General features: G+C 36.8%; 4 protein-coding genes and 1 long non-coding RNA gene across 6 annotated transcripts; 3 read left to right on the top strand and 2 right to left on the bottom strand.

The window, feature by feature from the left end:
• Positions 1-21888: 21888 nt before the first annotated feature.
• LOC121982422 (peptidyl-prolyl cis-trans isomerase CYP21-1-like) lies at positions 21889-34901 on the bottom strand. Of its 2 annotated transcripts, XM_042535471.1 has the most exons (8): positions 34566-34901; positions 33851-34007; positions 26007-26085; positions 24594-24641; positions 24278-24301; positions 23992-24174; positions 22431-22506; positions 21889-22354 (listed from the first exon to the last, which is right to left on the bottom strand). In XM_042535471.1, the coding sequence occupies exons 2-8, from the start codon at positions 33854-33856 to the stop codon at positions 22195-22197; spliced, it is 576 nt and encodes a 191-aa protein (XP_042391405.1). In that variant the 5' UTR covers positions 33857-34007; positions 34566-34901; the 3' UTR covers positions 21889-22194. The 2 variants fall into 2 exon arrangements, with proteins under 2 accessions (XP_042391405.1, XP_042391404.1); XM_042535470.1 differs by lacking the exon at positions 33851-34007.
• Positions 34902-35449: 548 nt separating this feature from the next.
• LOC121982421 (endoplasmin homolog) lies at positions 35450-40759 on the top strand. Its single transcript, XM_042535468.1, has 15 exons — positions 35450-35605; positions 35730-35856; positions 35965-36118; positions 36231-36311; positions 36396-36507; positions 36627-36753; positions 36854-36992; positions 37568-37685; positions 37789-37979; positions 38153-38368; positions 38451-38616; positions 38706-38847; positions 38957-39107; positions 39742-40146; positions 40219-40759. The coding sequence occupies exons 1-15, from the start codon at positions 35539-35541 to the stop codon at positions 40468-40470; spliced, it is 2448 nt and encodes an 815-aa protein (XP_042391402.1). The 5' UTR covers positions 35450-35538; the 3' UTR covers positions 40471-40759.
• A 6897-nt stretch (positions 40760-47656) lies between these two features.
• Positions 47657-48634, top strand: LOC121983385. Its single transcript, XR_006112474.1, has 3 exons — positions 47657-48228; positions 48378-48496; positions 48584-48634. It is a non-coding gene; the product is annotated as an uncharacterized LOC121983385 (long non-coding RNA).
• A 1938-nt stretch (positions 48635-50572) lies between these two features.
• LOC121982420 (short-chain dehydrogenase TIC 32 B, chloroplastic-like) lies at positions 50573-54339 on the top strand. Its single transcript, XM_042535467.1, has 6 exons — positions 50573-50892; positions 51543-51746; positions 51836-51915; positions 52041-52194; positions 52933-53113; positions 54116-54339. The coding sequence occupies exons 1-5, from the start codon at positions 50573-50575 to the stop codon at positions 52937-52939; spliced, it is 765 nt and encodes a 254-aa protein (XP_042391401.1). The 3' UTR covers positions 52940-53113; positions 54116-54339.
• A 3780-nt stretch (positions 54340-58119) lies between these two features.
• Positions 58120-64904, bottom strand: LOC121982419 (26S proteasome non-ATPase regulatory subunit 1 homolog A-like). Its single transcript, XM_042535466.1, has 14 exons — positions 64654-64904; positions 64131-64194; positions 63854-63959; positions 63659-63770; positions 63410-63578; positions 62103-62237; positions 61690-62033; positions 61469-61604; positions 61040-61288; positions 60710-60930; positions 60219-60477; positions 59718-59950; positions 59109-59625; positions 58120-58720 (listed from the first exon to the last, which is right to left on the bottom strand). Exons 1-14 carry the CDS (start codon positions 64791-64793, stop codon positions 58385-58387), a joined length of 3021 nt encoding a protein of 1006 aa, XP_042391400.1. The 5' UTR covers positions 64794-64904; the 3' UTR covers positions 58120-58384.
• Between the last annotated feature and the right edge of the window lie 6929 nt (positions 64905-71833).

Below are 71833 nucleotides of genomic sequence, written 5' to 3'. Positions count from 1 at the left end.
TCGAATTTGATCCTCTCATCGATTCCTACAATGATGATATTCTAGTTGACGTGGTGATATTCTCCTGACAACTATATAAACACTCGCAAAGGTAATGACAATGGGTCTGAATTCTCTTAAACTTTACCAGGTTCTATTCCTCTTCTCCATCTATACCTCATGTAAACCCTAACTTGAGCGTCATAGTGACTTGCCTAGATTTAGCCCCAACGCCATTCTAACCCTCTCTTTGAGCACATCTCAGATATTTTCATCTCCTTCACCGACGATCTCCGTAGAGCACATACATTAACAAATTCATTGACTAGTGACTTAACCATCCACGGTATTTGGCCGAAATAAATTTACACCGTCTATGAGAACTTTGAGTCAAAACACTACGATTGTTAACACTAGAAGGAATACTGACCACCACAACTCCATGGAAGAGAGAAGCAATGGCAGTGCGACGACCATGACATAAGAAAATATCAATGAAATGGTCTCCTAGGCTAGCGGGAGGCCTCTCCCTTAGCAGGCGTGTCCCCTCCAATGGGTAGGATACCCTCACCCTTCATATGAATCTCGTCGGTCATAAGCTCAATTAATTAGAGCATTGAATTCCTTAGTAAAGATTAGCATAAATTGCGAGCGGGGGAAACAATTATATTTGAAAGATGTCCTAAGACAATCGCCTTATGGTATGAACTATTTATTAGATAAATAAAAATTCACTATTTGAGTACACATTCTATATGTGTATGATTGAATCTTAAACTCATTTACTAAATGCCCACAATATAATTATAGTATGAAAGAATTTGTAATTGGATCACAACTAGTGAATATCTTTACATGTGTAATTATGAGTGCATTGAAAAATTTTCTAGTCTATGAATTGATGAGTTCAAACATCATTGATTCTGTACGACTAACACATTTATACTCGATTTATCCAAACAACTATTCTTCACTAGTTGGAGACAATGGAATGTAGAGAGTTAAATGTGAATGTTGTTGGTTCTGGTGTGGCTGGCAAGAGAGGTATGATTTGCCCTAAAATTACAAAAAAAATATACTTCTCGTTCTTTTTACTGTAATTAGACAAACACTTAATAAGTGCAAAGAAGAATGCGTGAAAAGAAAATTGAGGTTACCGAGAGTTACTTGGTTTGCAACTGGGAAGGTTGCTAATCTAAGGCAATGTTAGCACTAGCAAAGTCTCCTTCTTCGAGCTAAGTTGGAGAAGCCCTGTACAACGTTTGAAAGCACGGATACAAAAAATGAATTGAAACTGAAGTTGATGTACGTAGATTATATACGTCTTTAGGCATTATTGGCACACATCTACTTGTATTTCATACATATAATCTATGTTTATTGCATTATATTTCATTATAATGTCGTACTTTTATTATATTCTGTTTGGAGATCTACTCTTTGCATGTTTTGATTGACAAGATATATATTGGAGTGAAAATAGAGTGAAAGCACACATTAGAGCAACAAGTGGAAAATCAGCAACCTGGCCATGTCTTGAGGCACAACCGTGTGCCTTCCCCCAACAAAACCCAGGATAGGCCATGCCATGAGGCACAACTGTGCCTCCATCATCAGAATTGAACAATGCTCCAGCCGTGCCAATTGGCATGGTCATGTCAAGCTATCAGAACCAAATCTAGCTCAGGTTGTGCTAAATGACATGGTTGTGCCAGGTCTGCAGATGCCAAGTGGAAAATCAGCAACCTGGCCATGTCTTGAGGCACAACCGTGTGCCTTCCCCCAACAAAACCTAGGATAGGCCATGCCATGAGGCACAACTGTGCCTCCATCATCAGAATTGAACAATGCTCCAGCCGTGCCAATTGGCACGGTCATGTCAAGCTACCAGAACCAAATCTAGCTCAGGTTGTGCTAAATGACATGGTTGTGCCAGGTCTGCAGATGCCAACAAGCATTAGGTTGTGCTAAAGAACACGGTCGTGCTTCTTTGGCCATGCCTAATCTCACCCAGGCCGTGCTAAAGAGCACGACCTTGGCGGATCTCACGAGGGGGGCCATGCCTCCTCGCTATAAAAGGGGTTTTCTCCCCCTTTTTAAAAAATCTTGGATCTTGGGGAAGGGTTCTCTCCCTTGGGGGAGTGATAACCATGATTTTGGCTATATTATCTTGATTCATAATGCACATTTTTAATGGTCTTTTTATAGCTTAATCTCACATTTACACCATATTTCATAATTGCATATGATTTTGGACCTAATTGCAAATTAGCTTATTTTCATGGTATTTGATGCTAATATTTGTTTATTATTTTGTAGGCATCAAAAGGGTCATGGACCCGATCAAATCAGACCGCATTTGGGCTCAAATCAAGGGCTTAATGAGGCGATTACACCTGAGAGCTATTTGGACCGTTCATCTACAATCAAGAAGATCTGAGCCATCCGTCAAGCATCTGGTCCATCCGACCTAATGAGGAGTAGATCCAGTCCAGTGATGAAGATCCGGAAGTTTTGATTCAGATCCGAGATGATCCAACCGTTGATCGAGCCCAAATCAATCTGGACCGTCCGATCAGATGAGGAGAGGTTTAAAACGTTTGAGAAGCTACAGTGCTTCCCTGGACTCGGTGTTTTCGCGATTTTGAGCTATAGTGCATTCTTCTTCTTCTCCGCGCGCCGAGCTTCCCATTCCAGATCCAGCTCTTCTTATTCTTCAACGGTGACGATCTCCAAGCTTTGGCGTTCACTTTTCGGTGATCAGAGAGCGGAAAAGGGAGGTTTCTCAGCCGCGCATTGATTCTGTTCCACCGCCGCATTCCTGTGAGGGGAGGTTTTCGATCAGCGAATTTCGCGTCCATCAGAACTTGAGGGGAGGTTTCCGAGAGTTTCTGTCCATTTTCCGATCTTCAACCCGCAGTAAAACTTGGACGATGTGGCCATTCGATCCGGTTTGCACAATCACAGATTCATCCTCAATTTTCTTCGGCTAGTGAGTTTATCAGTTCGTGGGAGCTTGAAGGGAGGTTTCTAAGAGCCGTGAGCATCTTCTGGTAATAGTTGGCAGTTTGGTGATTGTTGTTGAATGATTGAAGGGAGGTTTCTTCAAGCATTTCTGTTGACAGCAGGTTGTAGAGGTTTGAACTTGGATTTGGTTGAGGAATGTTTTAGGGCTTTTGTTTTCTTTTGAATGTTACTGAATTTGCCATGTCTATGCTCAGATCTTGAGATCTGAAACCTTCATTTGCAATTTCAATTTCTATTTGAGAGTTTGTGTGTCTGATTTCAATTTCTTGCTTTTAAAACCCCAAATCTTAGATCTAATTCTGATTAGTTTTGTGATTCTGATACTAACAGGTTGTAGAGTTTCGTGATTTAGTTAGCAATTTAATCTTTGTGACTATGATCTTGTTTAGGTGTTGGATGCTTAATTTGATGTTTAGATTGCTAATTCTATTCTATGTTATTGTGAATGAATTCTTGAAATGGTTGTTGAAGTGATTGAAATTAAGGGTTGTATGTAGTTTGGTCAATTAATGATTTTATGATTCTTGATTGCTGAGAATGCCTAATAACTTTGTCAATGTGAGAAATCAATTTTGAATCAAATCTTGAGTTCACACACGCATTCATTAGTAACCCTTGGAAAAAAATACGACTTGGGACTCGTTGCTACAACGCCTGTATTAATTTTAATGAGTTTCAATTTTAATTAATTTGATTTGCCACGTGACATGAAAATGGCCGACACCAAATTTTGGCGTCGTTGCCGGGGAATTAACTAGCAATGTGTGTTTATTTTAGATTGATCATTGAGTGATTCTAGTTGTTAGCATCTTGATTGATTTGATTGCCTATTTCTTTTTGTATTTTCATGTTGGTTTATTCTTGAATTTTTAAGTGCTTTTACTGTTCATACTTTCATGTGTTTGAAAGTTTATGCTCTTGAGTCTTCTAACATTTATTTCTAGTGTTGTAGTGAAAAACAGGAGACTTCTTTAGCATGGATCCATACTTTCAGAATTTGGGAGGTGGAATGGAGAATTATCAGTGTTTTCAACCTGAGTATCAGTTTTACCCAAGCATGGATCAACAAAATAGGTATGAGTTATTTCATAATGGTTTTAATGTTAATTGGGTGGATAATTCATGTTTCAGGTATGAAAGTGCACAAGGACAATTTAGTGAGCCATATCCAGCTTACCGGAGTTCATATGGATTTCTAGAGTTTTCAACAAATTTTATGCCACAACCTTTTCAACAAAATGACCCTCAGATGGATGAGTCAACATGGAAACTCAGAGAGATTATGCAACAAATGAGTGAGCAACAAGAGCAGCAATTCTCAAGGATACAGAATATACAGAATCAGTTAGATCAGATTGCATCATCCATTCATCAATTACAGACCCAAACCGTCAGTGAAGAGATGGATTGTGGAGATCTTGTCAGGCCTGACACTGCATCTACTTCTTCATTTGATTCTTTAAGTACTTTTTATTGTTGTGATGATGTAGTTGAAAATATTTTTGATTCTACTAATGATGTTGCTCTAGATGTTGTAAATAATGCAGGAAGTGAAAGTTTAATTGTGGAAGATGATTTAAGTGTAGGGGAGTGCTTACTGGAAGCATTACCTCAAGAATCACCAAGAGCTGAAGATGTAAGTGTAGGGACTTGTGCTATGGAGCCAAGCACCCAAGAATCACTACATGAGGATGAACATTCACAAGAACAAGAGCTTGAGCCATATCATGATGAAAAGGAGGTAACAATTACCACTCCAGGTACCTATCAACATGACAAGGTTAGTGATTTTTGTGATTTTTCAGGAAGTTCAATAGAGGTACCATTCATTGATTTTGTTAGTTGTGATTCATTTCTTGATAAATTTTCTACTCACACTAATATTCTCCTATTTTCTTTTCATCCCACATGCGTATGGGAGGTCTTTTCTTTCAATGATGTTGAAGGAGAATACAAGCTCCCGGAGTGGATGCTTGAACTGAACCGCCTCCGTCCTCCAGAAAAAGCTTTTAAAGGGAAAAATGAAGAATAAAAAGAATTTTAGTGGAACCACAATTACACCTCTACCGGTGTGGATTTTGTTGCTAAATCTTCTTCGACCACCGGAATTAAAGGGGAGTTGGTTCTAATTTCACTTTATTTTGCATTTTAATTCATGCTTTGTTAATAAATTCTTTTTATACATTCCTTTAGTTTCATTTTCTTATACTTTGCATTTGCATTTTACTTCCGCACTTTGCTTCCATACTTTGCATTTTGTTAGTACATAGCATTTTCATTTTGAATAAAAGTCTTCATGGGAATTTCTTAAGTAATACTTTTAAGATGGTAAAAGTTTCTTAAATTTGATCATCAATTTAGGTCATGTGACATGAGTGGATGTTTTTCTTGCATGATATTGGTTAATTTGATGGTGGATTCCATTTTAATTAATTGAGCTTGATTACAATAAAAATGCCTAGAGAGGACTACTTCAAGCCTACTCTCTATTAAATTTTTGTGTGGCATGCACTCATAGCAAATTAAACTCTAGAATTTGCTTAGTTTCTTTTCAAAGTCACAATAGCATTTGTGTGCATGGAAATTGAGGATTTTGTCAATTTTGTTTCCCTTCATACTTTCTAATTCCTTTCCTCACAATTTTCTTTATACATTCTCATCTAGAATTCGAATTCTTGAGTATTCTTGCTTGTCATTATTTCATTGGGATTATTGGTTGAATTTTTTTGATGAGTTGGATTTACTAGATGGACAAAGATTTAAGTGTGGGGGAAGAATTGTATATGCTTAAGAATCATGGAGGTTTCCTATTTCGAATTGTTCAATCTTAGAGGTATTTCAAATCGTTTGGAAATTCTGAAATTGTGAATTTAGCATCAAGCATAGCTGCTGGATGGAAAATTTCAGAAAAGCCATTTCAGTTTGATTTTATTGCTGGAGGATTAATGATTTTCGAGCATGATACGAAAGTGGCAAGAGTTTATCATTTGTATCAAGTGCTCAAATTGATTACGAAGCTAGCAATGTTCATTGGTTACTAATTGATGGTCACATTGCAATGAACGAGTGTGGCTGTTGGGAAGCAATTTTTAAGTGATTCACTGCATGTTAAAGAATAGTGATACAAAGTCTTGCAAATTTCTAATTCTGAAACTTAATTTCTGAAATGTACAAATGAATATAGATACACAAAGTTGGGAACTGTGAAAACAAATACGCAAAGAGTGAATCTTGAATAAGCTGTGACTGCAGTAGTTTCTTATTAATTTAAAAGCCTTGGAATATTCAGAAGTTGAATTTCAGAATTTGGGAAGCTTTCAACCTATTGAGGGCATGCAATTTCAGTGAATTGAATTCTGAATGAACATAATTGAATGCGGTACAGAGATTGGGAAGCAATACTCTTAGTTTAATATGTCATGTGAGGAGGAATCTGATACTTGAATGAAGATATTGCTGAGAAGAAACAGAAGAAAAGACAACCTGCAGAAACCAAGGCTGGATTATTTTGGAAGTGCTGATTTGTTAGAGCTGAAAGTAATTGAGTTTAAGCTGGAAGTAATAAGTGTACCAATCTGAAAATTCAGAATCCTGTGCAGTTATGAAAATTCAAAGTGATCAATTAAGTGTCAGAATTTGATTGTCAATTGATACTCTACCTTTTTAAAATTTCTTGTGTGCAAGATTTTGAGGAGCAAGAAATCAAAAAGCTGATACTTAATCTGAATAATGAATCTACTGGAAGCTGCTGTATGCTGTTGAATGGTTGCTTTTGGACAGGATACACAAGTCTGTGTTTGGATCTGTGGAAACAGAAAGATTGCTGACAGAAAGAAATGGATATATCAGTAGGAATGGATTCGAAAATGAAGTAGGCTGATTCTATTTCTCAACTTGAAACTGGATTATGCAACAACTGGAATTACAGCGGTTAGATTTCAATGCACATAATCAAGATTGAGTGGAAAATTTGTATGATCATCTTAGGTTTTGACACTTCTACAATTTCCTTGAAGCTGAATTCTGTTATGCCCCTTGTTGTTTCTGAAGATGGCAGAATTCAGAATGTAATGGCACATCTAGAATTCTGAAATTGGATGTGAATTCTGATACAAAGGAGGAAATGCATAATTCTGCAGGGAAATGAATGTGGTATTTTTGTGCCAATATGAATGCAATACGATGAGTAAAGGAAAAATGCTGAATTCTGAAATGTATCAAGTATTTGTTTAGCAATGCATAGTTGATACAAAGTTATGTGGAAAAGGCTGAAATCTGCACCTTGTTGTGCAGAAAAGGTTTGGTTACTGAATTGCATTCTTGGGGAGTTCAAATCTTGCTTTCTTAAACTTCTTTAAACTCTGGAGAGAAGAAATGTAGAATGAAGATCACTGCTGTGCTGAATTCTGTGGAGTTTGCTGCCGTGCAGGAATGGAAAGCTAAGGAAGATCACTGACCTTGTGCAAAATTAAGTATTGTTGTGATGCAAAGGAGTTCATTTAAGTATGAATAATGCTGGAATAATTTTGAATTTTGAGAATGGAGATATTTTATGAAGTTTTGAGTCTGTTTTGAAGTTGCAGAATGCAGAAGTTGCTGAATTTAGAACTGGCCAGTTACTTTGAAGAAAGCAGGATGCTAGGATGTGCACAGCAGATTACTTAAACAGGAAGAATGCAACTTTTAAGATGTTTAGACAACAAGTTAGTTTACAGAAAATGTGTAGAGGGAAGGGATTAAGACTTAATGCCAGTCAAGTGCAGGAAAGGATGTTAACAGAATGCAGATTGGTATGCTTGCAAAAACCAAATCAGTAACAGGTTTGTTGCCAAATTTCTGTACTAATTCTGACCAACAGCAACTGAAATTGAATTGTGGTACAAATTTTGTTTTGCCTCTTGTGATTAATTAAACTGAACTGAATTTGAAGGAATGAAATGGTCCATGAATGTATCAACAAGAGCCAGTTGTTGGATTGCTGCGAATTCTGTTTGCAGATTTTAATTAGCAAATGCAAAATTGTCAAGAATAACAACTTTTAGCAACTGTGGAGTATCAAATTGCTTGCAAATTTTTAAGTTCAAGAGAATCTGTTGGATTCTAAATGTCATTTAAGATTAGATCTGTGATAGCACATTAAATTTTGATACACTGAAGTTGGCATTGGACACCAATCCGAATTAGTAGCAATATAATCTAACTTGATGGACTTTGATGTGCAGTTATGTGCCAATTTTCTCTTGCAGAATTTTCTAGTCAATGGAAAGTTCAAGGAAAGCTATCAAGATTTGCATACTTATGTTCGAACATATGGTTTCTGAAACTCAGTCCAAGAGACTGAAATCTATTGCTGCTGAAATTGAATGTCTGAATCTGATCAGTTCTGGAAAATTCAGAGAAGCTGGAAATTCAGAAATGTAGAATGGTATTCAAGGTGTACAGATCCTTTATGAACCTAAGTGAAGTTCCTCTATTCTTAGAAGCAAATTATGTTAATTTCCTTTTCATTTCTTCACAACTTGTTGGGCAGAATCTGTAATAAGGATCTGTGAATTGAGAATTTGAAGAGATTAAATGTTGGGCCATCTAATCTGTGCAGAAATGGAGAATGATATAAGCTGAGCAATGAGAAGATATACAGGAGATGTGCTAGTTTGTGCCAACTCTATAACCTATTTTCTGATTAGAATCAAAGTGAATTCAATTCTATATTTATGCAATGTTAAATGATGCTTGTTTCCAAGTTTGACTTCTTTTGAATTAGGCCAAGATCTTCTTGAATTCCAGACTTTGAAACTTAGGTTAAAAAATAATTAAAATGCTAAATGGGATGTCCTCTCAAGCTGGATCTTTTATAACTTAAAATGAGATGTCTTTGAATTATCAATTCTGAAATTAAGTGCAGAATTTATAATACAGTTTTGAATTCTTTGATTAAGACTGCTGTAGGTGATTTAATCAAGTGTTGCTGATTGTCTTGAATTTGTGAAATTGCTGAAATTGTCTGAATGCTTTGTTGTATTTCTGGAATGCAGAAGTTTTCTAACCAATGAATACTGGATTTTGAGTTACTGAATTTTCATGCTGACCTGATGTATACTCTGATATTGTCCAGATTTACATCTAATTTCTATGAATGCACAGCTGTTATGCTGAATCAGAATTGGAACATTACATGGTGGACATATTCATGTACAACAGAAATATTTTCATCAAGAGCTAAGTTGAGGAATTCTGCAATTTGTTGTTCTTGTGTTATAGCCATTTTGCAATTTGTAGATCTATAAAGAAATAAGCCATGGTAATGCAGCAGTCTGTGAATTCGGCAAATCTGTGCATGCATATCTGATTTCTTGTTGTCAGATTCTATTGGATACATTTGATTTTGAAGATGAAGTGGTGTGCCAATTTCTTATGCAACTTAGTGATCAGTAAAAAGTTTTGATTTTCTGAAACTGGACTTCCAAGAGTGCAACAGATTTAAGAAATGCCATTCTTCCAGCTTTAATTTTAAATCCTTTGGCTTAATTCCTGAATGGAGTTATTAATTCATGAGTTGAAAATTTTGGAATTTGTAAAGATAGGATCTGCAAAGACACTTTAAAATTGATGATAATATCTTTGCTGGAATTTTTGAGCTTCACTTCTGTGTTCTTTGGCTTGATCTCTGAATTTGGTTTATGAACTCATGAGTTTTAGAGATCAAATTTATGCTAGAGGAAAGGAAAGGGCAGGGTGTTGATGTCATTGTTGATTTCAGTTGTTGCTGCTGGAGAGGTTTTAAAGGAATAGGGAAGTTCAGAGAGTGCTGAAATTCTGAAGGAAGTTTGGGTTGTTGGAATTCATGATGAGGCAAGGATGAAGAAAGACAAAGCATGTAATCTTGTGCCTGGTCTTAGTGCTGCTCTTTACCAGGAATACCACGGCAAAACAGAGAGAAAGAAAAAAAATTCTGCAGGTTGAAGAAAAAAGTATCAAGCAAGTGGTTAAAAGAGTGTCATATTGTATTCTATTATCCGAGACGGCCAATGATTTAAGTGTGGGGGAGGAAACTCTTCTCCATGAGATGATTTGAGATTATTTTTGAGTTTCGAATGCTGGAATTTAAGTGGAACAATGAAAAACAGTGAGGAAATTTTTTTTTGAAAATTTTGGCACATCAAGAGAGTATCAAGTGGAAGATAGAGTATCAAGATTCTTTGTTTGCCATCAAATTGAAGGAGAGTTTAGCTTGATCTCTTATATTGATAATGACAAATGGTATTCATCTTTTACACATCAAAATTTGTCAACTCATCAAGTATATTCCTCCAATACTCTCATCTTCTCAATTTTTCATTGAATTCTTTTCTTTTGCCATTTCATTCATTTTCATTGTTCTTCTTGATTCCATTTCAATTCTTGATGATAAAATCCTTTTGATTCATGTATGCTATGTTTTATGGTGGTGGAGAATTAGAAAATAAGCAAGCTTATGGTAGTGAAATGTTGTGAGTGACATTGAGTGAGCTCCACTAATACAAGTTTGAGAGTGAAGGTTAGAATAGGTAAATTCCTTGTGAGATTGCGACTTGCTTAATTTTTCAATTGGATTGAAACCACCATACCTACTGATTATTGTTTGAATTGTATTCATGATTGTTTGTGATCTTTTAGATGATCTTAGTTAATTATCTTTAACTATCTTCTAGGTATTGCTAGGGGAATTTATATGGAGATGATTTTAAGTTTTCTTGACTTGAACGGGACGTCCAATATTAAGTGTGGGGGATTTGATAACCATGATTTTGACTATATTATCTTGATTCATAATGCACATTTTTAATGGTCTTTTTATAGCTTAATCTCACATTTACACTATATTTCATAATTGCATATGATTTTGGACCTAATTGCAAATTAGCTTATTTTCATGGTATTTGATGCTAATATTTGTTTATTATTTTGTAGGCATCAAAAGGGTCATGGACCCGATCAAATCAGACCGCATTTGGGCTCAAATCAAGGGCTTAATGAGGCGATTACACCTTGGAGCTATTTGGACCGTTCATCTACAATCAAGCAGATCTGAGCCATCCGTCAAGCATCTGGTCCATCCGACCTAATGAGGAGTAGATCCAGTCCAGTGATGAAGATCCGAAAGTTTTGATTCAGATCCGAGATGATCCAACCGTTGATCGAGCCCAAATCAATCTGGACCGTCCGATCAGATGAGGAGAGGTTTAAAACGTTTGAGAAGCTACAGTGCTTCCCTGGACTCGGTGTTTTCGCGATTTTGAGCTATAGTGCATTCTTCTTCTTCTCCGCGCACCGAGCTTCCCATTCCAGATCCAGCTCTTCTTATTCTTCAACGGTGACGATCTCCAAGCTTTGGCGTTCACTTTCCGGTGATCAAAGAGCGGCAAAGGGAGGTTTCTCAGCCGCGCATTGATTCTGTTCCACCGCCGCATTCCTGTGAGGGGAGGTTTCCGATCAGCGAATTTCGCGTCCATCAGAACTTGAGGGGAGGTTTCCGAGAGTTTCTGTCCATTTTCCGATCTTCAACCCGCAGCAAAACTTGGACGATGTGGCCATTCGATCCGGTTTGCACAATCACAGATTCATCCTCTGTTTTCTTCGGCTAGTGAGTTTATCAGTTCATGGGAGCTTGAAGGGAGGTTTCTAAGAGCCGTGAGCATCTTCTGGTAATAGTTGGCAGTTTGGTGATTGTTGTTGAATGATTGAAGGGAGGTTTCTTCAAGCATTTCTGTTGACAGCAGGTTGTAGAGGTTTGAACTTGGATTTGGTTGAGGAATGTTTTAGGGTTTTTGTTTTCTTTTGAATGTTACTGAATTTGCCATGTCTATGCTCAGATCTTGAGATCTGAAACCTTCATTTGCAATTTCAATTTCTATTTGAGAGTTTGTATGTCTGATTTCAATTTCTTGCTTTTAAAACCCCAAATCTTAGATCTAATTCTGATTAGTTTTGTGATTCTGATACTAACAGGTTGTAGAGTTTTGTGATTTAGTTAGCAATTTAATCTTTGTGACTATGATCTTGTTTAGGTGTTGGATGCTTAATTTGATGTTTAGATTGCTAATTCTATTCTATGTTATTGTGAATGAATTCTTGAAATGGTTGTTGAAGTGATTGAAATTAAGGATTGTATGTAGTTTGGTCAATTAATGATTTTATGATTCTTGATTGCTGAGAATGTCTAATAACTTTGTCAATGTGAGAAATCAATTTTGAATCAAATCTAGAGTTCACACACGCATTCATTAGTAACCCTTGGAAAAAAATACGACTTGGGACTCGCCTGTATTAATTTTAATGAGTTTCAATTTTAATTAATTTGATGTGCCTCGCTATAAAAGGGGTTTTCTCCCCCTTTTTAAAAAATCTTGGATCTTGGGGAAGGGTTCTCTCCCTTGGGGGAGCCCTAGGCTTCATCCTCACCAATCTTCACCAATCCGTCCACCTCCGGAGCAGGGGAGCACTTCCAAGGATGCTACGCTTCAAAGATAAGCATTTTTTCTCTTTATCTCCATGTATTGAGTTATAGTTTGCTTCTTTCTTCATCTTTGGATTATAATCCCTTGTAATATAGTAGATTCTTTAGATCTAGGATGTAGGAAGTAGTTATGATGTGATGTGATGTATGAACTTGTATTTGTATATTTTCCTATGTAATGATGTGTTTACTACTTGTTCTATGTGTTATGTCTTTTATGTGTTTGATGAAATATGTGAATGGTGTAAACATGTAGACGTGAGAGGTTTGTCTCTATGTTAAGGTTGCTACTAGAATGAATAACCGGGGAATCCTTAGTGATAGAAAATACCAATTCAATCGGACATATTATGTCCTTAGTGACAGAGGACATCGATACTTACCCATTTTCTAGAGTTAAAAGATCTTAACATAAGAACTAATCTGTGGAGGGTTGGTCACCACATAGAGAAGATGCTGTGGATTGTAAGATCATGGGACCCAGTGACAAGGGGCATCCCTTACTTTCCACGATATTCCCTTGAAACGGGGATCAGTGCTTTATTAGAGGTTTTAATTAGAGTTTTAGGAGTTTTTTTTTTTCAAATTAATGATAGGAAGTGACTGTGTAATCTAAGAATGTATGACCGGGGGGAGGGGGGTCATAGTGACAGAGATTCCCTCTTAACCGAACTTCCTAGGTTATTTCTCTACTTCATGGCATTAGAACTTGGGTAGGCTCTCCGGTGCTACCTATGAGGGGGTTGTACTAGGCTTTAGTTAGAATATCTACATGAGTGTAAGTATGAAGTTAGGAAGATGAACAATGTATAGGGATATTAATAAGCATCATAATGAAACTGAAATCCTAGCATCTATCATCCATCCCCTTCTGATATCATCTCTTATTTCTTCTCTCTCTCCTTCTCCTTTATATTTCTCTTACTCTCTCTTTTTCAACTAATCTTTCGTTTGTCTAGATAATTAAATGCGTGAAGTTAACTAGTGCTTAATCAATAATCTCTGTTGGATCGATATTTTTATTACTGACGAAATAGTCGTGCACTTACAGATTCGTAATAAGTTTTTAGTGTCGTTGTCGGGAACTGTTCGTATTAACATTAGTTGATTAGCATATGAGTTACTCTAGATATTTTTTTTTTCTTTTAATTTTTGCATTTTCTTTCCTATTTTCATTATGCACTTTCCTTTTTATTTTTAAATTCTACATTTATTTTTTTTAAAAAAAAATCAATACAAAAATTGGTTGAATGTCTTAATTATTTTAGATCTCTTATATCTATGTGCTATGTGAAGATTATTCACCGTGTCTTGTGAGTTTAGTGCTACTATTTTAAGTGAGACCGAAAATTTTCTTTAGCCATAGATTGATATTCTTGGCAACCAGGAGGGTTCAATGCAACATATGATTCAAATGAGGATCAATTTAAGTACCTTTGTAGTGTATGTGGAAGCACGTCTCATTCAGTTGGTATTTGCCATTTCTTCTAAATGGTTGTTACCTCTTACACGGAACTTCAAAATCTATTCTAATCTATACATCAAGATATATATGATTCAGTTCCTAGCACTTCTAGTTATCACTAGGGAGATCATCAAACTTAGAACTTTCAACCTCAGTACACTTCTGAGGAGGATGAGTAGTTAATTGCATAGTAGCATATCCCTAACTCACCTCAACACTAAAATCAAGATTGGGTAGACCATAAAATTTGGACTATAACTGTATTCAAAGTGTTGAACATTCTTCTCAAGCAAATCAAAGTCCATCAGAATTTTAAGATAATTCACTATCAGATGGACCACAACAGTTGCAACTTGATGAGTTGACTGACTGGGAGAACCCCCGAGACCCAGATATTCCTACTCTCAGTCAGATGAAGACCAAATTAGAAGATTTAGAAGAGCTCTTAGTACAAAAGGGATCTTATTTCTTCGATCCTTGCAGCAAGTTGATGAGTCAAGTCCAAATCTGGAGCGTCAGTTGAATGATATTTTTGAGGGGATGGATTGTGAAGTTGATAGCGTCCATGCTTATAATCTTGCAGCTCTACAAGACTCCTCCACTGATTTGCATGAAATAACTATTTCTGATGATACTCCTGACACTGATGGGACTATTGATGCATCTTCAACAAGTCTTGTTGTTGTTCCTTTTGCAACTTCTTATAATACATGCTTGATGGATGATGGGATCATAGATGAGGGAGATGTTGACACTTGTCTACAGCCCTCCGGGTGGGAAGTAGTGGAAAGCCAGAGACCCTAAGGTTGGACACTCTCACCTTTGCCTATACTTCACTTTTATTAGAACAAGGCCTAAACATCAATCATGATCACCGCGCTCTTGGCTTGGGTACTTCAAGTGAACCTTCGCTAACCATCAAGAAGAACCTTTAAGGAGAAGAAGAAGGAGAGAGCAAGTCCTCAAGTTGTGTTTCCCACGATGAAAGCTCCCTTCGCATTATGGGCCATTAGTTAGAAAGTTCGGAGGTATCTCACTCTAGATAGATCATGATTTAAGTGATCTAAATAAGGGATCGAGCTAATGACCTTAAACAAGCGCTTCTTGGGAGGCAACCCAAGTTCTCTCTTGTCTTCATTATGTCTTTAATTCTTTATATTTTCTTTTCTTTCTTCATAATAATCCTAATCCCTCTACTTAATTTTTCTTATCTATTTCTTTTTCTAAGATTCAAAGTTGTGGAGGAATATGAGCATTAGATAGAGGAGAATCTTCAAGCACATGAATATCAACCATTTGGAGTCCATCACTTGGTAACTTCTTTAACTTCAAAACCTCCTCCATATATTATTTTTAGTTTTCATTGGAATAATGAAAAGTTTAAATTTGGGGGATGTTTGGGTTTAGTTTAGTATTTGTCATATTTCTTAATTTTTGCACATTTTTTTCCATAATAAAATTTGTCTAGTTGCATCATTCATCACATCATGATTGTTTATTCTTTAATGCAAAATACTAGCATGCTTGTTCTAGATTTCATGTGATTTATTAGTTACTTATGGTGTTAGTATATTTAGTGATCTATTCTTTTCTATCTATGATAGCATGAAGTGAGCAATATTTTTACTGTAGAAGTTTGAGTGTTGACCTTGTTTTAGGATCTCTTTACACCTTATCTAATTTTGATGGTTAATAACTCTAAAAATAGTCATGATTCATAGAACTGGACTAGTACTTGTGTTTCTAAGGTAACCTCTTAATTACATTTTAGTTACTAGATAATCTCTGATTATGACAACTCATTTGAAAAAATAAAAATCTCTGCATTTGCATTTATATATTTGTATTTGTGTTAGTTCCACACCTTTAAAGCATTTAAAAAAAAGCAGAAGAAAAGAAAATAAAAAAATATATGAATAAGGGATAAAAAAATAGTTGTCATGAGTGGAAACTAGTAATTTACCCCTTTGAGACTGAATTAGGTTACTAGGGAAATAAATGTTATGTTTCTCTTGATTTCGAGTAGTCATTTAAGACCTTGTGTAGTTTTAGATATATGAACCAAGCATGTAGCAGGTAAGTACCTATCGTCAGAAACATAAGGAATACAGTTTTATGATGACCTGACTAGGCTTAGGGATTAAAACTTGAAAAATTTAGGTCACTATTACACTAAGCATAGAGAACTATTTCTTAGGTCATACTCAAACAACTTTTGTATCTTGCTCACCAATGAAATCATTTGATAGGATTAGATTGACTTGCTAGAGATTATGATGCACTATTTAACCACATGAGTTTAGATGCAGTTTTCACTTGAGGACAAGCAAAGGTTAAGTCTAATAGTGTGATGTGTGTAAATTATATACGTCTTTAGGCATTGTTTGACAAACATCTACTTGTATTTTATGCATAATATTTATGTTTATTGCACCCTATTTCATTATAATGTTGTACTTTCATTATATTCTACTCGAAGATATGCTCTTTACATATTTTGATTAACATGACGTATATTGGAGCAAAAATGGAGCGAAAGCACATATTAGAGCAACAAGTGGAAAATTAGCAACTTGGTTGTGCCTTGAAACACGACCGCGTGCCTTCCCCTAGCAAAATCCAAGACAGGTAGTGCCATGAGGCACGATCGCGTCTCCATTACCAGAACTGAACAATACTTCGGTCGTGCCAATTGGCACGATAGTGTTAAGCTACTAGAGCCAAATTTAGCTCAGGCTATGCTAAATGGTACGGTCATGCCAGATCTGTAGATGCCGACAAGCATCAGGTCGTGCCAAAGGGCACGATCGTGGCAGACCTCACGAGGGGGGGGGGGGGGGGCATGACTCCTCACTATAAAAGGGGTTTTCTCCCCATTTTTGAAAAATCTTGGATCTTAGGGAAGGGTTCTTCCCCTTGGGGGAGCCCTAGGCTTCATTCTCGTCGACCTTCACTGATCCGTCCACCTCAAGAGCAAGGGAGCACTTCCAAGGATGTTACGTTTCAAAGATAAGCATATCTTCTCTTTATCTCCATGTATTGAGTTGTAGTTTGCTTCTTTCTTCGTCATTAGATTATAATCCCTTATAATAGAGTAGATTCTTTAGATCTAGGATGTAAGAAGTAATTATGATGTGATGCGATATATGAACTTGTGTTTGGATATTTTTCTATGCAATGATGTGTTTACTACTTGTTCTATGTGTTATACCTTTTATGTGTTCGATGAAATATGTGAATGGTGTAAACATGTAGACGTGAGAGATTTGCCTCTATATTAAAGTTGTTATTGTTGGAACCCTAAGGTTATTTTGGTGTGATCAACAAGTTAAGTTAGGTCATGTGTGTTTTTAACCTTGTGTCTAAGTGTGCAGGAACTTAGGAGCACAGGAAGTCGAGCGGAAGACGCAGCTAGCGAGAAGGACAGCACGTGGTGCGTCTGAGGGACGAAGCGCTACGGAAGAGTACACCGGCGGACGAGAAGGAAGCGTGCGGTGGTTCCGAGGGATGAGAAGCCGGAGCGGAAGACTGCTCGGGGAGCAAGAGACGCAGCTAGTGAGAAGGTCGGCACGGGGTGCGACCGAGGGATGAAGACTGCGGATGAGTACGCTGGCAGATGAGAAGGAAGCACGCGACGATTCCGAGGGACGAGAAGCCGGAGCGGAAGCTTGCTCGAGAAGATAGGAAGTTGGGTTCAGATGAGCCATATTCTGGATAGCAGAGATCACCCAAGCGAGCGGAAGACTCGGACTGAGGCGAACGGAGCCGGAGTAGAAGACCCAGGCTGAAAAAGTCAACAGGGTTGACTTTCCCACCTAGGGCGCTCGGAACTGTCTGGGGCGCCCGGACCAGTCCGGGGTGCCCGGACCAAAAGTATTTCTAAATCTCGGTCAAATCGAGATTTGTGCGTTGGGGATAAAGTTTTATCCCCCAGGGCGCTCGGAACACTTCGGGGTGCCCCGACCAAGGCTATAAATACAGCCTTGGTCCAGAAGCTTCAAATCAACACAAGCAATTCATTTACAACACTTGTACGCTTTCATTTAGAGTTGAGCTTCTGTTTTTTGCGCTTCATTGATGTAAGAGGCTTCTCCGCCTGAAGGAGTATTTAGTGTTACACTTTCATTGGATTAACAACCTCCCCGGTTGTAACAAAGTAAAAATCCTCTTACCTCTTCTTTCTGTTCTGTTTAGTTAATTTATTTTATGCAAGTGTTATTCTGTTGAAAAGTCGAGAAGGGTTTCGTTTTATTATTTGCAGACTATTCAACCCCCTCTTCTAGCCGGCCGTCGCGATCCAACAACTACTAGACCGGATAACCGATGGATCCTTAGTGACATAGGATACTTATTCAATCGGACATATTATGCCTTTAGTGACAGATAGTATCGATACTTACCCACTTTCTAGAGTCAAAAGATCTTAACGTAGAGACTAATATGTAGAGGGTTGGTCACCATGTAGAGGAGATGCTGTGGATTGTAAGATCATGGGACCCAGTGACAGGGGTATCCCTTATTTTCTATAGTATTCCCTTGAAAAGGGAATCAATGCTCTATTGAGGGTTTTAATTAGAGTTTTAGGAGTTTTCTCCAAATTAATCTTAGGAAGTAACTATGTAATCCAGGAACGTATGCCCGGGGGTCCTAGTGACAGGAATTCACTCTTAACTGAACTTCCTAGGTTATCTCTCTACTTAATGGCGTTAGAACTTGGGTAGACTCTCTGATGCAACCTATGTAGGGGGTGTACTAGGCTTTAGTTAGAATCCCTATACGAGTGTAAACATGGAGTTAGGTAGATAAACAATGCATAAGGATATTAACAAGTATCGTAATGAAACCGAAATCCTAGCATCTATCATCCATACCTTTCAAGATCATCTCTTATTCCTTCTCTCTCTCCTTCTCCTTAATTTTTCTCTTATTTTCTCTTTTCTAACCAACCTTTCGTTTGTCTAGAGTACTATAAGTGTTCTATTTAACAAAAAAGATCGAAGCTTTATTTATAGCCCACTGGTCGGAAATAGTACTTTGTTGATGTGGCGACTCCGACCACCTAGCCCCAACGGTGCATGCCATCTGCTCGCAACGGCTATGCATCAGTCTGAAGATAAAACTTTATCCTCGCTCGGGTGCCTGGACCCGGTCCGAGAACCTGGAGTGCTGCTGATGTGGACCCGAACGTCATCCGTAGTAACATCTCCTCAACAAGGCTCATGTTCTGATCCAAGGTGGTCTAGGCGCCCGGACTCTCTCCGGGCACCTGGAGTTCGGGTGCCTTGACAATGTCAACTCAGAGGTGACTTTGTCCAACTTTGGCTTCGATCGCTTGAGTGATTCACTGATCATCCAGAGTTGAATTCACTCAAATACAACTCCGGCTTTTTCTCCTTGAATAGTCTTCCACTTCGGCTTCTTATCCCTCAGAAGCTTTACGTACATCTTTCTCGCTCCACTGGCATACTCTTCCATAGCTTCTTATCCCTTGGATGTAGCGAACTCGTTGACTCGGTTCCCATGTCATCCTTCTCGTCCACTACGTCTTTCGCTCAACTTCTTGTGTTCCTAAGTTTCTACACACTTAGACATAAGAATCAAATACAACATGATCTAACTTAATCTAGTTGATCACATTAAAATTTATCCGAGAAACTTGCAAATATTAGTGAAGGGTAACTAATTTATTAGAGTGATCTATCATGAGACTTCATGTGGTTCTATATATATATATATATATATATATGGTTAAAGATTAGTGAGTATGTATAAGCTATGCTCTAGGTTTATCTGAGAGGTGAACTCATAATCAATATTTTGATGGGTTGTTTTAGTTTTTATACTTATCATTTATATCCTCTCGTATGATTAAAGGTCGATTCATATCAAATTTTAGTAGTTTGAATTCATTTAGAGCTTTAATATAATTCTTCCTGTATTTTGTGAATTTTTATTGAAAATTATGCAATTATTATTTTAGGGGATCAAGAATGAGCTGCGGATTAAGTGTGAGCTGAATCAAATTAGCTTAAAGGCTTGGTCAAAGGTAGAGCTAAATAAGGACACATCTGAGCCTTCCATCAAGATCTAGGGCAATTTAATGAAAGTCAGATTTGATGCTTCCAGATGGTTCATTAAAGATTTGATTGATATTAATAGTCATTTGTAATTTATCTCCTCTAATCCTAAGATAAATTGAAGGGATTCTGGAGGCGAGCGTATTCATCTTTTGTCACCATTAAAAATCTGATTGATTATAAGTCATGCATCTAGATTTGAATTGATCTGAACCGTCCATTCTGATCTAGACATCTTGACCATCTATTGGGATCTGTTTGATCTTGATCATCCGCTCAGATCCGATCTCAACCGCTTCATCAGATCTGGACTAACCAAAGCCGTCCGATTAGATTTGAGGAGCTACAGCTCGCAAGTAGGATTCGCGCGAGGGATCTCTGCTTCTTGGCATCATCTTCTCCACCCGACGCCTTCACCGACACCAGCATCACCTTTTTCCGGCCATCTCCATCGACGGCACACCGAGGAAAGGGGCTTCCCTCCCTCCGGTCGTCGCCCATCGCCCTTCTTCTTCCTCTTCTGATCTTCCTCCACAGCACCGCCGACGCTCTTACCGGATCTGCAGAAGCGAAAGCGGCTTCCCTACACTTCCCACAGATCTGATCTGGACGACAGCAGCTCCATCCGACCACCTTCTTCATTCCAGGATAGAAACCATCCGCATTCCTTCTCCGATTATCTTCCAAGCTCTCATCACTCCGATCAGATTTCATCCGGATCTCACAGCCGCCAATTGCCACTTGGGTTTATCTCTTTATTGTGTTGATGTCTCGGTTGATCTTTTGATGCGTTGGTTTGGTTCCTTCCATGATGGCAAAAGGCGAATTCGCTCGTCCCCTCTTCGTCAACCTGTCTCAGGGTCAACATGGAGGAGGTAAATTACGGACGGCTACTAATCTTTGGAATAATGATTAACACATAAGGGAGATATTTATCTCGGTTTTGCCGAAATTTGAACCTCAGATTTCATGATGATAATACCTCATGTGCTATCCACTAGATCCATCCGAGGGGACGGTTTGATTCCTTCCACGGTTGATGGATGATTGTAATTGAGTCAAATTCCATGTTTAGGCTTCGATAAATTGTGGAGTCTGGATCTGATGCTGGAAGGATCTTGCAAGAACTTTTATAACCGTTTGTTTATGGATCAAATTTGTAATATAATATAAAACTTTTTCTAACTTCTAAAGATTAGTGAGTATGAATAAACTAGTTTATATAGGTGAACCCAGAGAGAAAATCATCTAATCGAGGAAATATAAAATAAAAAATAAAAAAATAAACATAAATTACACTTTATAATATCAATATAACCCTTTACTGTGTTAAACTCATTGATAATTTATTTTAAATAATTTATAATGATATATAATAATCTTAAATAATTTATTTTAGATCTATCTCTTCTAGTATTAGTGTACATCTATCTTGGTATTTAAATCTATCCAAGATAAATATATATAAACAAATAAGTAGTTTATATTTGTTTTTCTCCATTTTGTAGCTTGGTAAGGAAAATTGGAAATGTCATTTGATGGACTAAAGTATAACTTTATTTGAGAAACAAAAACAAGCGTGTGTTTTTCGAGCCGGCAAGCTCGCAGCCTGCTGTAAAGTTTAAATACAGTAATTAATTGAGCATTCTCATTTCTAGTCATTCACATATTTATATATCATTAAGTAAAATTTATGGTGCTCTAAAAAACTAAATATGTGAACGATATAATATTTAGTGTTCATATAAATTTGAATAAATCAATTTTTATTTTACTGTCATTTTTAATCTGAATCTACTTGATTTCTTTCCAAGTGCAATTCGTTTCAACACAATGTGATCCACTTTTGCTCCATCAATCAACTCCCCAACTTGTAAACTATTTATGCAGCTTTAAATTCTTCTCACAATCAGTTGAAAATGGGCTCAATGAAAAGTAAGAGTCTTCCGAAAAAAAAACAAAACAAAACAAAACAAAAAAACATTCAGATGTCGAAGTATACCAACTATTGACATTGGTAGAACAGGAAGGTGGGTGTTGATGTATACCAACTATCGGCGAGAAGGATCTAAGAGGTCCAAGTCTTAGAGGTAGTACCATAGGAAAGGCAAAACTTTAGTCAGCGAGGAAGTACAAATAGACACAACTCATCATTCATCTACCCATTGGTCCTTTGGTATTTCTCCTGAATCGACAATGGTAACTTTCTTCCTTGGCTTCCCGTTGTATGTTCCAGCTCCTCCCTCGATCGCAAAGACTGTATCTATACCTTGAATAGCCCTACCAAAGGCTACATGCTCCCCGTCCAACCTAGAATCACAAATGAATCATAGTTGAGAACTAACATATTGGTAAGTCTGCTGTCTCAACTTTTGGCGTTACCTACCAGCTTGCCTTGACAGTAGTTATGAAGAACTGTGATCCATTTGAATCAGGCCCTGAGTTCACCATAGAGACAATACCTGTACAGTGTGGGCAAGAGTTATAGTTGAGAAATTCACATTGAGAATGAAGTAATAATATCTTAACCATGATACTGACATAATGTCAAAACCAAGATATAATCTCAAGGAGCAATTCTAGTTATCAAGGACGATCGATGTCGTACGCCAAGCAATCAAAAAATAACTGTTTTTTATAGTGGCGAGCACACTCTCAACAAGTATAGCGAGGATAGGCACTATTAATTTTTCTTTTAAAAAAACATAGTAGTTTCACTTCTTTGTGAACAAATAAAAAAGGGAATTTTTTTCTTAAGAGTAACCCACGATTATTAGATTATCAATTTTAATATAATAGTTTAGATAGAATTCAAGTTAGAACCTGAAAATCATTACAGATATACTCAATTTTTTTCTTAAATCATGCATATCCTTTATCCATGATCTCACAAATCCACTCAATAAGGATGACCAAGTAAGATGTCATATACCTTAACCATTATAAGCCTTTTAAATCTAACTCGGACGATCAACAACATCTTTTACTTAATACACTAAGCAAACTAAGTAACAGCCGGAAGATATCATTATACCACAAAGGAAACAACATAATATATTGATTATTTTATGAATCTCCAGCCAACCATAAAGCATCTATTTGTGAAACAAATAGAACACAAATTTAAACTTATGGAAAGATGAAGGCTAGGTAAGATAGAGAGAGCCTCTTTGTACTTGAACATCATGTAAGAAAATAGAATGCAAATTAATGTTGAGATGAACGTATGAGGTTACAAACATAGAGGGTTGAAAAGATTTAATTTGTAAAATGGTTGTATGAAATCCCAACAAATGATATACAATACAAAATAACAATAGTTTGAACACATTCAAAGACGAACCAAGAGTTCTAGTTAGAAAGGTCTAATCTAATAAGACTTGAAGAAAAAAGGATAAATGGAAATCAATTGATGATTTACTCAACACAACTTGGGAACAGTCTAAATGACACTGCTATTCCTCAAATTAATGCCTCAACCAAACATAATACTGAAGATATGACCTACACAGAACTTACTTGTGAGAAAAGGTATGTCCAGCAAAGTTCAAGTATTAATACGATAAAAGGTATGGTTTTAACAACTGAATAAATGTAACAAACATAAATAAAAAAAAAAAAGAACAATATTTAGTGTTCCCTTCCTGTTACCACATTTCTCCTTTCGAATTTCATTCCAAAAGGAAAAAAGTGTCAACAAAACAAGATAAAAGAAACGAGTCTTTCTTTCCACTTGTACTTCAATTATATAGAATTCATTAAATTAATTCATTCACAATTAAATATTTAGTTTCATTGGGTGACAAATACAAAGCTCAAGGGGTCTGATTTTATCATCATTTGAACATCAGTCAAATTATGAAACAATACATGTAAAAAACTTAAACTTCTATTAGTTATCACTGCTATATACCAGTTTGACGGCATGAAATCAGAACAGTACACACCTGCTCGTGAATGCTTGACTGAAAAGTTCTCATCAGGGAAAGTACCACCATATATAGATTCACTGCCCTTACCATGACTATTAGTGACGTCACCACCTTGAATAACAAACCCTGATACAATGCGATGGAATTTGGTTCCCTTGTAATGAAGATTTCTTCCACCAGTTCCATTTTTCTTTTCGCCTGATACCAAGATTTAGATGGTACACAACATTTAGAACTCTCATTAAATACAACAGCATACATATGTTGATGTAGAATAACTAGTGATGAGAGTCCAAGATACCTGTGCATAGAGCTCTGAAATTTTCTGCACTAGCCAGTAAAAAGGAAAAAATAGACCATAAGTTGACATGTTAAACTTGGGATGAAGAAAGACTAATAAAAATACACAATTGAACTTATGCACATCAAAGAAGATGTTAGAAGCAAGAAATGTGAAAGTGCAAATGATGATCAAGTTTAAAATGCATCAAACTGTAAACGATACACAAAGAGCTTGATGTTGAAATCCAAGCAAGCAAGACAAACTTTAATATGAATATATCATGCGCTTGATGTTGAAAACCAAGCAAGCAAGACAGATTTCTAAGATATCATACCTGCAGTTTTTGGCACCACTTCACCATATAATCCTATGACAATCCTACCTGCATTTCCAATTGAAACTTGAAATATTCATGAAGAGTTAAATGTAATTGGGATCATGGAAAAAGAGATAAACATGAGAAGAAATAAGGAAGCTCTGCCACGCCGCGTGATTCATATCTTTGATAACTAGAACAAATAACAAGACAAGTGTTTCTAAACCATGAATAAAAGTTAAGAGCAATTTGTGTATAAGCTATAAGGTATGGACAGACACCAAAAAAAAAAAAGGGGGGGGGGATTAATTATCATGAAAGTTTTTCCTCAATTTTCAACCAAATAAATTATTTCTATGGCAATCCTCCATCAACTCTATTTGTTGTGTCATTTGCCCCCAGGGTATAGCCGAGTTCGTTATCACATGACAGGTTTGCAGAATTGAGCAAGGACTGAATCCTGGCAAAGACCGAGGAATTATCCTCACATGTGATGGCTAGCTTTGATTTATTGATTTACTCTCTCCCAATAATGTGGGACAATCGGGGCCGCCAGGGTGACGGATTTCACCTTTTGTAGAGTATTTGGTGTGTCGAGCATTATTCAATAGGTTCGCCAATAATACTAACTTCATTATAACTTGCCCAAAGAAAACATACAAATAACAAGAATAAGAATGTAAAAAAGCAAGAATAGTTGGTGCACCTAGTGAAATGCATGTAGGAGCTTGACTAATTTCAGCATATAAAGCTACTGACATGAGGAACAGGCTTAGACTTACAGTAATCATGCTCAGTAAGTAGGAATATGACAATGGTACAAATGTTTATAAAAAAATATATTAACCAATGACTCTAAGATGGTCTTGAAGAAGGATGCAAGAGTGTAAATTCAATCAAAAAATAACTTGCTTTAGATATTTCATTTTTTCAGGACTCTCTATAGAAGTTAAGACAGATACTTGACCAACCAAATATCAATCTAAAACGAAAACCAAATAAACTATAGTGGTAAGAAAGAGTAAATATGTCAATTAAAAAAAAATAAAAGATGAGAAATAGAACTTGCGTTGGATATTCCAATTTTTCATGGCTCTCTATAGAAGTTAAGACAGATATATGACCAACCAAATATCAATCCAAAACAGAAGCCAAATATACTGTAGGGGTGAGAAAGTGTGCATATGTCAATTATGGAAAAAAAAAGAAGAGAAATAGAACACCTGAATCCCAAAAAAACATGTGACCACTACTTTAGTTCAAAGGATAAAGGAAAGGGTCTTTAAATTTTAATGGTTGCCTAAGGGTCATGACAATGGTAAGTTTGTGATACATAGAATAGGAAGAGGAATATTAACAATAAAAACAATCGCTAGTTCAACTGAAGATAAATTAGTTTAATTTTAGAGCTAAGTTTCATATTTGATATACCTAAATGTTGGCCATCAATATCAACATCCAAGAAAACTCTATGAGTAATTTCAGGTTCTTTTTCCACCTTAAATCTTGCCTGCATAAAAAAAAAGTGAACTTTAATTCTTAAGACAAATAAGATAGGGAAGCTGTGCCCATGAACCTTTCCAAATGGTAGTAAATACTAGCATCTGTAATTGATGAAAAAGAAGTAACAATCATTTAAACTGTAAACAAGAGTCATTGACAAACAATATAAGAATACTTATGATGAAGGTTTTGGCACCCAACTGAACTGAAGATTTACTTGGATAAGGTTCTCATCAACTAACATATGTTGAATTGCTCCCCTTTTATTATTTTCCTTTTTCTTTGCCTTAAAATACATTTCTTTCTTAACAAATATCTATTTTCTGGTTAAGTAGGAATATCATTCTTTTCTTCCTTGCGCTCAGTTAATACCTTTTCTTCCTTGAACTTATTAAATCATTTCCTTTCTGCCCTCTATATCAGAAGAAGGAAATAGTTTGCTGTTATCTCCTGACACTCGAGGAACAAAAACAATATCCATCACCATCAAGCAAAGAGAAAGCACTAGTCAGCCCTAAAAGCTGACTAATCAGCATTCGAATACACCCGCACGCGTATCATCAACATACGCACGTATTTTCGAGGTACACAACAGATCAATTGTCCTTTACACGTTAGCCCTAAAAGTTGAGTCAGAGAGCAGATCAGGTCACGGTCACGCCACTGTCTAGACAGTCAGGCTCGGGCCTCCTTCGATTAGACTTGAAGGGAAATATCAGAAGCCTCCACGTAAGCAAGAAAAGTCAATATTCTCGCTTAGCGGGAGGTCAAAGCCAGGATAGGTCCCCTGGATTGATTCCCCGATTTGGGATGAGAGGGTTAGTAAGGTCGGATCAGGACATCCAAGAACCCTCCCCGATCAACCCTAGTTGAGCTCACCGCTGGGGTAGATAACTTTGCTGGGTCTCCCAAGTTCTCTCTCTAAGATAGATACTCAGTCAGTCCAGATACATCTAGCCGGTCGGATTCTCCCGACCCTTTGGGCTCAGCTCCCCTCAAGATAGTGCTCTGACACGACTATCTAGCCAGTCGGATGAAATATAATAGCAAAAGTAAATAATTTATTTTTGTTTTAAGGTGTTTCTTGATTTTAGGAATTCTGTCATCGAAAGGCATGCAGCATTCAAGCTTAGTCAAGCTCTAGAATGAAAACATATTATGGAGGTATATCTTCTACTATTTCAAATGATTAAAGTTCCAAAAAATGAGGTTTTTTATCCATTACTTTTATTCTCAGGGCATCATCATTGGTCTTCATAACTTGGATGATATTATAAACATAATCAGAAAAACTTCTAGTAACACTGGCTATTACTTCTTTAGTGAAAGGCATGTCTTTATTTGTCTAGTCTGTCTCTGACTATACTAATGTGTGATTAGTGAACAAACACTATTAACTTAATCATCATGCAATTGCTCTTGGAATAGATGAAGAATCTGTGCTATATATTTACTATTAGAAGGAGAATAGGCATTCAATTTTGTTTGTGGGTTAGGTTCCCTTGGTCCCATTTCTTACTCTTGATTGTTGATTGAGAGCTTGGTAGCCTTTTTTTGGTTGAAATCCAAGATTTTATGTTACCTTCATTAGGGGTGGGCGATATTTACTTGTTGATTATTATTGCCCCAACATGCATAATCTTAATGGTAACCAGTGTTAAAGCAGAATGCGATAAAAAAGACAACATTTTATGGTAATTACTGTAAACATCAAATAAACTAGTGACCCAATGCTCGCCACTATTAATGAAATTGTGGGCAATGTATGAACGTCAGTGTGGAAGGAAGTGTTGGAATATTATGAAACGGATGTATATAAAATCATAAACCAACACAAGTGCTATCAAAACAATTAACATTATGCATCTAATTTAATCAGATTGTCAAAACACCATAACAATGCAGCCTCATCAAAAATGATACATCTAACCAAAGATACACATTATCGCATGATGCTATCATGCCATTCACACCATGTAAGTACTTCCATACTATTGCAGTAACAGTTTATACAAATTGCATTAATGCAACTCCTCACCAACATAGCATCAGCTCAAATGCCTCAACACCGGCTGTTATACCACAAAATTCATTGAATCGTCAACCCGTAATACCTAAAATTCATCAATACTTACACAATGATATCACAGTGTTTTCACCCACAAATTTTGCAAGATGATGATACCTCAATTTTGAGTCAGGGAAATGAACTTGAAGTTTGTTGAAAAGGGGACTGGCAGTGATGGAATCTTCATTATCATTGCATAGGAATAGGGCATTATCCGTCCAACCATAACATGAATTAATCTGATTCACCTCAGCAACAAGTACCAGTTCATTTATGTTATGTTTGGATGAATGGGCTTATGTGTAAATATGTAATGTGTAGGAATCTGTGTAATGTTCTATATTTCTTAATAATACCTATGTATAGTAGAGGATGCCTATTTAATATTCCACTGCAACATACCTAATATTCTGTGTGCTGCAGTCAGTCACTAGACATCTTGTGGTCTCCTGTGAACCATTTGTCTCATCTTCACTGAATTTCCACGAGCCCTAATTTGGACACCACAGAGGGATCCCTGAGATCCGAGAGTTCTCAAGGATCCTATTCGGGATTTTGATAGTCTACTGGGTCGAGTGGTCAAATAGCTCAACGTGGAGGAAGCACAGTTCGCCCCAAGGAAGGAGGTTAACGTTCTGACCTCTGCATTTCAATCGGAGCGCAAAGCTTCTCCACCCCCTTGCATAGGAAAGAGCATCATTCAAACCATCAAAACCAGATGCGTAGATAAGTTGTGCAGACTGTGGAAGTCGCTCGAACGTCATTCGTCGAACCCCACCATCAGCTCCCCACCTTTTTGCTTTTATCATCGGTCCAAGACTCATTCCACCTGAGAATGTCAACAATATGCTAAGGAGCTTTGTCGAGCCATCGATCAGTGTCCGCGGAATCAACATTTCCTTGCCCAAGTAACTCAGCAGCTGAGTGGACCGTCGACTCTTGGCTCCTCATGACACTTGCCTTCTCCAGCCGCTCTACAAAATGGCATCCCCATGCAACGGGATCGTTGGACTTGTTCTCCACCCAATAGGGTCCAAGAGCTAGCATCTCAAACTCGACAATAAAAAAATAGGGGTACTATCATTCAGGGGAACATTGGTATGATTTCTGGAGACTCCACTTATGGAGATTCCCATCGACTGCGGAAAGCTCACAGTCGGCGACTCAAGAGTAATAGGGGCAGCTGATAGAAAGCCCCCAATAGGCTTTGGGCCTCAGGACCTCGACAGAGTGGAAGCTACCCATGAAGATGCCCTGGTCATCAAGGTCATCATTGTTAACTACAACATGTTCAGGGTTTTCATAGGCACGAGTGGCTCAATAAATATTATCTTTAAAAGTGCTTTCGACCAGTTGCAGATGATTCACTAGGTATGAATACAACCGCTTGGCCAAATTTAACTGACAGTATCTTTGGGGAAAGAGCCCTTGATGGGGACTCGACGCACCTCCTTCACTATAGTGGATGACTCCTTTACTTATAATGTCATCTTAGGGAGACCCGCCCTGAACGAGCTCGACACACTGATTTCCATTTTTCATCCGAAAATTAAATTCCCTGTTGAAGATTAAGTTAGGAGATGAGACAGGTTGATGTGGCTAAAATACGACGATGAGACGTTAATTTTATGGTGACATGATGTCTAATTAATGAAGAGAGATTACCCCTTTGTTGTATCGGCAATTTACCAAAAAGCACACTTGAAAATCTGAATTTATCAAAAGGCGTACACTACTTTGGTATTTACCAAAGAGCACACTTTTTTAAAAGCATTTCCTATTTTACCCTCATGATAATTTGACTTTTTCTATTGTTTTTCTTTTCTTCATTATATTTCTCTCACTTCTCTCTCTCCTTTGTCGGCAGAATATAGGAATAACATTAGTCAATCTTTAATCACATTTTAATACATTTGAAGAAGCCAAAATAAATAATGGACACCAGATTTGGACTCCTTGCAATTTTAGAAATCCACAGGAACTTAAATGGGTGCAATCGGAGCTTTCTAGGTTGATCAGTGGGTTTCGGTCAAAACCCACTGATGGACCTAGAGAGCTCCGATTACACTCATTTCAGTTTCTATGGATTTCTAAAATTACAAGGAGTCCAAATTAGGCCCAACGTGGGCTTTTATGCCGATTCTTTGATTTTGCTTGTTAACATCTATAAAAAGCCAAAATAAATAATGGACACCATATTTGAACTCCTTGCAATTTTAGAAATCCATAGAAACTGAAATCGATCTAGAAAGCTCCGATTGCACCCATTTCGTTTCTATTAATTTCTAAAATTACAAGGAGTGAAAATATGATGTCCATTATTATTTTTAGGTGGACTAGAGGTTTTGAAAATCCTAAATCTCTTTCTTTTTTTTTGTTTGGCGTGATATGAAGAGATATCACGCCGACGTTGACCCGATATCTCTTCACATCGGGCCCATGTGAATGGGCCTGATATCTCCCATATCAGGCCCAATGGCCTGATATGGGAGAAATCAGGCCTAGATACAACAAAAATAAAAAAATAAAAAAAAATAAAGAGAGATTTAGGGTTTTCAAAACCTCTGGTCCACCACTAGGAGTGCCAAAATAATAATGGACACCATATTACTCCACGTAATTTTAGAATTAGAACGAAATGGTATCGAGCTTTCGATCATGGGTTTGGCCAAACCCACTAACGGACCTGAGAGTCCGATCGACCCATTTCGCCATGATTTCTAAAATTACAAGGAGTTCAAATATGGTGTCCATTATTTATTTTGCCTTTTTAATAAACAAAATCAAAGAATCGACATAAAGCCCACGTTGTTAGAAAAAGACATGTCGAGGGCCTGATATCCTTCCATATCGGCCCAACGTGGGCCTGATATCATTCCATATCAGGCCCACGTTGCTCGATTTGAGTCTATAACGTGGAGTTTTTTTACCGATTCTTTGATTTTGCTTGTTAACATATATAAAGTCAAATAAATAATGAACACCATATTTGAACTCCTTGAAACCATGAACGAAATGGGTGCGAGTCGAGATCCATCGCCGAAACCCATCGATCGATCTGTAAAGTCCGATCGACCATTTCGCTTCTATTTAAAATTACAAGGAGTGAAAATACGATGTCCATTATTGGTGCACCAGAGGTTTTGAAAACCCTAAATCTCTCTTTCTTTTCTTTTTCTTTTTTTGTTTAGCTTGATACGAGAGATATCACGCCACGTTGGGCTCGATATCTCCCATATCGAGCCCAATGTGGGCCCGATACGAGAGATATCGCCTAGTAACAACAAAAATAAAAATAAAAAGAAATAAAGAGAGATTTGAGTTTCAAAACCTCCGTCTAGGAGTGCAAAAATAATAATGAACATCATATTTTCACTCAATTTTAGAAATTCATAGAATCTGAAATGGGGGTTGATCAGTGGGTTTCGATCAAACCCACCGATGGACCTAGAGCTCCGATTGCACCCATTTTAATTTCTATGGATTTCAAAAATTAAGGAGTTCAAATACGGTGTCCATTATTTATTTTGGCATTTTATATATGTTAACAAGTAAAAATCAAAATCGCAAAAAGTCCACATCTAATATGACTCAAATCAGCCCAACGCGATATGAATGATATCCATATCGCCCAACGCGCTTTACGTCGATTCTTTGATTTTGCTTGTTAACATCTATAAAGCCAAAATAAATAATGGACACCATTTGAACTCCTTAGAAATCATAGAATGAAATGGGTCCATCAGACTCTGACCGAACCACCGATCGACCTGAAAGCTCCGATCATCCATTTCAGCTTCTAATTTCTAAAATTACAAGAAGTGAAAATATGGTGTCCATTATTATTTTTAATTTTGAAATTTTAAAATCCAAATCTCTTTTATTTATTTATTTTTTTTTTTTTGTTGTATCTAGGCCGATATCTCCCATATCAGGCACGTGGGCCCGATATGGGAGATATCGAGCCTAATAACGATATCTCTTCATATCATGCCTAAACAAAAAAAAAGGAAAAAGAAAGAAAGAGAGATTTAGGGTTTTTCAAACCTCTGGTCCACCACCAAAAATAATAATGGACACTATATTTTCACTAAATTTTAAAATTATAAAATCAAATGGCCAGCCGATCTTGAAAAGATTACAAATGTTCAATCAATCTGATATTGCTTCAATCACGTGGATTTCTAAAATCGCAAGGAATTCAAATATGATGTCCATTATTTATTTTGACTTTTATATATGTTAACAAGCAAAAATCAAAGAATCGGTAAAAGTCCGCATTGGGCCCGATATGACTCAATCAGCCCAACGTGGACCGATATGGAACGATATCGCCCAACGCGCTTTTATGTCGATTCTTTGATTTTGCTTGTTAACATTTATAAAAAAATAAATAATGGACACCATATTTAACTCCTCGCAATTTTAGAAATCTATAAACCGAAATGGGTCCAATCGAGCTTTCAGTCCATCGGGTTTGACCAAACCCACCGATCGACCTAAAGCTCGATCTATTTCGCTTCTAAAATTATACGGAGTGAAAATACGGTGTCCATTATTATTTTTACCAGAGATTTTGAAAACCCCAAATCTCTCTTTATTTCTTTTTTTATTTTATTTTTGTTGTATTTCCTTCTCATATCGAGTACATCCTCCGATATGGGAGATATCAGGCCCACATTGGGCCCGATATAAAGAGATATCAGACCCAACGTGGGCATGATATCTCTTCATATCACGCCTAAACAAAAAAAAAAAAAAAGAGAGATTTAGGGTTTTCAAAACCTCTGTCCATCCAAAAATAATAATGGACATCATATTTTAACTCCTTGTAATTTTAGAAATTATAAGACCTAAAATGGTTGCAATCTAAGGTCTCTAGGCCGATCGACTTAAAGACTCAGATTAGTACCATTTCGTCATGGATTTCTAAAATCGCAAGGAGTTCAAATATGGTGTCCATTATTATTTTGGCTTTTTAGAAAGCAAAAAAAATCCACATTGGGCCTGATATGGACTCAAATCAGGCCCAACGTGGGCCTAATATGGAATGATATCAGGCCCACGTTGGGCCTGATATGGAATGATATCAGGCCCACGTTGGGGCTGATATGATTCCATATCAGGCCCAACATGGACTTTTATGCCGATTCTTTGATTTTGCTTATTAACATCTATAAAAAGCCAAAATAAATAATGTACACCATATTTAAACTCCTTGTAATTTTAGAAATCCATAGAAACTGAAATGAGTGCAATCGGAGCTCTCTAGGTCCATCAGTGGGTTTTGACCGAAACCCACTGATCGATCTAGAAAGCTCCGATTGCACCCATTTAAGTTCCTGTGGATTTCTAAAATTGCAAGGAGTCCAAATCTGGTGTCCATTATTTATTTTGGCTTCTTCAAATGTATTAAAATGTGATTAAAGATTGACTAATGTTATTCCTATATTCTGCCGACAGAGGAAAGAGAGAAGTGAGAGAAATATAATGAAGAAAAGAAAAACAATAGAAAAAGTCAAATTATCATGAGGATAAAATAGGAAATGCTTTTAAAAAAGTGCGCTCTTTGGTAAATACCAAAGTAGTGTACGTCTTTTGGTAAATTCAGATTTTCAAGTGCGCCCTTTGGTAAATTGCCCTTGTTGTATTATAAAAGAGAGCCCGCTCTCGCGGGCACAAGTATGCCTTTTCATGCACGCACACTCATTTTTCACTATTGTTCATCTTCATCTTCTCCACTGAATTGAGCAGTCTAGGGCACCCCTGGCCATCCTCTTAATGTTCTTTGCCTCCTCTCTGTGTGCCTTGCAGGAATCAACGATTGGAGGTCTTCTTACGGTCAACTTAGTAGCCAGCTCCTGTTTCAGGGGTTGTTTTTATCATTGCACAGTTTCAAAATGTACTGCTTCACTGAAGATGTAAGTGAGTAACTATATATTTAATTCATGCAACCATTTTTTCAGTTGAAGGACCGAAAAACTTTACAAGTGAATCCGTAACATAATTTATCAGTCGGGGTAAGTCATTGTCTGAAGACACTTCAGTGAAGACGTCCCAAAAATGCTTAAGACGTCAGAAAGTAAAAATTGCAGGAATGTGCATCATGAACTTTTCTATGGATTCTTGACTCCCAAATGCACTTACAGTATCAGTCCTTAGCCGAGAAAAAAAAGGAAAAGAAAAGAAAATAAATAAAGTAAGCAAACTCGTTTTCACCACTAACAGCATCACGATAAACCAATATTCTCTCAATCAGAAACCGCAATTTGCAGTTATCTCACACGAAATCAGATCTCATGTTAACAAGGGAGCCACTGATCCCAGTCCTCAAGACCGAAAAGATCTCAAGATCCATTACGGGAACCAGAAAGGGAAAGATGAATCGAGGGGCTTAGAAACAGGGGAATGGAACGAACCTCCTTGTTGATGATGGAAAACCCGAGAAGAATGAAGGCGAGGAAGACAAACGCGATGACGGTATTCCGGATCATCGCCGCTCTCAGTTCGCCACCGCCCACCCTACTCTCCGCAAACCTTCGTCGCTAGCGTTTTCCTCTCCGATTGATATCCACTCCGCGACGGCCCTGCCCTAGAATCTCCCACCCCCACAGTTGAAGGCTTCAACGACTAACTAAAGATCTACTGATCTACAGTTTCTTCTTCCGTCGCCATTGTTTCGCTCCCCCTCGGGCCTCGAGTGGAAATCCGATGCGATTTGTCGGTGACTTGGCTCATCGGATTCGACACTCTGTCCCTCTCTCTAAGTTTAACTTAACGTGTACTTCCCGATTTATCGAACATATATGTTAATCTATTGTATCATCATACTAAATAAGAAAAAATAGTAATTTTTCTATATAATTTTATGTTAAAATCATTTTGCATAATCATAATATTCTACATCAAAGAATAAAATCGTCCCATCTATGAACACTACTTATTGACTCGGCCCAAGTTGCACGCATTGCAAAACTACCACCGCTAATCGACGTCGAAAACTCCGGGACACCCAACCACCTGCTCCCACGTGTCTCCCTGATAGAAACATCCAGAAACCTTATCTCTCGAAATTTACGCAGACCGTCCGTCCTCTCCAGCCCCACGATCCAACGATCCACGTCCACCGGTTTACTTCCTATAAAAAGACCCAACACGACCTCGACTCCACCAGATCGCACCACGTCAAGGGCGCATTGGTATTCCACTTCCAACTTGACACGTGTCACGACTTGTATCCTGCCCGTCCGATCTTCCACTGTGGTGAAATCGACGTCATTCCCTTCGTCGAAGTCAAGTCGCCGTTGTGTATACATAAATACACACGAGAGCCGAAGTGAGATCCAGACCTCAACGGCGACTGCAATTTGGGACTGAAGCAGCCAGCACGCGATGAGGAAGTGGGCACTCCCTTCCGCACTCCTCCTCCTCCTCCTCCTTTCCACCGTCCCCGATCAAGGTGCTTCATCGATCTCCCACTCCGTATCACCGATCTGATTCCTACTCGATCCATTTTTTGTTTGTTTGGTGTGGTGTTTAGGGTTTTACGAATGTTTCTTTTGTGATCTTTACGGATCTCGTAGGGCGGAAGCTACACGCGAATGCAGAGGACAGCGGGGATTCGGATGAGCTCGTTGATCTGCCGAAGGTGGAGGACAAGCTCGGTGCTGTTCCCGTGGGGCTGTCGACTGATTCGGATGTTGCCAGAAGGTGAGTTTTCTTGCCTTTTTGATGGATCGAGGCGCTGGCCTTTTCTCCCTGCTGGATCTGTTACGTTATGTTTTGGCTGTTCGCTTAATGTATCGTGCTTTGTGATAGAGAGGCAGAATCGATCTCGCGGAAGACTCTGCGGAGCAACGCTGAGAAATTCGAGTTCCAAGCTGAGGTTTCTCGGCTAATGGATATTATCATCAACTCGCTGTACAGCAACAAAGATATATTTTTGAGAGAGCTCATCTCGAATGCTTCTGATGTAAGCTGCTAGCCCTTTTCTGGTTTTTTTTTCAGTCTTCTCAACGTTGGTTGGCATCTTGTTAAATTCATATTTATCAAATTTGATTCGTTTTTTGTTTTACTTGATTAAGGCGTTGGATAAGATCAGATTCCTTGCACTTACTGATAAAGAGGTCTTGGGTGAAGGCGATAACACTAAGCTTGAAATCCTTGTAAGTAGCATCTAGACCAAACATTAATTGTATTTTAATAGCAGAATGAATGCAAGCAATGTTTTCGTTTATGCTGAAATGCAGATGAAGTTGGACAAGGAAAATAAGATCCTCACTATTCGTGATCGAGGTATTGGAATGACAAAGGAAGACCTGATAAAAAACTTAGGGACTATTGCCAAATCTGGAACTTCAGGTATTTTTGTAACAATCATTGTTTGTATGAGTACTCTAGCTTTTTTGATCCAACAGCAGAATGAACTTTGATTCAACTGGAGCACACAAGCTTACAAGGATCAATGTCTTTGTATGCAGCATTTGTGGAGAAAATGCAGACAGGAGGCGACCTGAGCCTCATTGGACAATTTGGTGTTGGTTTTTATTCAGTGTATTTGGTTGCTGACTATGTTGAAGTAATTAGCAAGCACAATGATGACAAGCAGTAAGTTGATACACATCTAATCATATTGATATATTTTATTTGATTTATTGACGGTTTAATATGCTCATACTTTTTTGGCATGGTCTTTATAATCCTCTAGGTACGTATGGGAGTCCAAGGCTGATGGGTCATTTGCTGTCTCCGAGGATACATGGAATGAACCACTGGGTCGTGGGACTGAGATAAGGCTGCATTTAAGGGATGAAGCCAAGGAGTATCTTGAAGAAGACAAATTGAAGGTAGGTGTTTATTTTGATTAAGTGTCTACCTGTTCTGCCGGCACTTATAGATGCTATTTCCATAGTTGAACTTTACTAATTACTTTATGACTATGCATTCATTATATCCAGTAAACTTGTTCCCCATTCATAACTATAACTCACTGCGCCCAGATATAATATTGTTGGGTTTCTATCCGTTCATAGCAGTTCAATGCTCAATACTTATTGGTTCAATGTATTTTTGACTATTTATTTCCAATCGATTTTTACTATCAATGACTGATTTCCAATTTTATAACCCTCTTGGCATCTACCTTTTGGTCTTTGATATAGCATGAATTCTGCGTGTGATTGCTATATATATACCTGTTAGGAATGGTTTTTTGTTGGAGAATTTGAACAAATCCTATGGAGTATAGACCTAACTATCATAGATGAGTAAATCTTGGACATTATATAAAAAAGTAGAATCTTAGAAAGGTCATGTAGGTATTTTGTAATCTTTCTAATCTTAAATAGTCTGCTTGTGAATTTGTCGATGTTACCATAATTTGCAGCTAAAACTTTAATTCTCAATTTCCTGTTCTTTGCAGGAATTGGTGAAAAAGTATTCTGAATTTATCAACTTCCCCATTTACCTGTGGGCAAGTAAGGAGGTAGATGTTGAAGTTCCATCTGATGAAGATGATTCTACTGAGGAAGAAGAAACTGGTATGCCTGTGATATCTGCTTCTCACGAATTATTTCTTTGTTTAAGTATACTGTTTCTCTGCACATGGTGTTCTAAGATGAATGTGTTATGTCTTTGATTCAGCTGAAACTACCACTTCAGAAGAAGAAGAAGAAACTGATGAGGATGCTTCTGAGAAAAAACCAAAGACAAAAACAGTGAAAGAAAAGACTTTTGAGTGGGAGCGTCTTAATGACATGAAAGCTATATGGCTTCGTAATCCTAAGGAGGTCACAGATGAAGAATATTCAAAATTCTACCACTCTCTAGCAAAGGTAATTTTTTGTTCTTTTATATACATACAAAGAACCACTGATTTTACACTTAGATTTCAGTAAAGAAATAGTTTCCCTTTTTTTTTGCAATGCATTTTTGGCAATGCAATTCTAGTCTAGCTATTATGCTTGAAGCTACATCACAATTCTTAAGATGTTGTACTTCTCGTCAGGACTTTGGTGATGAGAACCCATTGGCTTGGAGCCATTTTGCTGCTGAAGGTGATGTCGAGTTCAAGGCTTTACTTTTTGTACCTCCCAAGGCTCCTCATGATCTCTATGAAAGTTATTACAACAGCAACAAGTCCAACTTGAAGTTGTATGTCAGAAGGGTTTTCATTTCCGAAGAGTTTGATGAACTTCTGCCTAAGTATCTTAGTTTCTTGAAGGTTAGTAAATTAAAATGTTAAACCGCATCTTGGATCAGATTTGTTTAATCAGCAACTTCATCAGCATATTTTACGTGTGCAGGGTCTTGTTGACTCTGATACTTTGCCGCTTAATGTCTCACGAGAAATGCTCCAACAGCACAGTAGTCTGAAGACAATTAAGAAGAAGTTAATCCGTAAGGCACTTGATATGATCCGAAAAATTGCAGATGAAGATCCTGATGAGTTCCATAACAAAGAAAAGACAGGTTTGCCTATAGTTGTTTCTTTTTCAGGGTTTTTTTTTTCAACAAAAACATTAAATTGGCTTAATTTTTATTTGATTTATGGTTAATAGATTCAGAAAAAGAAAGTGAAGAGAGTGAGAAGAAAGGACAGTACACCAAATTCTGGAATGAGTTTGGCAAATCTATCAAGCTTGGAATCATAGAGGATGCTCATAACAGAAACCGTCTCGCAAAGCTTCTTAGATTTGAAAGGTTTGTTTCAATAAATTTGGTTGATCATGTATGGGCTCAGTATAATCCCTAGTTTATTTCTAGTTGCTCTGACTATAATCACATTTTGATATACATCTCTTAATTGCAGCACAAAATCTGAAGGCAAACTTGCCTCTCTGGATGAGTACATCTCTAGAATGAAGCCAGGACAAAAGGACATATTCTACATAACAGGAACTAGCAAGGAACAATTGGAGAAATCTCCATTCCTTGAGAGACTCACGAAGAAGAATTATGAGGTTAGTTGATGCACTTAAGTTGTGTTCTCATGCTATGTATCTACGACCTTGTTGGATGAATCTGTTCGTAATTCAAATTAGATTAATCTCTACCATGGTGATAAGATCAAGATTATGACCTGCTATCCCATTTTCTGGGTCTATTTTATCTTTGAATTCAATGCTATCTTCTTCGGTCCATTTGTAGATCATTTTGTGATCAGTTACATTTTGCTTGAATTGACTGTTGTTTAATCGATTACGTCCTCCTGTGCCCTTTTGCATTTTGACATGGATATTTATAGTGAATTTTTTTTGTGATCAGTAGTGGGAATTACTAGTAATGCTTTGTGAATGCTTTTTTGATGGATTTACTTAGGTAATAGGTTGAGGAGGAAAAAAAAAGAAAAGAGGGAAGAGCTCATAACACTATACATAGATTTGCATCACGTTATTGTATCGCTTAACCTACTACCTTTCCTATCTTTCCATCCAAGTAAACTCACTGTTATTTTCACATTTATTCAAAACTTCATCCTGATTCACAAAATTTTTCCACCTTCATCCGTTATGTTGTTATAATGTGGTAAAGGAAATGCTCGTGTTTTTTCTTGCCCTTTCTCAAATCTCTAAGGTTTTGCCAAATCTTTTCTAGGTTATATTCTTCACTGATCCAGTCGATGAATACTTGATGCAATACTTGATGGACTATGAAGACAAGAAGTTCCAGAATGTGTCGAAAGAAGGTCTTAAACTTGGAAAAGACTCGAAACTGAAGGACCTCAAGGAATCCTTCAAGGAATTGACAAACTGGTGGAAGGATGCTCTCTCCAGTGAGAACGTGGACTCTGTTAAATTAAGCAACCGGTTGGACAACACCCCCTGTGTGGTGGTCACCTCCAAATACGGATGGAGTTCAAACATGGAGAAGATCATGCAGTCTCAAACCCTCTCTGATGCCAGCAAGCAAGCTTACATGCGTGGCAAGAGGGTGCTTGAGATTAATCCACGGCATCCTATCATCAAGGAACTTCGTGATCGAGTCGCCCAGGATTCAAAGGTGTGAAATCTTTCTAATACTTTGTTTTTCTTCCAGTCATCTTTTTTATTAATATTATGCATTCTCGTTCAGGACGAGGGTCTGAAACATACAGCACGACTTGTTTATCAAACTGCCCTCATGGAGAGTGGTTTCATTCTCAACGATCCAAAGGATTTTGCCTCCAGCATCTACAAATCTGTGCAGAAGAGCATGGATATCAGCCCAGATGCAACTGTGGAAGAGGAAGACGATGCAGAGGAACCTGAGATTGAAGAGAAGGAATCATCAACCAAGTCAGACGATAAAGAAGACAACGATGAGTCGGTGAAGGATGAGTTGTAGATTTTCTAGGCGCAATATTAAAAAAAAACAACATGAGCATCGTCCTGTTGCAGGTTTTGATAATTCCAACTAGGGCAACCCAGACGATAATCAACGGCTAGAACTATCCCTTTTATGTGTTAAAATCACAGACCTTGATTTAGATTTTGCTAATTCGATGGCGAGTGTTTGTGTTAATTAAGTCCACGCATGCTGTAACTTCCTTTGGCATTTTTCGTCGAACATTAGTACTAGTTTATTGTGAACCCTAGTTTTTGTTCTCTGATCTATTTGTTTAGTTTGGCTTAAATGTTTGCATTTACTTTAAGTATTTTGATTTGTCTTCATTATTTAGGGTGGAGGAGAAAACAAATTTGATGAGAAATTACGAGGACATCAGTCCAAAATGGTTCTAATCTGTCTCAACAACACTACAATTTTCATGCATCAATTCCAAATGGAAAAAAACACACACACTCAAATCTCTATGAAGCAATTCACACTCAAATCTCTATGAAGCAATTCCCTTTGAGGTCAGATCTTTTGGTCCAGGAAATTTTGGATTAGAAGAGGTCCTCTTCATTCATTGGTTGGATGAATTGGTTCCCACTTATTTATAGAAAATTTTGAGCTAGAAGAAATCTTCTCCATTCAATCAATGAATAAACAGAGGATCAGAGGTGGTCCAGGATCTCCATTCAACCAATGAATAAGCACCTCCAGTATCTCCATTCAACCAATGAATAAGCAGAGGATCAAAGGTGGACCAGAGGATCCTTGTCCCAGTCGACCTCCATTCAACCAATGAATAAGCAGAGGATCAAAGGTGGACCAGAGGATCCCCGTCCCAGTCGATTCCCTGATCTGAATCCATCATTCAGTTTGGCAAGAAGAAGTATATATGTTTCAATCTCCGGGTTTTGTTCACCTTAGCCATCCGGATCCTATTTGCGCCGCCTTAACAAAATTATATATGGTCGGTTGCGAGCTCTGAGAGATTGGCATGTGACTTGCCCGCCTTAACAAAATTATATATGGTCTGAAGTGAGCTATGAGAGATTGGCATGCGACGCTAAGGATCTCATTGCTCAGCCTTGACAGAATGACAGGTATATATCTGGTTCCCTCGAGGAATCTGATGTACTTTTCTCGGGCAGGGACGGCCCTTGCTGGCTTTGTCAAAGTCTCGTAAGACAGTTCGGACTCCAATTTCTTTTCCACAGCAGACTCCACCTAAAATGCAAGAACAAATTTGGACAAGTTATAACTATTTTTCCTCATGGAGTTTTTTATTTTTTGCATACGAAAAGTAAAAGTTAAACTCCAACATTTGTTCCGAAAGAATTTCACATAAAAAAATGAGGTTAAATTAAACAACTGTCTAATGTACACTAAGTTTTCGAAGTTGCTCTTAGTATGACAAATTTAAATCTGCTGGAATTGACTCGACAAGAACCCAAGAGACTTCATATAAAGTTTCGAGGATTGATAATGAATTTTGAAGGGTTCCGACAGAATGAACCTTTATTTTGTTGCGTTAACACCATCAAGATGGATACTGACATTCTTACAATCTACGAGCAGAAGTTACCTGCATTATGTTCTTATTTAAAAAGAGGACTAACATTATATTTTGTCTTGTGCGATAAAAAATATCTATGTTCTTATTTAAAAAGAAAAAAAATAAGAAGAGATGGACGTCCTCTGAGAATATCATTAATGAGTTCATGTTCTTATTGAAAAAAAAAATATATAGAGAGAAGGGCGTCATCTCAGAATATCACTAATGAGGGAGGAAAAAGGTATAGTCAGCATGAAGAAAAGAAAATGACACGGAATATTAACGAGAGGGAAAAATTACGAGATCATCGACGGTTAATATTTTTTTGAGAGATATTGAAAAAGAAAGGAGTAATTACATCTTATAACATATAATTTAAAATAATAAATATAAAAAATAAATGAATGATATAAAAATAATTTAATATTAAAATTGAATATTTTGTTAAAATAAATTTAAAATATTAAAAATTATGATCATAAATTCAATGTTCTCTTAAAAAATTTGAATCAAAATAAATATAAAATATAAAATATAAAATATAATTGTCCCAATAAAATTGGTGCCCTAAATATAGATCTTAAGAACCTATACCTTAAGTCGGGTTAAGTCTTCATGAACTCATTCAATAGAAAATCGCAAGTAATAGAACGAATTTTTCATAAGTATGATTATAAATTAATACTGCAAGTTAATTTGTTACCATGCATAGGCGCCCGGACTCCTTCTAGACTCCCGGAGATGCCACGTCAGTAAACGATTAAATCTTACCAACAGACTATAAGAAGTCCTTCTAGACTGCAAGTTAGTTTTCTGTAAATATCCCAAGTTGATTTTGATATTGTCAACTGAGTTAAGTTAGGTCTTGTATATGTTTGATGCCTTGTATATAAGTGTGCAGGAACTTAGAAGCACAAGAAGTCGAATGAAAGATTCAGCTAACGAGAAAGAAGACACGGGAAAAAATCGACAAGCTCGGTGCATCCGAGGGACGAGGTGCTAAGGAAGAGTACTGGCGAACGAGAAGGAAGCACGCGGCGTTTCTAAAAGACAAGAAATCAGAGCGGAAGATTACTCGAATAGAAGACCGGAAGATGGATTCGGGTGAACCCAATTCTAGATGACCGAAATCACCCAATCGAATGGAGCCGAAATATAGGAGAAATCGGGCAGTCAACTCGGTGTTGACTGTTCAGGCACCTAGACCATGTTCGGGCGCTCGGACCCCTGGGCACCCTAGGGGCGGCTACTCGATGAGCTGTTGAGTGGGGGCACGCCAACCACGCCCGATTGCCTAGACTAGGATAACTTCTTATCCGCTAGCTGTTTGCCAACTGTTGTCGATGTGAATAAAGTTTTATCCACGCACAGGCGCCCGAGCTCCTTCTAGGCGCCCGGAGCTGCCACGTCAGCAAACGATCAGATCTGACCAACAGACTATAAATAGAGCCCTGGTCTTAGTAGTTCAGAACAACACTTATAAACGAGTTATGTACTTCAGTTTCTAATTTTGTTCTTCACGTTTCTGAGCTTTCAATGTTGTAAGAGACTACTCCGCCTTTGACAGAAGGAGATCTTAGTGAGCTGCATTTGCCTTTGATTAGCAATCTACTGATTGCAAACCAAGTAAATATTCATTCCTTTTCATTTATTTTATGCATTTAATTTTCTATTTCTTAATAAATGTTTGTCTAACTTAGTCCAAAGATTGAGAATGGTTTGAATTTTTTTAGGGTAATTCACCCCTCTTGCCAACTGCAACACTTCAGAAGGACTAACCGACATTCAAAGCACAAGAATGGCCAGATCTAGCATCCACCCACAAAAATTCGAGGGAGACTTCACGAACTGGAAAAGAAAAATGGAAGTATTTTTTAAAACTGAATTTGATATTTTATTAATGATTAAGTATGATTTTGTATTACTCGATGATCAAAATGGCGATGAGAAAGAAGAAAATCACTAGACCAAGAAAGAACAAACATACTTCATGGCCAATGGTAAAGTAGAGTTTTATCTACTAAGCATTTTGATCAATAAGTCTCAAGCTAAGATGTCTACACAGAACAAAAGACGAGTTCGATGTTACAGCTGTAATGAAGAAGGACACAACAAGGATGATTGTCCAAAGCTGAAGAAGAAAGAGTCAATTAAATTGAAGTACAAAACCTTAAAGGCAACATGAGACCAGCCATCATCAAAGTCCGAAGTTGAAGAGTATGTCGGACTAGCATTGGATGGCAAGTCATCGAGAGGAGAGCATCGACGAAGGGGAGCTACTTCAGAGGAAAGCAGCAGTGAAAGGAAAGATTCAAACTTCAAAACTAACATGATAAATGAGGAATGCCTACTTCCTCTCAATCAACTTTACTAAGGTATTAAGTCCATGTCTAAATCATTATGGTAATTAAAATCTAAAAATAATAAATTAAAAAAAGGAAATTAATGAATTAAAAGTTATTTCAGTAAAAGTATGCCCATTAGAAGAATATGAGAAATTAAGGATGAAAATAAAAGATTAAAAGAACAAATAGAAAATCTCAAAGTTTCTACATGTTTTAAGCCAAACATTTAGGGTATAGAAATTATAGAGGACTAAATTAGTATTTTAAATATCATAAGGATCAAATTTAAAAAGTATCATAAAAAATATTCAAAAAAAAATCCTTATTAATCCAATAGATAAAAATTTATTTTGGGTCCTTAAATCATGTTTAGTTTAAATAGATGATTATGTATGTATTTTAATTTTATTTACAAAAATAATTTTGTATACTTATTATCCATAATTTTTGTTAAAATGTTTCTCTATGTTGCAGCAATAAATAATTTGTTCATATAAAATTTTTTGATATTTTTCATTGATTGAATAATTTTTTATGAATTTTTATTGAAAAATTATAATTTTAAATTTTAGGAGATTTATTTTGAAAAACCTGATTTTTTATATAACTACCGTTATATTTTGAACATTAAAAAAAAATAGCCAGATTTTAACGATAGAAAACTATTTTTAAATATTTAATTTTAAAATTAATGTTATTTGTTTAAAATATTTTTCGTTCCAGTTTTCGTTTAGAATTTCTTATTCAAATTTTTTTTAGTAATAGAAAGTTGGTTCTCTGTCTAGAAATATTTTTTTCAAAATTTCCTACTCTTTAATAAAATTTCTATGGATTAAACACTTAAAAACTAAGTTTTAAGTATAAAAATTCATGAAAATTGATTTTTAAAATTTTGTTACTGTTATTCATTTTGTCTTTCATACTTTCAGAATATTTTTTTATCAAAATCTATTTTTCCATTTATCTTGCAAAAATTATGTCTGTACAAAATAAATTATTTCTGTTAAAATACTTAGATATTTTTCATAAAATTTTTATTCGAATCCACATCCTCCCGCTTAAGGAAAATTTTTAGATTTTTTCAAAGCTTTAATCTAATTTTTAAACTAATTTTGTTTAATATGTTATTAATATTAAGAAATTCAAATTTTTGAAGAAATAATTTTTAAAAAAATTTCTTCACATTGGCACCTGCTTCCTTGACTCCTTATAAAACTTTCAAATGTTTATTTCTCTATTTATTATGGTTTTTCCTAATTTTGTTTTGATGTGATCAAAGGGGGAGAAAGATACCTTAAGTTTAGGAGAGGTTATATTTATAATTTTGTAGTTTGCAAAATTTCAATTTTTATTGTCAATATATTAGTAACTTCTATACTTTTATCCTCACTCTAATTTGATTTGATGCACATCAAAAAGGGGTATGGTCAACTGAGTTAAGTCAGGTCATGTATGTATTTAATGTCTTATGTCTAAGTGCGCAGGAACTTAGGAGGACAAGAAGTCGAGTGAAAGACGTAGCTAGCGAGAAAGATGGCACAGGAAAAAGTCGACGGGCTCGGTGTATCCGAGAGACGAGGTACTGCGAAAGATTACGCTGCTAGACGAGAAGGAAACATGTTGCATTTCCAAGGGACAAGAAGCCGGAGCAGAAGATTACTCGAGGAGAAGGCCGGAAGATGAGTTTGGGTGGAGGAGAAACCAAACAGTCAACTCAATGTTGACTATCCAGGAGCTTGGACCCAGGGGCTCGGACTGGTCTGGGCACCCGGACCCCCCGGGCACCCCAAGGGTGCCTCCTCGACGAGCTGTTGAGCGAGGGCATATCAGCCACATCCGGGCGCCCAGACTAGTCCTGACGCAAGGACCATGATAACTTCTTATCCGCTAGCCATTTGTAAGTCATTGTCGACGTAGATAAAGTTTTATCCACGCTTAGGTGCCCGGACCCCCTTCCAGACGCCCGGAGTTGTCATTTCAGCAAACGGTCAGATCCGATAAGCAGACTATAAATAGAACTCTGGTCTTAGTAGTTCAACACAATACTCGTAAACCAGTTTTGTACTTCAGTTTCTAGTTCTGTTCTTCACGTTTCTAAGCTTTCAACTTTATAAGAGGCTACTCCATCTTAGGCAAAAGAAGATCTTAGTGAGCCGCGTTTGCCTTGGATTAGCAATTTATTGATTGTAAATCAAGTAAATATTCTTACCTTTTGTTTATTTTATGCATTTAATTATATATTTTTTAACAAATGTTTGTCTAACTTAGTCTAAAGATTGAGAGGAGTTTAAATTTTTTTAGAGCAATTCACCTCCCTTTTATCGACAGCGCTAAGATACCTACAAACATGACAAAGTGCGGCACCTTGATATGTTGCTTAGTAGGGTATCCTCACCTCAATCCTTGCATTGCAAAAGTTTATGATAGTAATAATAACTGGTAAACAATCGATGTTCCGACCAAAATGACAAATTAACCAAAAACTATTGACAAAAGAGAATAAATGAATATGCCAAAAAACAGAATGTCTCGAACAACTTACCATAACAACTATCAAATTAAACAAGATATATTAAGAGAAAAGTCATCAATGTATTATTGCAAAAACAACAAAACAAACATCCAACCAACGCATGCGCATTCTCAGACCTTGACCTTCTAAATGGAACTTTTAATAAAGAAATACTAGGTTTCTAGGCTACCCATCACAAGTATTTTCTGATTTACTCTGATAATCAATAGAAAATTTCTATGGGATTGGACCAGTCCCCCAGACTTAACGTTACTCAACCTGATTAATCATTCTTAAACCTAAACCTAGACCTAGACCCTAGACCATGTAGCAACCTTTTCAACTTCCACCTCTTCCACTCTCTTTTTTTTAGTTTTGCAGATTTCTTCCGTTCAACATCTAACTTTTCTTACCGCTTATCCAGAAAGTTGTTGATATCCACCATTTCTACCGTCATCTCTTGAATTTTTGCTTTATATTTCATCTTCCTTTTGACATGCTTTGTAAAATACCGAAAATAGGAGAATATTAATAAGGAAATTTTTCAGAATTTTTGAAAAATTTTCGGAAATTTTTCGGAGTTCGTACGGACGAGTTAGCGGGGATAAAAATGGGGTCCGGGAAAGCCTGTTCAGGCTACCCCTTTAAGCGAGAAAATGTTTATATTTACATTTCCTTTTCTTTTATTTCTTTTTATTTTCTTTATTCCTCCGTTTTATTTTTTTCCCCGAATCTGTGCGTGCCTCTCCCTCGCGCACCCGAGCCGCCTCGCCCGGCGCCTCTCCAGCGAGCCCTAGCGCCGACCACCGGAAGCCTCTACCTTCCTTCCCCTCTGATCTGCGTGCCGATCGCCACTGCCGCCGGTGACGCACGGAGCAGCGCCGGTCATCTTCCTCTCTTCTCCCGATCGCGCCACTTTTCCTCGCCGGTACTCAAGCCGCCGCTGTGCCCTAGGTCTTTGCCGCCGGCCACCGCGAGTTCTAGCTGTCTTCACGGCTGTATTCCCCTCTTCTGCCCTGTGCCCTAGCCGCGAGCCACCCGAGCACCGCCGCACCTCTGCCCTAGGTGACGGCCAAAGGAGGAGAGGACCGTGCCCTAGTTGGGTTCACAGCCGCCGCCGCTCCTCTGCCCTAGCCTCAGCCGACGCCCCGCTCCGATGCCGACAGCCACCACCAAGCCCATTTTCCCCTTCTGATTCTTCACTACCGGTCGTGGTTGCTGCTCTCCTCTAGGACAGTCACTGGAATTGGAGTTCTCTCCGACCACTGATCTTCTTCTTCGGGTCGTGGACAGAAGCAGAGCATTCAAGTCGTTCCTGTGGTCCCGTTTTGTTGTACCGTGCCCTAGCAGTGGTTAAAGTGGTAAGGGAGATTATTTTACTGCTGGATTTCAGTTGTGATTTGTGCATCTCATCTCAGTATTGTGATGATTGGGTGTGGGATTGCTAATTTAGAGTTTATGGTTTAGTTGGGCAGTAATTTCTCTTAGTGTTGACCACTGTTATCGACAGGAGGATGTTTCGGTCGCGAGGCAACTGTAGAGTCCTCAGATTTGGGAGGGACAGTGATTTCATCTACGCTGGCAGAGAGTGATACCAGCTATACGTCATTGGTGGAGCCATCAATTCTGGTGAGTGGTTTGCATTGATAAATGTGTAGTCTAATCTAATGGATTATAGACTTAGTTTATGTGTTCTTGGATTAAATTGATGTGAAGGATTTGAGTTGGATGCGATCTCTTGGACTTGTTGAGGACGGTTGATACGACATGCGTATGAAGGCGGGTACCTCTTGACTTATCTTTTATGATATTGTCTTTGGATATGCATAGTATTTTATAACTACAAGCAATGAACATGTTTGTCTTTGGTATGTCACTGTTTGATATCCATAGCATGTTAGGTTTATCGCTTGTGACGTATCCGTGCTTATATCATGTGATTTATTGCCATGAGTACTGTATTACCATGAGTATCTTAGTTTCTAGAATAAGTGACATACCATGTTTTACTGAGGTTAGGACTAGGTTCTGGACTTTTGGTTTCAGTCATATGTATCGAGATTATCTGATACTTAGGTTTTATGCCATTACTGGCTTGTGTACCTCTATTTGTATATCATATATGATACGTGTACCTAGACCTTGATTCTTGATATGTGCATATTGTTGGTACATATGTTATGGAAGGAGATATGTTTAGGATCTAGGTTGCTATACCATAGAGGACCTGTATGCCCTAGATCCGCGGATTGACCTACTGATACTGTGGTACCCATATTATGTATATATGGATTTTTCTATGCTGATCAGGATGTTCCATACTTATTATGTTCAGGACATAGGTTTTTGATATTCTATCTGACCTGTGTATTCTAGATTTTGGTATGTGACCATCGCTTTTACAGTACCCATTTTGTATATATGGATATGGTTATGTTGATCAGTTTTTGTTATGCATAGTGACATGCATCATAATTGCATGCTGTGCGATTGTCGGCTCCACTATGGTTGAGCCCATCGCCAGTTACCGCACACACCCCACTCATGGTTTAGTGGTATATCGGGCAGGTGTGTGGCGGTTCTGCTTAGGCTCCGCTGGTCCGAGGACTCGCGTGGTAGCGGCCTGCTTTGGCTCACGGCATTTAGTGTAGCGATAGTAGCTGCAGACGGTGGACTCTGTTGGCTCCGTTGGTCGGTGACTCAGCGTGGTAGAGATACCTCCCGTCATTGTGTACCGGGAGTTGAGAGCATTGAGCTCCCCATTTATGATTTGGGGTCACGGGACAGGAGTAAAGATCCCGTCCACTCGGTCACTCATCGGAGCGTGACAGAGTGCACGGTTGTCATAGCCCTACCCACTCGGTCTCGCCATTTGTGTGTGAGAGGACCGACTGGTGTCAGGGCGCATCATTAGCATCATATGCATTGATGTATTTATATTATTGTGATTGTGTTTGCTGCATTTGGTTGCTGCATTTTGGTTGGATGCATACCTTTGACCTGCATACAGGATTATTGACACTTTCGGTTTGACGACCCTTTTGTCTGGATAGGAGTTCCTGATGAGTACAGCTTCCTCAGTTACCTTTCAGTTTTGCATATTCCCTATATATGATTAGGAAGCTGTATTCCATGTTTGTTGCTGTTAGATATATCTTACTACTCATGTCCATTGGTATTCGCTGAGTTGTTGAACTCACCCCCGTTGACACTATCTTTTTCAGGTACCAGGTTATTTCTGGTGTCGCTTGGAACATCCTGTCTGCTGGTCCCTACGTCATATCAGAAGACTTATCGGTTTCACGTATGTTTTCACTACAAGAAAATTGGGATTCTACAACACTTAAACGACAATGTTTTTTTTAAAAAGCGTTGTCTATTTTTTTTTAACAACGCTTTTAGTCAAAAGCGTTGTCTATTTCATTATTTTCTTATTAATAGACAACGCTTTTCTAAAAACCGTTGTCTATTAGTGATTTTTATGGGTCAAAGACAACACTTTGTAAAAAACGTTGTCTATTAGTATTTTTTTTAGTATCTACGACAACGATTTTTAAAAAGTGTTGTCTACTGTCAAGTTATCATCTCAATCTTAAGTGATCTAGACCGCTTATCTGAAGATCTGACGGCTGGATTTTCATCCATCTTCATCACAATATGGATGACCCAGATTAAAGGAGGAGAAAACTTTATTTACTTTTACCCATGCGAAGACACAGTGCTGGTGATTCCTTTCTGTTCGCGACATCTCCTCTTGCGCGGCTAGGGCACGCGGCCTCCCACCGTCGGTCGTCTCTTCTTCCTCACCACCGGCCGGCAGCTCTTTCTTCTCTTCACTGCCATTGGTCGGACCTCCATAGCCCACCCTTCTTCTTGATTCCATCAGCGACAGCAGCAAGCACCGACGATGACTCCGAGCATCCAGGTCACCTGTACGCCATGCACCACCCAAAGCTGCGAAGCATGACACCCTCCGTCGCTTTTAACTTCTTCAGGAGGTTACCTAGTAAAGTCGATATGCTTCTGTAAGTTCTATTGTAAAATTCACCGTTGAAATATTTGCTTTTCCCTTGTCCCTCTCCCGGTCAAACACTCGTAACACTCGTTTTTGAGAATTGCATGGAGAAAAAATTACATGGAGAAAAATATTTACCTAGTAAAGCGGATATGCTTCTGTAAGTTCTACTGTAAAACTCTTGTGACCTTTTATTCGCTTGGAAACTCAACTTTTGTTCCTTTAGATTGATAAGCTATCTTAACAATGGTGAATTTGAATGCTTATTTTCGACAATTCATTGTTTAGTCAACAAAAAAGAGCAATCAAAATAATAGTCTAGAATCTGTGTTTTGTTACTTTAATAAAAATTTCGAGGCATGTTGCTCATTTCTAAATTTTGTAAAAGTAATCCTTCGTAACCAACATGAAAGGGAAAAATGTGTTCCACACTTAGAAAAACTTATGTAAAAAAATTTCTGTTTGCTTACTCATGACTATGGATGGCAAAACAGTTAAAACGTATGCATTGCCTCTCTTACATGATAAATTCCCCTGCTCAATGCCTTGTGAATGGTAGTGCCAAGACTCTGGATTCTTTAATTTCTCCATGCAATTCTCAAACAGTTTTTTGCTCGATAATGTTTTGATCCTAGGAATATGCATCTTTGGTGTTTTCAGCAGATCTGCTATTTATATATCGCATTCCCATGTCATCATCGGCGCCAGGAACACCGAAGTTGCCAGTGAAGTAAAGCATAGCATTCTACAGAGCACCCCATCTGCTAGAATCAACATCATACAGATAGAACTCAGTTCGCTCATGTCCATCCGAGCCTTCGCTGAGAAGTTTTTTGCCATGGATCTTCCTCTAAACATCTTGATGTAATTATACCATTGTTTCCTCACACTAATTGTTCCATTCTTTGTCGCGGCCGAATCTTACGTCTCCTCTTCAACTTGTTTGGTTTCAGAAACAATGTCGGCGTCATGTACTGTCCGTTTCAACTTTTGGAGGATGGGATAGAGATGCAGTTTGCTACCAATCATGTCGGTGAGTATCTTCTTCACCATCTCAAAACGACTTCATTTAGTAATCGTAAACGAGCAATTCTTTTTAAGATTTCCACATGTTCGTTTTCCATATGATCTTGCAATGTGGTTTCGTTTTGATTTCAGGTCATTTTCTTCTGACCAAACTTCTGCTTGACAAAATGAAAAGCACAGCAGAGAGGACAGGAATTGAGAGCCGTATTGTGAATCTGTCATCCGAAGCTCACATGACAACATATAGAAGAGGAATAAGATTCAACAAACTCAACGACAAAGGCTTGTGAGAGACCATTGATTTTGTAGTTAGACAAACTAAATCAATGAAAATTAGAAGGTGCCAGGTAGAGGAAGAACTATATATAATAGCATAGGACTCATCTTATGATGTTATATCTATCCGAGGTCTGGTTGAAGATTACTTGTGTCTTAATTTGAAACCTTTTGTCTAACAGCTGTCATGATATTCATCCATTTCTTTCCTAGGTGTCTGACTCAATTATTTTCCTGAGTGAGAAATAAACATAAACCTGTTGTGAATTCTTAACATCTATCAAGCTCTTTCCATCAAACCACGCAATAGTCTATCATGGGTAAGGTTAGCTGAAAAGTGAAATGCTATCGTTCATAGGAAAACCCTTTGGATGCTGATAGGTTAGCTGATTTAGTATTTGCTATTTTAGAGTTTCATGTAGATTTCATTTCATGTTTTAGGTTTCGTTCTATGTTTTTCTTCATGTTGTCTTTCATATTGAGTAATGTTTTATGTGAATGTTAAGTGCTTGTATTAATTTGACCTCCTATGTTTCAATTTGCACACATTATGATTTCATGACTCATGCCCATCAAGTGTTTTATTAGTTTCCCGATCCATTTTTTTTCCTTCTTTCTACTATTGGCGAATCTAGTTGTGATATTTTTACTTCAATTAGGGTCACATGGAGAGAAACAAAATGATTGGGAGTGGAATTTAAAAATGCTTGTGTCCTGATCAATGACTCGCTGTAATTGTGCCTGATAGTTGCTGATGTGATCCTCTGGAGGAAGAAGAATGTAACTGTGGGAATTCTCATCGGTGTACTTACATCTTGTATCATCTTTGAGGTAGCTGGATATACCCTTCTGTCGCTTGTCTCAAATGTTCTGCTTCTCTTGATCTCCATCCTTTTTGTGTGGGCAAAGGCTGCCGAAGTTCTCAACAGGTAAATGCCATGTTTTCGCATTTTGACTTTATTTGTTTCGAGAAATTATGTTTTAACCTTTTAATCATAGATTATTTTGTCGAGCTCTTTTACACTGTAGTATTGTAGTAAGGCTCTGTTCTGTAATTAATTCATCTATTTTGTTTAACTGATTGCTGAAAGTTTTATTAAGTGTCTGTGAAGGAATTCTAAATTTAGAAACATGAATAGTTAATAGCCAATATCATCCTTTATTGTCCAGGTGGACTGGTGGAAGGTTGAGGCATAATTTCTCATAAAGTTTCAAGACAGAACTATAACATTAAGTCAGTGCAGTGCATTCTTGAAGTTTTGAAACAAATATCAGAAACTTATAGGAGTGCTTAACTGGAAAAGAAACCTATATTAAATGGATGTTAATAATATACTGATATATATAACTTAGTTATCTCCTGAATCATTCTCGTTTAGTTTAAGATGGAATTCCTGTAACTGTGGTCTGGAAAAAAATAGGAATATGTTAAACTAAAAAGGTAGGTCCAGAAGCCTGAGATGAAGGTTTTTCTATAAACGTAATCAACATTTTTTTAGTGTCCTAATCCTGAGATATGCAATGAATGACAAATAATATAGTCTATAGATGTATCTTACTGTTGCTTTTTCAATAGACGAGGACTACTTATTATCTTGTCAAACATTTGACAATGAGAAGGAATTTCAGTACTGCGAGAAGAATATATCTATGTGATTTATAGCATTAATATGCCTATTAAAGAAATGTAGCCAGTAAAATATAAAACCAATCCAAGATATCATTCTAGGTTCTATGTATAGAATCATGTGTGGCTTTGGTTGTCTTTTTTCTTGTGCACTAATTTACCTACCAAAGATCCTTTTCTTTCTTCTGTCTTTCTCAATCCAAATTTTCTCATTGTTGTATGGTGTGAACTGTGACCTTTGTTTTCAACTTTAAGAGTGAAAATTTCTTTTGCATAATACTGATGGTATTGTTTTCTTTGGCAGATACACAGTGGTAGGTGTTTTGTCCCAGTCTCAAGCCGACAATCCTTTTTGATCAGTATATCTAGTAGAAGTAAGCATGCAGATCGTTGTCTTCGAGGCCGACTAGCTATTTTGTGTTTTTTTTTATTTTAAATTCGAATGTCACTATCTACTTTGAAACAGAACTATTTAGTCTTTGTGTATAGTTGAATTCTCTTGTAAATACTAATACTTTGTAATTGAATTCTATTGTTTTGGTACGAGTTTGAAATCATTAACTGAGCTAATTAATATTATTTTATATGTCAAATTCAAATCTAGACATGGTAAAAGAAAATTAATAGTTTTGTAAATAAAAAAAAATGATTTTGTAAATAGATTTTTTTTTTTTTTAAAAAAGACAACGCTTTTAAAGCGTTACACAAGTGTTGTCTTTGTCAAAAACAACAACGCTTTTAAAGCGTTGCAAAGATGATGTTTTTGCAAAAAATACACAACGCTTTTAAAGCGTTGTCTTCTCTACAAACGACAACGCTTTAAAAGCGTTGTCGTTGAGCAGACTTTTAACAACAGTGCCTTTAACAACGCTTTTTCAGGCACAAAGACAACGCTTTTAAAGCGTTGTCTATTAGCTTTTTTCTTGTAGTGTTTGTTTGTTTTATGTATCAGTTTGTTTAGCTCGGTACTCTGGTTTTATTTTTGGAGTGTTGATGTTGTTATGTGGTATTTTGTATTTGTTATTGGTTGTGTAAGCCTAGCCGGCTAGCAGTTTTGTGTTTTGGTTTAGGTACAGCCGAGTGGGCTGCTTTATTTTTAACTGCGTGGTTGTGTCAGCCAGAGGCTGAATTTGATATTAACTGCGTGGTGTTTGTTTTCTTTTATTGTTATTATTCCAGCCGCATGTGGCTGAGGTATATAGTGTTTGTAGGAAAGTTTCAGATTGTCCGCCGTACAGGAGAGATGCTGCCGAAATTTCTTCGGACAAAGACTCCTCCGGGGCGTGACATGCTTGACAATTGTTTTAAGAAATCTTGGAATTTACTTCTCACCTCCTCTGGGTTGCTAGCATAGTAAAAAAAAATAACAATAATAAAATGATTTACCGTTTGCTTTAGTTTTTTGAATGAAGGTGGAGGAACGGGCAAGGCGGACACAGGACTGGGTCAAGGCATAGGTCATTAAGGTCTATGCCTAGGGCGGAGCACATTGATTGAATAATTAAGTAGATATTAAAAAATTAAATTGGGTCTCATTAATTACATCTTATCAATTAATTCATTATTTTTATTTATCCTTATTTTTTCATTATTACAATTAGCTAAGATTTTATTTTATTTAATCTTATTTCCTCATAATTGCAGGTGATTTTATTCTATTTAATTATATATCTTATAAACAAATAAACTTTTTGCTTCTCAATATCTCTAAAAAATACTAATTATTCTCAATATCTCTTCCCCTCCCTCGTCGATAATATTTTTTTCCTTACTCTTTCTTTTTCTTCCTCGATAATATCAGAAAAATTAATTAATAAATTCAACGTAAAGTAAAATAATTAATAATTAATTTTTTTTCTCTCTTTTTCTTTCATGAATCAGATTTTTTTTATCCAAAGTAAATTAAAATGCTTCATCATAAAAAAAAAATTCAAAATTAAAATTAATAAAATTTTATTTACGTTCAACAATGTCTAAAAAAGATTAAATAATTTAACTATATTAAAAAAAATTATCTAGATATTAGCTAGAAAACTAAATTTTATATAAAAATAATATTTTATTTTTAAAAAATAAATCAATTTTTATAAACTGGTCATCTTAATCCAAAATTCAAATGAAAAAAACTTAGCAAAAAATTTAAAAATATATTAAAGGGTTTTATTATTATTATTATTATTGCCTAGGGCTTCGGGGAATCTTGAGATGGCCCTGGGTGGGCACATCGTCGTCGTCATCCATTAGGTGGTGCATTTAGGGATGAGTAAAATTTTAATTAAATCGAACAAATAATTTACAAATTCAGTTCAGTTTATTTAAAAATTTATTTAAAAAAAATAATTAATTCGGTTCAGGTGCCGTCTTAAAATTTCTTATTTTGTTAAATCAAATAGACCAAATAAACTAATTTTTTTAGACCGAATCAAATTTTTAGACCCTAATTTTTAAACCAAAACAGAATATTTATTAAACCAAACTAAATTTTTAGATCTAACTAAAAAATATCGATTAATTCAATTTTTGATCAAATTAACTGATATTTTATCAATTATGCTTGTCCAGATTTTATTGAAAATTCAATTTCAATTTAATTTTAACTAAATACTCACCCTAGGCATTGGAAGGGTTTTTAGAGTTATTTAGGCCTCATTTATTAATAAGATTTATTAACAAACTTAAATTGTTGTTAGAGTCCATTTAATTAAGGTGTCATGGTTAGGGGTGAGTAAAAATTCGGTTAAATCTAATAAACCAATAGAAATTAAAAATTTGATTCGGTTATTCATAAATTTGATTTTTTTTTAAAAAAAATAAATAATTCGGTTAATTTGATCATGTTCAATTTTAAAATTTTTTATTTGTTTAAATTGAATAGACCAAATAAATTAAATTTTTAGTTTAGACCCTAACTTTTAAACTGAAACTAAATTTTTATTAAACTGAACCGAATTCTTAGACCTTAATTAGAAAATATCTGTTAATTCAATTTTCGATCCAATTAACTAATATTTTATTAATTCAGTTTGTTTAGTTTTAATTAAAAATTTGATCAGTTCACGGTCCATTCGGAAAAAAAATTGATTTGATTCGATTTAATTAATTTAGTTTAATTAATTTAGTTCTTGGAATATTAAATAAACCAATTCACTGATGGAAAATGCTTCCTTTCGGAAAGTTTCTTATCTAGACCCCAAAAGACCGGATAGAATAAAGAGCAGGGGATCAATGATACTAGGTGTTGGATTCCGTCTACAATTACATAGAAAAAAAAGGAATTCATCATATCCATGTGAATTTAAATTAATCATTTGGTTTAGAAAAGTTATCTTTTGATGCCTAATACTCTTTTATGTGACTGGAGAGTGTGGTCACACCTATAGTAGTATCTATATGAGCACAACCGCTACTCATCTCATTAGTACAATTGGAGTCTCCTAATATTTATCACTAGTGCTAGCTACCTTATAAGGTTTCATTTTATTTAAATTATTTACAAACCCAAATAAATATTAGATTCATCATTAATCTAATAAGTTTAAGATTCAATTTGATTAACCCAATAATCCAATTATATCCAATTAGATTAATCCGTGATCTTTTTAATATTGAACTTTGATTATATTCCTAATCACCCTCTCTTCAGACGAAGAATTGTCATTAATCAAAATTTAAGATCCGAAACTAATTTCAGATTTAAAACTTAGACCCAATCTAATATAAAACAAACTTCAAATTGATGTGGGTTCTTGTAATATTGGTCTAAAATCACATTTTAAAGAAAAGCACTAAGTAACATTTAACAATATATCATGGCTATTCAAGTAAAGAGATATGACAGTAAAGAGAATGTCATAGATCCGACTAAATCTACATGTGACTATTATAATGTATAACCATAATATTTAGATTATACTGTAGAGCATACGGCATTAATATTCATCACTCGGTTTAATTGAAAGATCAAACCGAACAAAAATTTCACTTCGCCAAGAACAATCATTCATATGTTGTCCTTGTAGGGGAGCCGCTGCTATTATTTGGGATGCTATTGTTGGACTCGATCACCATGGAACTCAAGAGTTAGCAACTCACGACCATCATTGTTGCTCGCTCATTTGATGATGACGACCATACATTTAAAGGGGAACAGCTAGCAGGAGAGGTCAGTCTAGAAGACATTTTCGACAATTGTTTCATCTACCTTCTTTTTCCTTCAATAAGCAAATATCGATCTACTAGATTCATACCAAGAGATTTTCATAAGAACAATTCATGCCACATTAATATGCCGACAAAACAAAGAACTAATGAGTTACAAATGCGCACAAAGCAGATAATTAATGAAAATTATGTGTCCTACCAATCACATGGTCCTCCATGACAAAGAGCTAAAGGGTTCTTGGTTGTCGAACAATTCTAGTGGTGTTCCTTTCACCGATGAATCCCACGAGCATTCCCAAAAATATATTGACAACAGAAGAAAACAAAAAGGATGAAACGGAAGTTGCATTTTGAGGCTAAGCCATGGACTATTGTTCGAGCTGTAATGTATTTGAACAAGGTCATGATTTGATCAACCACTGTACTCGAATGCTTGTGGCGGCTGAGGCTCATCGTCTACTGCCATCGCTGAAGATCCAGATCCCTGCTGGCCTGTCGAAGCTGCTCCAGTTACTGCCGCGTTGGGAGGTGCTGTTGTCAGTGCATCTGAAAGTGTGAGTACCTCCGCTTCAGAGGGTTGCAGATCCTTCAAGAGGACAAATCCGGAAGGCGCTAACTTAACAGGTATATATCTGCTTCCCTCAAGGAATCTGATGTATTTTTCTTGGGTAGGCACGACCCTTGCTGGATTTGTCAAAGTCTCGTAAGACAGTTCGGGCTCCAATTTCTTTTCCACAGCAGTCTCCACCTAAAATGCAAGAACAAATTTGGGTAAGTTATAACTATTTTTCCTCATGGAGTTTTAATTTTTTTTGCATACAAAAGGTGAAAGTGAAATCTGACAAGCTGATAATTTTAAACTCCAACGTTTGTTCCAAAACAATTTCACATAAAAAATGAGGTTAACCTTCTTAAACATTAAACAGCTGTCTAATGTACACTAAGTTTTTGAAGTTGCTCTGAGTATGATATTAAACCTGCTGGAATTGACTCGACAAGAACCAAAGAGACTTCATATAAAGTTTTAAAGATTGATAATTGGAATTTTGAAGGGTTTCAACAGAATGAACCTTTATTTTGTTGCATTAACACCATAAAGATGGATACTATCATTCTTACAATATACGAGAAGTTACCTGCATTGCATCAGCATCCTTCTCAGTAGATTTACTAGGCTTTGTAGAAGCTGAAGCACTTGAGGCATCGTCATTTGACAGCTTATCCAGAGAGCCTTTATGTTCAGTGTCCTTTTTCGCTCTCGATTTTGCTTTAGCTGCTGTTGACAGAACAGCTGTAGGCATTTTGACTGCTGAAATTGAGGTCGGAGGTGTTGTTGGGCGAGGGTACTCGAACAGCGAAGGTTTCGCATTCGATAAGAACTCAAATTTTGGAACTTTCAGATCATAATTAAGTCCGATAAAGGCAGTTGGGGAGAACGCAAGGCTTATGAAGTAGAGAAGGGGATACCAATACCAAAACTGGCTAAAAACAGCCAGTCCAACTACTGCTGTGATTTTATCATGCTTTGTTTTAGACAACAGTCTAATGGTTACGTTCCTTCCACCAGCATCAAGAATTCCAGAAGCCAATATTGCACCCATCTTGCTCATTGTATCTTCATGCTTGTCGAGAATTATTTTCTCCAATTGCCGCCTACATACATCAAGAAGATTTAGAACATATAGTGAAGGCAGTTAATTATCAGATTCTTCAACACAAGTCTAAAATAGACCATCAACAAGTACCTGAACGTTCCAACACGAGAGTCACAGGATTCATTAGTTTGGATCATAACCATGGCCATAGCTATGAGAGCTCCTTGGCGGACAAAATCCACAACATCAGATGTTAGAGGCTCAAGCAAAGAAATGGCCTCACTCAAACCAGTACCAGCACAAGAAATGCCAACTGCTAAAGCCGCACCATAACGAACATGAGGATTATAAGACTCAGACAGCAAGGAAACAATTCTTGGGGTCTGCAACATCCAAAATGTTATGACTACAAAGTATTATAAATAAGGTAATAACAAGTACATTAGGGAAATCGACTACAGACAGACTTTAACATAAGCACAGATTAGCAGTAAACATCATTAATCAGTAATAAATGTGGGTGAAGGTGAAGGGCCAGAACATTGATAATTTGCAAGCACAATGTCCTGCAAGTAGTTAAATTTACAGAGCAAGGGCTTCTATCTTTGTGTCCAAGATCAATTAAGAGAGAAGATGCTCATTTAAACTTGCCTGTTCAGGTTCGGAGTATAAAACAAATCCAAGAGCCAGTACAGCTGTCCTTCGCACATCATCACTTACATCTGAGACAGCAAAGTGAAGCAACTGATGGATGGCCTTGTTGTTTGCTGTCCCCCTATAAGCTAAAGCCAAGGCATACATGCCCCCATAACGAAGTATAGGATCCTGATCCCTTGTCATTTGTTCAATCAAAGCATCCGCCCCCTCCTCCCTTCCATAAACTGTCAATGCAATTCCAAGAGATAAGCCCCTGCAAAGATGAATACAGATTAGCATACAGCTGATGCAATTTATGTAACAAAAAAAGATTCACTTTTGGCCTGATTTGAGACTCACAGAGCATAAACATGACATGTCTTAGCAGAATTAAGATTTGTTATAAAAAAGCAAAAACAGATATAGATACTACGGGAAAGAAATAGATGAACTAGTTAGACAAACCAAGTCATATCATTTAAGAAACCACACAAAAAAACACTTACCGAATGATCTTTTCATGTTGTGTATCGTGTGCATATGCAAGCATTTCACCTGCCTTCTCACTTGCAGTACCAACCATAAGCAGGCCCATGCTGATGCCAGCAGCTTCACCAGCCACAGCATTATCTGTATAGAGCACATTTTTAACATCTTCATATATTTCCTCATCTGCTGTTCCTAAAGCTGCCAATCCAAGACCTAGGCATGCACCATGCTGAATAACCTGTAGATATAGATTATTAACATATCTAATGAGACGGGTCAAAAGATTTGGTGCCTGCACTGATGAATTTTGAATCTAGTGTTTGAAGAGTATTGCAAACAAAAGGCACCTCAGCATTAGTATTCTGTAAGCTTTCACGAAGAAATTGTTTGATGCCTTCTCCGTGGTTAGCATGAATCAGTCCTAAAGCAAAAAGTGCACCACCTTCAGAATATGGACTACCACCACCAACAGCACCACTTTGAGGCAAATACGGTGCCATCAGTGACCTTCCTTGCTGCAGATGACCTCTGTGAATAACTCCTAGTCCAGCGGTAGCACTGAACTTGGCCCAATTTGTTGCTCTGCTAAGCCATTCCTACCAAGACAGAATCAAGAAAATTGACACTTAAAGCAAATGCAAAAACATACAGAGAAATTATGATATATGGTTGTGCTGCAGTTTTCTTTAATCAAACAAGATGACTCAATCAAAAAAGATAGATCAACCAAAAGAAATCAACAGGATCTCAGTGGCATACACTAATATATTTCATACCAGATTTTCTCTAAGAAAAGTGTCAACAGTTGTTCCAGCATGCATTATAGCATTGGCACATATTGTTGCACTGTGGCACACACTGTTTCTCATTTCCACTGACTGCTTTATTGTTTTAAGAATCAAAAGGTCAGACCTATCAACAGACACAAAGATATCAATTTGCATGTGAATGGGCAAACATCACAATGATATCAATAATGAAAAATGTTAAGCGTTACCTATTCTGACTATATAAGAATTGTAGAGTCAATTGAATTGATGTTTCTCCAGATAATATTCCTTTTATCTTTGCAAGCCTTTCATTATGTGTGGTGTCTACTTCATTGATATTTTCTGCAGTCCCATTAGCAGCATGTGATTCTTCAATCATGTGAACATCATCTGCACTTGCACTAGCATTCCCATTCTGTGAATTTTGAGTGGATGATACTTGGTCAGGGCTTGCATGATCGATAGCTTGAGATTTGGAGTTTGATAAGCGGTTCACAACATTTAATAGGAATGCCTGGTGTTCATTTTCCACGAGATCAAAAGCTATCTGAAATGCAAGAAGTGCATCCTCCTATACAGAAAAATAAATTACAATGTCAGACTTGCAACGAAGGACAAAAATAACATTATAACAAAATACCTTGTTCCCTGATAGCAACCGCTCCAAAATGGTCGCAACAGCTTCTGGTTCATTCAAAAACATAAGACACTGACAAATGCTTAAATAATCAGGAGAATCCAACCTCTGATATATCTTGATCAGTAGACGAAGAACCTGCAATGTTAAAAAAAATCAATTAGATAACTTATCTCATATCCCTTTGAGCAGTGCATTGTCACCTGAAATTCAAAATGAATCTCAAGCCTTGTTATTCAACAGATCAGAATTTGTCTTCACAGCAAACCAACTCTCATATGGGAAAAAAAGGATTTCTGCTTTGTTTATGCCCATGCAATTAAATTTCTTGTCAAATGAGTGAAAAACAGATACGTGCATTTTGAAGCAAAGGTCATATATTTGATACAGTGAGGATGTTACTATACTTCATGCTACCATGCAAAATGACAAGAGTTTTTTCATAACTAACCAATCTATCAAATTAAGTGCCAGAACCTCTCATACATATTTTCATGGTACAAGAATTGGGAAAGCAATTCAAGCAGATTGATCATAAACAACAAATTTCCAATTAAAACTTCACAGTTCATGCCAGAAACAAAATGATATAGATTTCTAAAAGATTTTCACTTCACAATCAAATACAAGAACCAATATGAAACATTATGGAACAGAATGTGCTCCTAGGATTCTACAAAATAATTAAACAGCATATTGAATGTAGTTAAGCTCATGTGTGTGTATTGGGACTATATATCACCAATGAGACCAGATCAAATTTTGATTAAGAAGCCATGTTTGCCAATTTAAATATGCATACATTTATTTGTATACTATCTCTCTGAAAATTTATATCATTAAAATTGCATTTTTCTTATCAGCATTAATGTGCTATATGAGGCCTCCTATATGATCTTCTCTCTCCATTGAACTCAATGCAATACTACATCATAACATCACCTGAAATATTCAGATGTCTTTGATAATTTTTTTTAATACATTTAGAAATTTCTTTGAACTCCCTTGGCCACTTACACCTTCAACTTAATTAAGTCAACTCTTCTAACTATGTATTGACAGCCCTTGAATATGTTCATGCCATCTTAACCTATTTTTTCCTCATTTTATCATTTATTAGCGCTTCACATAATCATTCTAGTGTAGTACTTTTATTTAATATTTCTTTTACCAAAGCATGGAAAAAATGAACCTTGTAAACTAGCATCAGATTCCATATTCAACACAAATATAGAATCAAACTCACAGATATGTTATTGTAAGCACATGAATGAGCTTATTAGAAACTTAATGTACAAGGATAACATTACCTCACAGCGGTATTCCCTGTGATTGACAAATGAATGTGAAAGCGTTATGCAATATGAAAGTGCACAATGAACATTGTCACTTTGGGCAATTGCTTCTTCAAGCTTATCTAGCCTCCTACATTCAATTGACATTCCCATGGCTTGCTGGTATTTGCCATCGGAAATGCACCTGAATCAACAAAATGTATTAATGATTTAATAATAGACAGTAATAAACAAGTATCAAATGTGAAAATTTTCCTAACATACTTGTCAAGCATCCTTTCCACAATGGCCTCCAACCTTGGATCCATTTGAGATTCATTTTTACTTGTTTTCAACGCTTTAGACTTAAGAGCAGCATACTCATCGAGTGCTTTGGCTAAAATAACAACAATCTGAATCAGATCTGAAAACAATTGGATGAGAAAAATGCAATCCAACCATTTGGCCAGAATCATATACCTAACAGAGTATGCGCATAATCAGAATCTTCTGATACATCAAATAAGGATCCCGCACCAAGGGCATAAGACAATGAGTCATTAAGCTCTCCGAGATAGTAGAACACCTTGTCAGGAAAACCAAATAAGAACAACTAATAGGGGGAAAAACTAAAATGACAAAAGTTAAAAGTCAGTAGCAACACTTTGGCACCAAAATTTAATTTGTAATAGCAACCAAGACAATGCCAAAATTTAATTTGTTAAAAATAATAAAGAAAGAGGGATCACAGCATTACCTTAGAGACAACCAACGCAGCTAGTTGCCTCTGATCAAATTCCTCGTCTTCATATAAACTTTCACTGAAACATATGACGCCAACTGAGTCATACTGTTCGCAAAATTTAGCATGAAATAAAAAAAACAAAAAGCACGGTAGGGAATTATTTCTTGGCAACTAACTATCCTCTAAGTTACATAACAATCACACACTTCCAAGCTCAAATGCAGTTCATAATATTTTTTTAAAATACAAAACATGAAAACCAGAATCCTAAATTCGACCAATTGTCAAAAGAACAAAAATTAGGTTTGGAAGCCCCCATAGCACCTTCCCTGATCAAACCCTCCAGCAACTGTCTGAAGATTAAAAAAAACAATAACACCAAATTTCAAAAATAAGTAAAGGACAGACCTGATGGAACCACCAAATCTGTAACCCATACCAAAGCCCTAACCATGACATGAGCGCCACGAAAATGAAAAGAAAAATCAAGAGCAAAAGGCAGAATGAGAGGGGAAAATAGAGCGAGGAGGCTCACATGGTGGGCACGCTAGTGGAGATCTCGGGCCAGAAGAGGTGGACGAGGGAGTTGAGCTTGTCGAGGGCGTGAAGCTTAAGCGCCGGGTGCGGCTCGTGGAGCATCGCAATAAGGCCGCTCGCCGAGCTCACCACCGCCATCTCCGGACCTTCTGATCGCTAATCGCCGGGGTGCCGTCGTAGATCGCAAGGGAAGGAAGAAATCGCTTTTACTTGGAGAGTCGGCAACCTAGCGAGGAGAGAAACTCTGTCGATCTGCTTGGATATATATATATATAGAAACATTAAACACTCTTAAATAAATAATTAAATACGTTAATATTCAGAAAAAAAAATAAAATCAATAAGTTATAATCTTTGTCAAGGAAAAATAATAAAATTTATTTTTAATATATATGGATGGTGGATATCAAAAACTTATTAAAAATCTGTATCCTTTAAATCTAAAATTAAATTATGTTAATATTTTTTTTATTATTTACATTGAAAATAATTTTAAAATTTATTAATAATTTCCACAGAAATATCTTATATATTTGGTATTGACTATAATTTACAAGAACATTCTATAGTATTAATAAGAGGAGGAAGGGTTAAGGATTTACCCGGTGTGAGATATCACACTGTTCGAGGAATCCTAGATGTTATCGGAGTAAAGGATCGTCAATAAGGGCATTCTAGTGCGTTGTAGATTCTTATCCAAGACTTGTATCATTTGATGATGTTATGTGAATCGCTAGAAATAGCCTCTTGCAAAAAGCAGGGTAAGGCTGCGTACAATGGATCCTTCCCCGGGACCCCGCATGGCGAGAGCTTTGTGCACCGGGCTGCCCTTTTTATGTGAATCGCTAGAAACTTGTGAAGTGTATGGCTAACCCAATAATGAAAGTTTTGTAAGGGAACTGGAGCATACTACCATGAGACAAAAGATTAATCAAGGATCTAGAGTTTAAAATTTAGTTGTACTGTATTATTGAGAATTTTTCTCATTAATCAATCAGAGATCCAGAGTTCAAGACTTAGCTACAATGTATTATTGAAAATTTTTCTCATTAATCAATCAGGGATCTAAAGTTCGAGATTCAGCTAAGGCATATTATTGAGAATTTTTCTCATTAATCAATCAGTAATTTAAAATCTCTTTAATCTCACATCTTATGATTGACAAGCAGAGAAAATTTTATAAATACCTTGGGTCGGCAACATTACAAAACAAAGTATGATATATTAAATTAATCTTTTATAAGATGAGTTCGTTATAGTAGTTGCTACTGGGATTCTCGAGCATCACTCTTGCATTGCACTATTGCATGGGGTTGGCGCACCCTTACACCATTCTTGAGCATTACTCTTGCATTGGACTATTGCATTGGTCTGACACACCCTTACTGTTGGATCGAGACGCGCTAGAGGGGGGGTGAATAACGCTCGCGGCTATTCGTTCGATTATCGGAATCGTAAAACTATCAAAGTAAATTTACGCAGCGGAAGTAACGAACGCAATCACAGAAGAACACAAGTAGTTTTACTTCGTTCGGAGCCTAGGTCGACTCCTACTCGAAGGCCCGCGATCCTTGATCGCTTTCGGTGGGCAACACTTATAAGTACGAAAAAGGAGTACAAGATTTACAATTAGTACAGTAATTAAAAACAAGTATACCGACGACAGAATCGTAATCTCGAAGCTCCTGGTCGTCGTGGACTTGTAACAGCACTTCAGGGTCGTTGAATGAGCAGCACGCAGCACAAGGATTGCTTGGAAGTTGTATTGGTCGAGACCCCTTATAAAGGGGTTCAAGGCGCCTTACACTGCTCACCAGGCGCCTTGAACGAGCCGAGTCACCCGCGTGGATCAAAGGCACTGGTCGAACTCTATCTCGGTTTAAGGCGCCACCTATCCAGGCGCCTTCAACCTCGGTTCAAGGCGCCTGATCTCCATTCAAGGCGCCTCCATGTTCTTGCACTCGAGGCGCCTCAAGCTCCATGAGGGCGCCGACATTGTTCATCCGAGTCCTTCTTTGTGTTTTTGGTACCTGCAAGTATGTTAATCCAAAGATACCGCAACACAAAGTTAACACAACATAATAGTATGAATATGAAATTATGACAGTCTCTGAGTCTGACTTCGGGTTTCCAACCGAAACCCTAGGTCGACGACGCCTACTCCCTCTACGGGAACGCGTCCTCACCTACTCCTCTCGGAGAGATTACTTTTGCCAGTCGATCCTCCAGATCGACCGGACTTTGCTCGGCACTCGATGCTCCGGACTTTCTGCTGAACATCCGCCCGTCCAGACTTTCACCTCGTTCGCGACACCAGGACTTTCCACCTAGGGTTACCACCCCCTAGGACTTTTGCCTGAAGCCATCGACCTGCCAAGACTTTCCGCATAGGGTTACCACCCCCTATGACCTAGGGTTACCACCCCCTAGGGTTTTACCTTGCCTAACCGCAGTTAGGACTTTCCTGAAACACTCAGCAAAAGCTGTCAGATAACAAAGCACCTTAACTTTGAATCCTTTGCCATAATCAAAACTTAGGTTCGATCGTCGGATGCTTCCCGCACCAACAATCTCCCCCTTTTTGATTATGGCAATACGTAATTCAAAGTTAAAAAAACATTTGTAATAACTGAATATATGTAATAACTGCATAACGTTAACCAGGCTTAAATAAACTTCAAATGAAATAACAGTTAAGCTGGAAACTTTTTACCTTGGTAATATTAGACTCCCCCTTAATAAAAGCCCGCCTTTTATTAAATAATTTGAATTTTCCTTTAACTTTTAATTTACCTACTCTCCCCCTTTGCCATACATCAAAAATAAACCAGTTTGAGAGTAGATTTGTATTTTTCTGAAGGAAAGTTTTCAAAGAAAAAAATAAATTTTCTTTTTGACAAAACGACTTAGCTTTTTGAATTTTGGAATTTGCCAAATATGAAGGTACTTAGCTATATATTTAGCTTTGAAATGATTTGTCTTGAGAAGATATTTTGCAAAAATAGCTAAGTTTAGAGTACAGTATAACTAAGTCTAGTTAAAATAGTCTTGACATTAACTAGGTTTGAAAATAGGAGTATTTGAATTTTCAATAAAAGGAATTGTTTAGAAGTTATAAAATATGAAGTCACTTAAAAACTTTTAAACCGTTACAAAAAAGTTGACTAGATTTGAAATTAATTGAATATTCACTACATAGATAAGTTTTCTGAAAAACTGTAATTAAGTTTTAAATACCCATTTTGAAGAAGGAAAGAGGGAGTAGCAGTAGTTTGTTTTCTAGTCCAAATATGAGTCAAATTAAATTATTGAGTTTAAATTGATTAAGTATCAGAGCCTTTAAAATAATTAGGTAAAGTAATTTGATTAGAACCTTAAGTACTATCATGCTTGACCAAAAAATTGAAACATACTTTTCCTAATTGTCTAACCTTTAGCTACTTGCTGATTGCCTAGAGGGCAGTAGCTTTCACATGGTTAGTCAAGTTAAGTCTATTTGGTCCAGTTAGAATTGGCTAGAGCTGGAAGACCTGACTTGATTACTATTTATGATGTGTTTAACGCCCAGACTCATATTGATGCACAAATATAAGCATTCCTGAGTCCAGGCTGTACCCTATGCATCTCACGCCTTTCTAAGTTTTTCAAACACAAGCAAGGTAGACCTAGGTGTTTGTGAGATGCTCTGGCTTTAATCTAGGGGGAGCATGATTTCTAGGGGAAAGCTTAGGCTAGATCAAAATGTTGAAAATTCTAAGAAATTGGAATTTTGAAATAAGTATTTTCCTAGAAATTTAAAAGCAAATGATAATCAAACATTGTCTATTCTACCCAACACATTCCTATTTGTCTTCTAAGTGAGCTGAACTCAAGTTCAGGTAAGGGTTTTGTGAAGATGTCAGCTAGATTTGATTTTGACTCAACATAGTTGAGTATAATATCACCCTTAACTACATGATCCCTTACAAAATGGTGCTTCACTTCTATATGTTTAGTCCTTGAGTGATGAATTGGGTTTTTTGTTAAATTTATGGAACTTATATTATCAATTGAGATTTTTGTGTTATGATAGTTCAGTTGATAGTCTTTAAGAGTGTGCATCATCCAAAGCAATTGAGATGTGCATTCACCTAAGGCTATATATTCAGCTTCAGTGGTAGACAAAGCCACACAATGTTACTTTCTACTTGACCAACTTACTAGGCATTGTCCTAGAAATTGACAACTACCACTTGTGCTTTTTCTATCTAACTTGCATCCGGCGTAATCCGAGTCAGAATAGCCAAGAAGGTCAAAGGTGCAAGTTCTAGGGTACCAGAGTCCTATATTTAGAGTACCTTTAATGTACCTAAGTATTCTTTTAACATAGGTTAAATGTGACTCTTTTGCACAAGATTGGTATCTTGCGCACATACCAACCGCAAATAATATGTCGGGTCGGCTTGCTAAAGCAGGCTTCCTATGGCACTCCTATAGTACTTTGGGTCTATTGGTTTGCCTTCAGGGTCAGAGTCTATGTTAATGTTGGTTGCCATGGGTGTATTTATTATTTTTGAATTTTCCATGCAGAATTTTTTAATTAATTCCTTTGCATATTTAGTTTGATAAATATATATTCCATCTTTAGTTTGTTTTATTTGTAAGCCTAAGAAAAAATTAAGTTCACCAACCATGCTCATTTCGAATTCATTTTCCATTAATTTAGTGAATTCTTTTAAAAATTTAGAGTTATTTGATCCAAAAATTATATCATCAACATAGATTTGAGCTATGAAGATGTCTTTGTCTACAGTTTTTACAAATAGAGTTGGATCTATTTGACCTTGGTTGAAACCTTTGGATATTAAGTGATTTGACAATCGTTCATACCATGCCCTAGGGGCTTGTTTAAGTCCGTACAAGGCCTTTTTTAACCTAAATACATGATTAGGATATCCTAAGTCCTCAAATCCTGGGGGTTGGCTTACATATACTTCCTCCTTAATAAATCCATTTAAGAATGCTGACTTGACATCCATTTGGTATAATTTAAATCCTTTGTTTGCTGCATAGGCTAACAACATTCTAATGGATTCTAGTCTAGCTACTGGGGCATAGGTTTCATCATAGTCCAAACCTTCAACTTGGCTGAATCCTTTAGCTACAAGCCTAGCCTTATTTCTAATTATTTCGCCTTGATCATCTAGCTTGTTTCTAAATACCCATTTTGTATCGATTATTGATTTATTTGAGGGTTTAGATACAAGTTCCCAGACTTGATTTCTCTCAAATTGGGCTAACTCTTCCTGCTATGATCCAGTCCGGGTCAGGTAGTGCTTCTTCTATTGTTTTTGGTTCGATTTTAGAAATTAGGGCAATCTGACTGTGAATTCTGTAGGAGGATCTAGTTCTTACCCCTAGATTTGGATCACCCAAAATTTGATCAGATGGGTGAGAGGTACTGACCCTAGTTGGTCTGATAAGTGGGTCAGGGGCTGGTTCCTCTGGTTTATTAAGATTTGGTTGAATTTCATCATCTTCTATATTTCTTGGATCAATATCAACATTCTCATTTATATTTGGTAGATTATTTTCTTCATCAAATATTATATTAGTTGTTTCTTCAACTTTTAGGGTGTTTTGATTGTAGACTCTATAGGCTCGACTGTTTGAGGAGTATCCTAAAAATATTCCTTTGTTAGATTTGGGTGTGAATTTTCTTAAATAATCTTTAGTGTTTAAAATGTGAACTTTACATCCAAATACTTTTAAATAATTTAAGTTAGGAATTTTATGATAATATAGTTCATAAGGGTTTTCTTGTGAAATTTGTTGATCAAAATTCTGTTTTGAATATGATTTGCAGTATTTATTGCTTCAATTGGTGATTTAAATTATATTCATTTAACATGGTTCTAGCGGCTTCTTGTAGAGTTCTATTTTTACGTTCCACCAGACCATTTTGTTGGGGGGTTCTAGGACATGAAAATTCATGTTGATATCCATTTATTTTACAAAATTGGGTAAGTTTATGATTTTCAAATTCCCCTCCGTGATCACTTCTTATTCTTTTAATTTTAGTATCTTTTTCATTTTCTATTAATTTACAAAAGTTACTAAATATTTCATAGGTTTCATCTTTAGTTTTTAGGAATTTTACCCATGAAAATCTAGAGTAGTCATCAATTATTACTAAGCAATACTGGTTCTTGCTTAGTGACTTAGCTCCATGTGAATCAAATAAGTCAAGGTGAAGGAGCTCAAGTAAGGAGCTGGTTCTTTCAAGATTTGTTGATTTGTGTGTTGACTTAGTTTGTTTTCCTTGTTGACAAGCATTACAGATAGAATTTTCAATGAATTTTAGGTTTGGTAAACCTTTAACTAGACCATTATGACTCATTTTTGAAATGAGTCTAGTGTGAGTGTGACACAATCTTCTGTGCCACAAAGTAGTTTCCTCTTCTTGTGTTAGAAAACACTTTGTTGAGGATGTCGGTAGATTAATTGAATACATATTATTTATCCTAAGTCCCTTAAGTAAGATTTCAGGATTTTCAATGTTTTTAACTAAACACCTGGTTTTGTCAAAAGTTACTAAGTATCCGCTATCACACAATTGACTTATACTTAGTAAATTAAACTTGAAATTTTCAACTAAAAGGACTTTTCGAATAATAAAATCGGAGTTGAGTTCGATATTACCTCTTCCGATTACCTTAAGTTGACCTTCGTTACCGAATGCAACTGATCCTAAGTTTTTGTATGTGAGTTTAGTAAACTTCAATTTATCTCCAGTCATGTGTCTGGAGCAGTCACTATCCAACATCCATTGATCCAATTCCTACATAGGAAGTGGTTGAATTGTTTTAATGGATTTCACGATAGTTAAATTGAAGTAAACTTGTTAGAGATAAATTTTGAAGGAGTTTTGAAATTGAATTTTTAAAATAATTTTGAAATTTAAGTTTAAAAATAATTTTAAAATTTAAGTTTTAAAATAATTTTGAAGTTGAGTTTTAAAAGGATTTTTTTTTTAAAAAAAATAATTTTCAAATGAATTTTATTACTTAGTCATCTCACCCGATCTAAATTTTCAATCAGGGAATCCTATGATTGATGTGAGATGATTTATTGTTGAATTCAGGAGTTTGGTTTAACTTTGTGTTAGATTCAGATTTGGCTTTGGGTTCAACAAGTAA

This window comes from Zingiber officinale, chromosome 5A (assembly GCF_018446385.1).
Source record: "Zingiber officinale cultivar Zhangliang chromosome 5A, Zo_v1.1, whole genome shotgun sequence".
Taxonomy (NCBI): domain Eukaryota; kingdom Viridiplantae; phylum Streptophyta; class Magnoliopsida; order Zingiberales; family Zingiberaceae; genus Zingiber; species Zingiber officinale.
Note: the sequence above shows the minus strand (reverse complement) of the source record. Positions and strands in the feature narration are given on the sequence as shown.

Coding starts and splice junctions, on each gene's coding strand:
- LOC121982421 (XM_042535468.1), top strand. CDS start 35,539: ATGAGGAAGTGGGCACTCCCTTCCGCACTCCTCCTCCTCCTCCTCCTT. Junction 38,848..38,956: donor AAGCTTCTTAGATTTGAAAG/GTTTGTTTCAAT, acceptor TCTTAATTGCAG/CACAAAATCTGAAGGCAAAC. Junction 39,108..39,741: donor TCACGAAGAAGAATTATGAG/GTTAGTTGATGC, acceptor AATCTTTTCTAG/GTTATATTCTTCACTGATCC.
- LOC121982419 (XM_042535466.1), bottom strand. CDS start 64,793: ATGGCGGTGGTGAGCTCGGCGAGCGGCCTTATTGCGATGCTCCACGAG. Junction 60,478..60,709: donor CAACATGAAAAGATCATTCG/GTAAGTGTTTTT, acceptor TCATCTTTGCAG/GGGCTTATCTCTTGGAATTG. Junction 59,951..60,218: donor TATACTCCGAACCTGAACAG/GCAAGTTTAAAT, acceptor TGGATGTTGCAG/ACCCCAAGAATTGTTTCCTT.
- LOC121982422 (XM_042535470.1), bottom strand. CDS start 34,640: ATGATCCGGAATACCGTCATCGCGTTTGTCTTCCTCGCCTTCATTCTT. Junction 26,086..34,565: donor TTTCCATCATCAACAAGGAG/GTTCGTTCCATT, acceptor TTTTTTATGCAG/GCAAGATTTAAGGTGGAAAA. Junction 22,355..22,430: donor ACTACTGTCAAGGCAAGCTG/GTAGGTAACGCC, acceptor TTGTGATTCTAG/GTTGGACGGGGAGCATGTAG.
- LOC121982420 (XM_042535467.1), top strand. CDS start 50,573: ATGCGAAGACACAGTGCTGGTGATTCCTTTCTGTTCGCGACATCTCCT. Junction 50,893..51,542: donor AGTAAAGTCGATATGCTTCT/GTAAGTTCTATT, acceptor TGGTGTTTTCAG/CAGATCTGCTATTTATATAT. Junction 51,747..51,835: donor CTTCCTCTAAACATCTTGAT/GTAATTATACCA, acceptor GTTTGGTTTCAG/AAACAATGTCGGCGTCATGT.